General features: G+C 39.8%; 2 protein-coding genes, 2 long non-coding RNA genes and 1 other non-coding gene across 12 annotated transcripts; 3 read left to right on the forward strand and 2 right to left on the reverse strand.

Annotated features, from left to right (window-relative positions):
• Positions 1-5793: 5793 nt before the first annotated feature.
• LOC112128655 (small nucleolar RNA U13) lies at positions 5794-5897 on the forward strand. Its single transcript, XR_002911144.1, has one exon. It is a non-coding gene; the product is annotated as a small nucleolar RNA U13 (small nucleolar RNA).
• A 7492-nt stretch (positions 5898-13389) lies between these two features.
• On the reverse strand, positions 13390-43380 carry CCDC168 (coiled-coil domain containing 168). 2 transcript variants are annotated; one of them, XM_054529202.1, is made up of 5 exons: positions 42948-43324; positions 42790-42823; positions 42657-42699; positions 33549-34417; positions 13392-33419 (listed from the first exon to the last, which is right to left on the reverse strand). In XM_054529202.1, exons 1-5 carry the CDS (start codon positions 43176-43178, stop codon positions 13474-13476), a joined length of 21123 nt encoding a protein of 7040 aa, XP_054385177.1. In that variant the 5' UTR covers positions 43179-43324; the 3' UTR covers positions 13392-13473. The 2 variants fall into 2 exon arrangements, with proteins under 2 accessions (XP_009247041.2, XP_054385177.1); XM_009248766.3 differs by having other exon boundaries at positions 13390-34417; positions 42948-43380.
• Positions 43381-44629: 1249 nt separating this feature from the next.
• Positions 44630-50762, forward strand: LOC134759908 (uncharacterized). The gene is made up of 3 exons (XR_010136820.1): positions 44630-44801; positions 45462-45563; positions 50624-50762. It is a non-coding gene; the product is annotated as an uncharacterized LOC134759908 (long non-coding RNA).
• On the reverse strand, positions 50314-58316 carry TEX30 (testis expressed 30). 4 transcript variants are annotated; one of them, XM_003778237.4, is made up of 6 exons: positions 57917-58007; positions 54235-54309; positions 53534-53764; positions 52481-52532; positions 51472-51677; positions 50314-50777 (listed from the first exon to the last, which is right to left on the reverse strand). In XM_003778237.4, exons 2-6 carry the CDS (start codon positions 54247-54249, stop codon positions 50598-50600), a joined length of 684 nt encoding a protein of 227 aa, XP_003778285.1. In that variant the 5' UTR covers positions 54250-54309; positions 57917-58007; the 3' UTR covers positions 50314-50597. The 4 variants fall into 4 exon arrangements, with proteins under 4 accessions (XP_003778285.1, XP_002824456.2, XP_054385178.1 ...); XM_002824410.4 differs by lacking the exon at positions 54235-54309 and having other exon boundaries at positions 57917-58316; XM_054529203.1 differs by lacking the exons at positions 54235-54309; positions 57917-58007 and adding an exon at positions 57392-57737.
• On the forward strand, positions 53565-56605 carry LOC129049593 (uncharacterized). Of its 4 annotated transcripts, none has more exons than XR_008512812.2 (5): positions 53565-53675; positions 54141-54335; positions 54704-55067; positions 55213-55316; positions 56387-56605. It is a non-coding gene; the product is annotated as an uncharacterized LOC129049593 (long non-coding RNA). The 4 variants fall into 4 exon arrangements; XR_008512815.2 differs by having other exon boundaries at positions 54948-55067; XR_008512813.2 differs by having other exon boundaries at positions 54141-55067.
• Positions 58317-67071: the final 8755 nt, after the last annotated feature.

The raw sequence follows: 67071 nt of genomic DNA on the forward strand, positions 1-67071 counted from the left end.
AGCCACTGCACCGGACCCTGTACAGGTATTTTTGAGACAACTGGAAGAATCTAATCATGGTCTGATTATAAAATGTCTCTGAAGAATTATCGTTAATTTTATTAGATGTGATAACATTGGGATTAAGGAAGATAATGCTGTTATACTTTAGGGGCTAAAGTATGCAGGAGAGAAAGGACATGTTGTCTAGGATTTTCTTTAAAATACTTTTAACAAAGAAAAAGAAAATAGACGTGGGTAGGTAAGTATGGAAAACGCTTGAGAACTGTTGAATCTGGGAGCGGTGTGCAAGAGTTCATGTGCTATTCTCTGCAATCTTGTGCATGTTTAAAATTTGTATAATAAAATAACTTAAAGCCTTTTACATAACAGATTAAATAATAAACCAAAAGAGAAATTATAAACTATTGATTTATCAGCTGAAAAGCTGAAAATCTTCTGGACTGAAAATAAGAAACTTACTAAAGCAAAAGATTTGGAGTGATGTTGAATGCCTTGTCTGTCATCACTGGAAGCTAGGAAACAGTTGGACTGCATATATTAACTAGTGCTAGAAAAAGACTACAAGCTAAGGTTTCCATACCCAGCCAAAGTATCCTTCATCCAGGTAGCAACAGAAACATAAGCGTGGATATATACAGTCTGGGAGAGTATAGCTCTCATATGCTATGTGATGAAAGAGAAATTTTAAACCATTGATTTATAATTTCTATTTTGGTTTATTATATAATCTGTTATGTTATTTTCTTGTTCGCCTCACAAAAAATGTATTGAGTTGGACACATATAATCTGTACATTTTCATGTATGTGTGTTATCCCTCAATAAAAGTTTTACTTCCATCAATGCAAATGATTCCTTTAAAATATTCAGTAGTTAACTGAAGAGAGGCTATTTATTGTTGAGACACAAATTTGTGACCTAGGAAATCAAATGAAAGCTAATTTCAAAACAGACACAAATTGTGAGGGGAAAGATGAGGAACTTGGAAGACAGATCTAAGAAACTTCACATACAAATAATAGAAGTTCCAGGAGGAGAAAAAGAAACCAACAGAGGAGCAAACACTGGACAGGTAATAGACGAAGAGACCCCTAAGTAGGAGAGAGACACAAATTTGTAAGTGGAGAGGGTGCATGCCTCTTCAGAAAAGACTATGAAGGCCCAGACCTAGGCATATCCTGGTAAAACAGCTGAACTCTAAGCATAAAGATGAAACTGAAAAGCTTCCGGACTGAAAATAAGAAACTTACTGAAGCAAAAGATTTGGAGTGATGTTGAATGCCTCGTCTGTCATCACTGGAAACTAGGAAACAGTTGGATTGTATATATTAACTAGTACTAGAAAAAGATTACAAGCTAAGGTTTCCATACCCAGCCAAAGTATCCTTCATCCAGGTAGCAACAGAAACATACACGTGAATATACGTGGTTTCGGAGGGTATAGCTCTCATATTCTATGTGATGAATATGCTGGAGAAATCTATTTACAGTAAACCACAAATGAATTAAAAGATTGACTTAAAGATGAAGAAACACTAAGTGAAGAAATGCTTTATAGCTATGACCCTTGTGATAGACAGTTAAATCTAAATGGTTGATTATTGATTGCTTAGGTTTCTAGAACTCTGTATAAATGCTAAATAAAGATTCTTGTAACAGAAAAGGCATTCTTTAGAGGAAAACCTGTCAATAGCCTGAAAGTAAAATATTCAATTATTTATTGTTATGGACTGAATGTGCACTTCCCCCTCCAAATTTATGTGTTGAAATCTCTTGTTAGGATGGTATAATGAGGCGGGACCTTTAGGAAGTGATTAGGTCATGAGGGTGAAGTCCTCATGAATGGGATTAATGCCCTTAGAGGGGAGATCCCAGACAGCTCTCCTGCCCTGTTTCCACCATGTGAGGATACAACAAGAAGACCACAGTTTGCAACCCAGAAGAGGGCCCTCACCAGACCCCCAACCATGCTGGCACCCTGATCTTGGACTTCCAGCCCCCAGAACTGTGAGAAGTAAATGTCTATTGTTTACAAACCACCCAGTCTGTGGTATTTTGTTAAAGCAGCCTGAACCGATTAAGACACTTATCCATCCCTGATAGTTAGGGAAAGGCTGGGACTCATAGGAAGCAGAGCTTTCTCAAGATCGTATCTGACAAGAGGAAAGTAGGTGAGGTAAAGGTAAGAAAGGATGAAAGTCATGTCAGGAAGTTAGTGTTGCCTTCACACTCCAACAACAGGGTCCCCTGCTCTGCACACATGTCTTCAAGAGCCTGCCTTTTCTTCCATCCAAAGGCCACCTTCCAAGCAAGGAGTGCATGGTGTGTGCGAGAGGGGTGAGGGGAGGCAGGAAGTAAGGGGCCACCCACCTTCTTCTGGACCCTGCTCCGTGCTCCTGGGATTGCAGAATACCCAGTCCAAAAAGTCCTGAGCCAACTCTAAGCCACATCTGGGAAGAGGCACAACTCCTGAACGTGCCTCTTTTCGGATCTGTTCTCCAAGGAACCCAGTGGTAGGCAAGAGACAGCTGTGTGTGTGTGTGTGTGTGTGAAGGTTGATGGCATGTGTGTGTGTACTGGTGTGTCCACACCTGGGACCCCCCTTCTTGCTGTGGAAACAGAGCCAGGTTGGAGATAAAGTTGGGAGGGCTGCAGGCCAGAGTCCTAGACCAAGAGTGGCTCTGTGTTCACTGTCACTTTCCAGAACAGGCTTCCAGGAGCTCTGAGGATTCTAAACTGAAGCCTGGGCTTTCAGTGCATTCTGAAGATGATTTTGACAGGGTAGAAGAATAGAGCATATATGACAGCTTATTAGTTTGATTTATACGTTTTACATATTTAGATAAATGGTACATGGTTCTCCCTTTATATTCTTGTCCCAGCCCTGCTAAATGTTGGGGCAGCATTTTATATGGCAAGGATGAGTCATGAATTCAGAGCAGAAAGAGATCACAGTGGGCTGGGTGAGCTATGAAGGAAGGCTTCGTGAGAAATCACTGCAAACTGTGGCATTTTAGGGTAGATAGAGACTGTTGAGATTAAGCTAACTAAAAAGCCAGGCATCTTTTATTTGGGTTTGGATATAGCACAGCTGAAATCAAGGATCTAGTACTATCCTCTTACTTTGCAAAAGAAAGCCCAGGAAGCTCTGGCTGATAATACAGAGCTGGGCCTGACCCCACGCCTCTTGGTTGCCATCTCAGGGTCCTGCCACTTCCCCATGTGCTTCTGCTGACCTGAGAGGAGCAACAGCTCTGGAAAAGCAGGAGTGTGTTCAAGGACAGGCAAAGAGCCTGGAGCTCCTGAAACTTTTCAGATGGGAAGCGAGTGATTGGCTCTTCTCTACATCTGGAAGCGCAGCCTGAAGTAACTGCCTTTGAAATCTCACCCCGATCTTTAAAGGTGATATGAATTGTACATTCTGTTCTCTAGTGAGGCTTTGGAATTAGACCAAGGGTGGAACTGAGATGCTGTCCCTTAACTGGTAAATTTGGGAAAGTTATTTGACCTTTGAGCCTCAGTCTCCATGTCTATAAAATGGGAGTAATAATAGCAGGGCTGCTGTAAGGATTAGATGACGTCATGTATATCAAGAGTTCTTTGGTGGCAGCTCACACCTGTAATCCCAGTGCTTTGGGATTACAGGAAGGGGGATCCCTTGAGCCTAGGAGTTCGATACCAGCCTGGGCAACATAGTAAGACTCTGTCCCTACAAAAAATAAAAAATTGGCCAGATGTGGTGACATGCACCTGCAGTCCCAGCTACTTAATAGGCTGAGGTGGAAGAATTGTTTGAACCCTAGAGTTTGAGGCTACAGTGAGCTATGACTGCACCACTGTACTCCAGCCTGGGCAACAGAGTAAGACCCTGTCTGGAAAAAGGAAAAAAAAAAGAGTGCCTTGTGCTCAACACACGTGGGCTGATGAGCTTCCCAGCTGTGTGGGCGGGCAGATTTCTCTAATGAATGGTCACTCTCGGTATGGTTACTTAGCTTTGCTATGTACATCAAGATGGTATTATTTAGTGTTCAGAATGGATGTTGCAACTTATCTTCTCTGTTTGGAAAATGATATGCCAGCAACAGCTGAGTTTTGAAGAATTGATGACACGTTAACTTAGAACGGACACAGGGTAATGCTGAGGCCTGGTAAATTTCCTGTGCAGCAGCTCATAATCAGTGCAGATTCTTGGATCAAGGGGAAGCTTCTCTTTCCAGAGTTCCAGTCTATTTTTGACAGCAAGGAGAGGTGATATGGCTTATTTTGTAATAATTCTTGCAATCCTATGATGATATGCATGATCTAAATAGACTAATGAGCTAGTCGCAGTGGCTCACACCTGTAATCCCAGCACTTTGGGAGGCCAAGGCAGGTGGATTGCTTGAGCCCAGGAGTTCAAGAACAGCCTGGGCAACATGGAGAGACATTGTCTCTACAAAAATTAAAATTAGCTGGGCATGGTGGTGTGTACCTGTAGTCCCAGCTACTTGGGAGGCTGAAGTGGGAGGATCACTTGAGCCCGGAAGGTGGAGGCTGCAGTGAGCTGAGATTGCGCCACTGTACTCCAGCCTGGGTGACAGGGTGAGACCTGTCATAGTATTATGCTTTTATACATATTTAGGGGGAACATTTAAGTTGCTAGAAAAGTCATGGATATGTCCATGTGGTGCACAAAAGGAACCAGGAATACATACTTGACAGTGTTTTAGTAAAACAAGTAATAATCTTAAATATGAAATGTATATGAGTCTCAAAATGAAATTAGAAAAAATGGCTTTGGTAGTATTTTCTCCCTGCGGGGAACTGTGAATTCTAGGAAGAAACTGAATGTTAAATTGTGTAGATCTATCACTAGGTTGCTGCAAAGTAACAGAATTGCTCTTCTCCTATATTTCACCCCCTTTGGATTTTAAGATGGGACTGGGACTGGCCCACCAATAAGGTAAGGATGAACACACACACAAACACACACTCACACACACACACACACACAGACACACACACAGACAATACTTACATACAACTAGCCCATAAACCAATACTTCTGACCCTCTCTCCAGTCTAACCATCAAGTCAAACTGGGAGAGTTGGTTGGATGATGAGACCAAAGTACCTCTCACTTCGAAAATGATGTGATTCTTTGGCAAGTCAGTGACTTGCCTGTCTTCGTGTCAGAACATTAATTCTAGGATTTTACTAGGATTCTTCCAAGTATAAGATAAAGAATAGGGTCTTCAGTCCCAGGCTCCCCCAACCCCACATGTACTCGATGGCCTTGGTTTTCTGATCGTCCCTGAGACTGCTTTGGTTTCAAGATGCCACTGATAAATTGGTAACAAGAACCAAATTCTGGCTTGTCTGACTCCAAAGCTGTGTTAATTTCACTGCACTAGTATTACAAGTTTTCCAAATCTTTCCTTTGAGTATTTTATCTATGATATATTACTCATATTTTAAATGTTCTATTAAAATACTATGGTATCTGGTACAAGAGGATAAGTGCTCTTTATCATCTTGGATAAAAAGGATAAATAATTATTGGGGAAATGATTAAAGAGAGAATTTTGCACCTATCAAATTTACTTAGAGGTTATCTACCCCTGTTTATTTATTTATTTTTACAAAAGATAGGGAGATAGTAATAGCTTCCACCCCTTGAAGACTCTGAGTTGGCCTAATAGAATATTTTAAACAACCTTTTATTTCAAAGTTGACTTTTCGATACTGATATAAGGCTCAGTGTTTTCAAAATATTTTAAAAGTTGAGATTCTTATTTAAAGGCATATTGAGATCCTTTTGTGGTTCATACATGTGATGATTGGGTTTTCACACTCACATGTGAGATGTGCCTCCCTCCAACCTTGTTATGGTGTCAGCACATTACCCATCTGACATGAAGGACAAAAAAAAGGAAAAAAAATTCAACATTATGCAATCAAGTCATGTCCTGTCAATGGGCAAGCAAAATTTGTTTCCATGTGCTGGTCAGCTCTGCTAACCTCTCTGCTCAGTTGGCCAGTCGCCTTTCAGAGCTTTGCCATTGTGTTTGCTCATCCTGCTCCAAAATATCCAAGTGTTTATGTACCAGATGTCTGGGCACAGTGATGACTGTATCATCCACATTTAGACTGAGACACTGGTCTATAATACATTCTTTTCAGCACCATTAATTTGGGATGCAGTTAACATTTCAGTTCTATTTGTAAGGATCCATTATTTATGTTGGTTGTTGATGGAACAGCACATTCTTTGAGCTCCATCTATTTCTGCCACTATTTGGTGTTTTTCAAAGTGCTCTGAGGAGCTCTGTAGCTTCAGCGCAGAAAGAAGAGAGGGTAGAGAGCCAAGTCACCAGGGGCTCATGCTACTTTCCCTTTACCAAGAGCAGTTCTTCTTCCACTCATGTGCCTGGAGAATATCTTGAGAGGTTCATTTCTAGGATTTTTCTTCTTTTCCATGTAATTTCCTCTTTTCCTTCCACCACTCAAGGAAGTATCCAGCTTAATTTTACTCCTTCCATAGAAGTGTGTTTTAGGGCTAAAAAGCAAATTCACCTGTAAAACTTTCTGAATTTTGTTTCAAAAGATTATGTCCACGGGAGAGCATAAGAGGCTGGTGGTGGAGGCTGATAGCAGAGAAGGATTTTCTGATAGAGGCAGAATGTCCAGAAGATGCAGAAGGGACCATGAGGATCTCCCCTCTGATTAAAAAGAATGCTTTTTAATCAAACCTTGTGGTTTGGCTAAAAAGAGCAGTCTTTTCTTGGGGCGTTTCCTTTGTCAGCTATTTGCATGGTGTTTCCAGATTCCGAGATTCTCCAGTCCAGAATATATAAGTGAAAAAGTTAAATAGGAAACTAACCTCTCTATCCTTTTTTGAATCCTAAAGTATCTAGCTAATTTTCCATATTTTCTCCACTTTTCAGTCTTCTGATATTTATTTTATGTGTTTTGTCCAGGGTTTTTAGCTGTAGCTGAAGGAAGAGATATGGTAGACTGCGTTTACTCCTACTTGTATGGAACACACACACCCTTGGGTTTTTGACCTGAACAACTGGAAGGATGGATTTACCATCAACTGAGATGGGAAAAACTATGGGTAGAACAGGTTTCCTCATGAAGATCAGCACTCCGGTTTGATTACGTTAAGTTTGAAATATCTTCTATTCAAACGAGGAGCGCTATTGAGTAGGGCAATCACACACGTCTAGATTTTAGGAAAGAATTTTGGGGATGGGGATGTAAATTTGGTTGTAATCCAGTAGATAGAATGCCTTTAAAACCATGGTATTGAATGAGATCACCAAAGGTGGAGGAAGAAAAAGAAAAAAACCCAGCACATGCAACTGAGATGTAGGAGCCGATGACGGAGGTCTGTGTTATCCTGGAAACCAACTGAATAAAAATATTTCAAGAAAAAGGCAGCAATCACCTGTGTCAAATACTGCTAATCAAAAATAGTATTTTGGAATTAGATCTAGCATTGAATTTCACAACGTAGAGTCTACTGGAGACTTTGATAAGAAAAGTTTAAGTGGAATGGTGGGAGAAAGAAAGATTGGTGTGGATTTATGGGACAACGGGAATAGAGGAATTGGACTGTGAGTACAGATAATTCTTTTGAGGACTTTTGTTGCAAAGAGGAGAAAATAAATGGGGAAGTCATTGGCAGGGGAAGAAGTGTTAATGGATGATTTTAATTTTATTTATTTATTTTTTAGATGAAGGAAATAACAGCATGTATGCTCTTGGAAATGATCTGGTAGAGGGTGAAAAAATGCTAATGTAGCAGAGAGAGAGGAGAAATGTTGAAGTGATTCCATGAGTGTATGAGTGCTCTGGTTTGAATGTTTGTGTCCCTCCCAAATTCATGTTGAAATGTAATCCCCAATGCAAGAGTATTAAGCGGTGGGGCCTTTAGGAAGCTACTAGGTGAATGGGATTAGTACCCTGAAAAAATAAAATGGCTTGAGGGAGCCTTTTTCGTCCTTTCTACCTTTCCACCATGTGAGCACACAGCAAGAAGCTGCGAGTGAGGAACAGGCCCTCACCAGACACTGAATCTGCTGGTGCCTAGATCTTGGACTTCCCAGCCTCCAGATCTGTAAGAAATAAATTCTTATTCTTTAGTAATTATCCAGTCTAAGGCAGTTTGTTATAGCAGCCCTAGTGAACTAAGACAATAAGAAAGAATGAGATTTGGCACGCAAATGGAGGCATTGACTTGAGATAGTTTTGTTCATCTGTGGTAATAGGTGAAGAGGCAAGTTATGTAGGTGGGGATGTGATGAAGAGAGTCTGTGAAGTCTCTTCTCAGTGAAGTATGAAGCAAGATCATCTGCTTTTGAGTGTGGGTAGAAGGTGTTCCAAGTTTGAGAAGAGAAGCAAAGGTATAAAATAGCTAAGAGGGCCAAGTTCTGTGGCTCATGCCTGTAATCCCAGCACTTTGGGAGGCCGAGGCGGACAGGATCATTTGAGGTCAGGAGTTCGAAACCAGCCTGGCCAACATGGCAAAACCCTGTCTCTACTAAAAATACAAAAAGAAAAAAAAAAGTTAGCTGGGCATGGTGGCAGGCACCCGTAGTCCCAACTACTTGGGAGGCTAAAGCAGGAGAATCACTTGAGCCTGGGAGCCAGAGGTTGCAGTGAGCTGAGATCATGCCATTGCACTCCAGCCTGGGCAACAGAGCAAGACTTTGTCTCAAAATAAATAAATTAAAAAAATAGTTAAGAGGGTTGGGGAGAGAATGGACTATGGGAATGTACTAAGGCCCACCAGAGTTTTGTCACAAATGTAAAGTGATTCCAATTAGAGTGGCTGTGTGTATGTGGGGTAACCTGGTGGCAGAATGCCATAAATCCAGCTTGAGTCTCTCACTGCTTTCAATTGTCCCCTTCTCTCACTCATATCACCTCTCATCATCCCATTGTTCTTGAACAAGCTATAGAAAAAAAAGCGTGGCAACAAATTTGAGACAGTAGTTCCAAACATGCTCTCTGCAGTGACATGGAGTATTTTTGAGCTGTGAACATAGCGGCATCTGTTGGACACTGTATGAATTATTAGCTCAAGGGAGTTCACAGTTTTATTATTGCATGGTGCTACATTCCTTTCCATTACATACTTTCTTTGTCGAGCTGAGTTTTCAGCCGTTGCTGAAATAAAAGCAATCATTGCACAAGAATCAGTGTGGTGTTCCATCCAATTCCAAAGTTTGAGGAGTTGTGTCTTGCCCAACAGGCACACACACCTCACTCAGTAATTGTGGTTAAGAATGAAATAGGCCAGGCGCAGTGGCTCACGCCTGTAATCCCAACACTTTGGGAGGCCGATCATGAGGGGGGCAGATCATGAGGGCAAGCGATTGCGACCATCCTGGCCAACATGGTGAAACCCTGTCTCTACTAAAAATACAAAAATTGGCTGTGTGTGGAGGCATGTGCCTGTAGTCCCAGCTACTTGGGAGGCTGAGGCAGGGGAATCACTTGAACCTGGAAGGCGGAGGTTGCAGTGAGCAGAGATCAAGCCACTACACTCCAGCCTGGCGACAGAGTGAAACTCGGTCTCAAAAAAAAAAAAAGAAAAAAAGAAAAAAAAGAAAAGAAAAGAAAAAGAAAAAGAAAAATATTTTTATTTCAATTTATATGTACTATTCTTTAAGCAACAACTAAGTTGTTAAGATATGAGTAAGGCCGGGCACAGTGGCTCATGCCTGTAAACCTAGCACTTTGGGAAGCCGAGGTGGGTGGTTTGTCTGAGGTCAGGAGTTTGAGACCAGTCGAGCCAACATGGTGAAATCCCATCTCTACCAAAAATACAAAAAAATTAGCCAGGCATGGTGGTGTGTGCCTGTAATCCCAGCTACTTGGGAGGCTGAGGCAGGGGAATTGCTTGAACCAGGGAAGTGGAGGTTGCAGTGAGCCGAGATCACGCCACTGCACTCCAGTCTGGGCGACAGAGCGAGACTCCGTCTCAAAAAAAAAAAAAAAAAAAAAAAGATATGAGTAATAATTAAGTTGTTTAGACCTAAACTACTTTTAGTGCTATTGTTAGCAATTTATTTTGACCTAGAGGTGCAGTGGAAAAATTAGAGATGCTAAGGGCACCTAATTAACTGAGAAAATGTGGGAACCTCTGACTTAAAAATGAATTCCTGTTGCTTTCTCTATTTCTTCCACGTACTGGGTCAAGGCCTTGTGAAGTGCAGTTGTATGCAGTAGAACTAAGAAATTCTCATGCCAAAGTCTAAATCTTGCAGGGAAATCGCTTATGACAAACGCCCTCTCCACCGCACTCCACCAAGTTCCCTCATTATCTTAAAACTTGAGCCTAAATATCTCTCCCTAGTTTTAATGGCATATGGCTACACCATGACCATCTGTTATAATATGGGAATTTAAAGCCAAGAGCAAACATGTGCCTTTTAGCTCCCCTAGAGTCTTACATCTCTAAAAGAAGCCAGAACATGTGGGTCACCGGAAGACTTGGCTTGGACGTTTATCGTTTTGTCAACATCTACTCCAAATAGGTAATTCTTGATAGATGACTTAGGCCAAATAATTGTGGCCTCAGGACTGCTTTCTTTTTGCCAGCAGAGATACCAGTAATATACGCAGGTGTGCTGGGGAATGAGATGCCACCAGGTGGTGTTTGTTCCTATGTCTATGTGTCTATGTGTGTTATGGACCTTTCAAGAGACTGTCTCTTTTCCCTGACCTGACACTGTGAGTTTTGCAAGTCAAGATCGTGCTTTGCAGCAAAAGAAACTCTCAAGAGAGTAAACAAACAATCTACAGAAAGGGAAAATATTTGCAAATCATGCATCCAACAGAGGATTAATATCCAGAATGTATAAGGAACCTAAATAAACCCAGAAGAAAAAGTAACTCCATTAAAAAGGGAGCAAAGGACATGAACAGACTCTTTTCAAAAGGAGACAGACAAGCAGCCAACAAACATAAGAAAAAATACTCAACATCAGTAATTGTCAGAGAAATGCACAATGAGATACTATCTCACACCAGTCAGAATGGCTATTATCAAAAAGTCAAAAAATAATAGATGTTGGTGAGGTTGTAGAGAAAAAGGAACACTTATACGCTGTTAGTGGGAATGCAAATTAGTTCAGCCACTATGAAAAGCAGTTTGAAGATCTCTCAAAGAACCAAAAATAGAACGACCATTTGACCCAGCAACCCCATTGCTGGGTATATACCCAAAGGAAAATAAATCATTCTTCCAAAAAGACGTGTACTCGTATGTTCATCACAGCACTATTCACAGTAGCAGAAATGGAATCAACATAGGTCTCCATTAACTGTGGATTGGATAAAGAAAAATGTGGTACATATACACGATGGAATACTGTGCAGCCATAAAAAAGAACAAAATCATGTCCTTTGTTGTAACATAGATGCAGACGGAAGCAGTTATCCTAAATGAACCAACGGGGAAACAGGCAACCAAATATCACATGTTCTCCTTGGTAAGTGGGAGCTAAATCTTGGGTTCACTTGGACCTGAAGATGGGAACAATAGACACTGGGGACCCCAAAAGAAAGAAGAGAGGGAGGGAGGGATGGAGGAAGGGCTGAAAAACTTCCTATCCGGTATTATGTTCACTATCCGGGTGATGGGAGCAATAGAAGCCCAAATTTCAGCACCGTGAAATATACTCTTGTAAAAAACCTGCACGTATAACCCCTGAATCTAAAATAAAAATGGAAATTCAAAAATAGACTGTGCTGGCCATGCATGGTGGCTCAAGCCTGTAATCCCAGCGCTTTGAGAGGCTGAGGCGGGTGGATCACGATGTCAAGAGATTGAGACCATCCTGGCCAACACGGTGAAATCCCATCTCTACTAAAAATACAAAAATTAGCTGGGCATGGTGGTGTGTGCCTGTAGTCCCAGCTACTCAGGAGGCTGAGGCACAAGAATCGCTTGAACCTGGGAGGCAGAGGTTGCAGTGAGCCGAGATCACGCCACTGCACTCCAGCCTGGTGACAGATCAGGACTCTATCTCAAAAAATACATAAATAAATAAATAAATAAATAAATAAATAAATAAATAAAAGAGTATGCTTTGTTAATCCAGGTGTGGAGTCACGCACCTATAATCCCAGTTACTTGGCTTGAGCCTAGGAGTTCAAGACCAGCCTGGGCAACATAGTGAGACCTAGTCTCAAAAAAGATAGTTTAAAAAATAGTAAATGCTTGAGGTAACAGTTACCCTAATTACCCTGATTTGATCATTACACATTGTATGCTTGTATCATAATATCACATCAACCCCACAAATATGTACAGCCAATATGTACTCATAATAATTAAAATTAAAAAAAAATTTAAGATTGTGCTTTGTTAATTTTTGTTATGTTCAGTACCCAGGACAAGGCGTGGTATATGGTTGACTGAATTTGTTGCTTACAATATGGAAAATAATTGATGTTATCTGCATAAGCAGATATACTATAAAAGCTGAAAAAGCTTGAGCTTCAGGGCCCCAAAGATTTGTAAAAGTAAGACAGGTTTACTGCAATTAGTTAAAAATGTTATTTCCACTTTGACTTAACCTCCATCACATCTGACTTCAAGTCAGTGAGATTGGATAGGTTACCAATATTTTGGGGACTGGATTTAGGGGAAGTTGAGTTAGGGTGCGTTTAGACTGGGTTATATATTTTTGTGATTGACATTCACTTGGATATATACTTCTGTCAAAGTGTAGGAATAACTTTCAGGAATCCTTCTGCCCACTTTAAAGGACATATCCTAGGTGGTGAAATAAGGGTGCAAAGTCAGGGGCTACATCCCAACATGAAAGCCTCCTACAGTGTCCAGGACCAAAGGATTGTGCAAAGAGAAGAGAAACAGGGCTTGAAATGTACAGTATGAGAAACTGGTAGGCAGAAAAAGGCTTCTTTTCATCAGGTGTGTACAACTATAAGTGGGTAAATCTTTCTGTACAGCATCTAGTCAAAAAGGATGTTCCCTTCTGTCAAGAATATACTCAAAAGAGCAGAGCATGAACTATCCATTTACCAGTCTTTCTTTTTTAATGGGAATTGCATGACATAAGGTTCACCAGAGTTTTTGTGTTTGCGCAGTATAAACCCATACCAATACCACCAGCAGCAAGGACATCTGTATGTGAGGTCACACATTTTATGCATCCCAGCCTATTGGTTTGCACCTTACCATATCTGATGTATCCCTTTCTGATGAAGTCTAGTGGTTCCTGATGAAATGGTATGCAAAATTGCCAGAATCAGCAAAAGTGCCTGAACTTTCTAAATTGCTAATGATAAATAACAAATTTCAATCTATCACTGGAAGATTGGATTACTTTCTATCTTTATATAAAAACACTTCATGAGGAAGCCATTGGACGTTATATGATTTTATTTTTCACAGAATATCACAATAGGGACCAGCTGTCCACTTCAGAGTAGTTTAGCTATGGTAATGTCAGCTGTGAAAAACCGTAGTAAGGGACCCCGAGAGCGACCCCAACAACTTTTTGGAAGAACTCCATATATTCCAAGAACTTGAAATCTTTGCCACTAGGGGAATTCTGAAGTTTCTTTTCCTTAAGATGTCAGGAGGAATTGTCCAGCGAATGGTTTTGGGTACAACCTCCAGTGAGTCTGCTGGTACACAGGCAAAAAAAAAAGGCCGGTTTTGTTTTCTTTCAGAATAGAAGTTGATATTGTCATGATGAGGTTTTGATGCTGATTTATGTTTGCTTTGGAAACAATCCAATCTTTCTGACTCATAATCATACGCTCTCTTCTTTCTGTCACGTTTCTCTTTACTGTGTGTACAACTGTAATCGTGGTCCCAATGACTGTTGTTCTTCCTAAATAAATCAGATCTGGCCTTCTTTCTTTTTTGGCTTTCTGGGTGCATGTGAGACTTGCCTTGGTTTTTTGCAAGATGTGATTTAATATTTGATTCAGTTAAGGGAGCTGAAGAGTAACTTGTTCTGCTCTTGGTAGTCCATGAAATCTTCTCTTCACTGAATGATACACTAGATGACCTAGACTGAATTTCCACAGTATTTGACGAACTATGACACAACCAGTCAGGAGATTTCATTTTGGAAGATGATCTATATTTCCTGCTTTTGTGGGACTTACAGGAAGGTGGTGTAATAATTAAGGTTTCCTTTCTGCACTCTCTAATACAATGGGAACCTGAATCTTCACTGTAAAATGATTTCAAATCAGTTGTGATTTTGTACAGATTTTCCAAAGGAATGCCTGTCTGTAATTCAAATAGAATGTTTTCTGATTCCTGACTTAAATAAGAGTTGGCTTCCAGAAACATACATTCCTCACTCTCACTTACTTCAAGACATGAACATTTGTCCAAGTCAGCTGGACTCTCAATATCTGTCTGAATATCAACAAAATCTTCAGAAATCTGAGTTTCATATGAAACAGCTGAACCAGTGGTATTTCTCTGGGTCCTTAAATCAACAGATTCACATGTATTTCTTTCTTGAAACCATACATGATATTGTTTGTTTTTTTCTGGAGTCACATGGAATTCTGACTCTGAAAGAACTTGAGTATCTTTCTTCCTCGGGCTGGGCAGATCACGGTCAGAAGCATACACAAGGGTTGGCTCTGGGAATTTTCTGATGAGTGATGAGTTTTCATGGGGACTTTGCTTTTTGAAAGAAATATGTTGTTCTAACTGTTCTGTATCAATGGAAAGACTACCACTTTCTCCACTAGCATCTACGTTTTTACACATTGCAATTGTGTTTAACTTAGTATGTTTGGGAAGTACATTTGGCTTAGGGAACATACTTCCAACAGGAAGCCCCAGGAGAAAACGAAGGTATTTGTATTGTAAATCAAGATCTATTTGATGGAGAGATTTTTCCTCAAAAAGTAACAAAATTCTGTTTTGTCGTTTTGGTCCTGTGAAACCAGGATGAATACAGTTAGATAAGGGTTTCTTTCTCTCATGAGCACTGGTCATTGCATAAGATTCTCTTACAATTCTGGGAAAGGCTTTCATTTGTATCTCCAATGTTTTCACAGAAAAGTGCATGAGGAGTTTGCCTTTTTCTTTTACTGAGTGGTTTTGGAGGGTATGAGGCAATAGCATCTCACCAGCAGAAATCACTGAAGATGTTCCATTTTCTAGCTTATTAATACTCTGTAGCTTTGTGATTGTCTCCTCACCGCCACTTGAAACATCAACAATCAGTGTCTTCATATTGCTGACAAGAGGTGAATCTTCTTGGTATTTATGTTTTGAATTAGGTTCTATGGTATCAGTCCCTTCTAGAGACATAAAGCTCATTGTTTTATGTCTCGAATAGAACCTCCAACTGTTATCTTTTGAAATAGTCCCTTTTGGATAAAAGTTGAACATTTGTAAAGATTTTCTTGCCATCTCTGGTATCAGATTCAGTTGTATTTCAAGTGCTTTTGACTCTAAATGACTAGTAAGCTTATTTTTTTCTTTGGGAGTAAACTGTTCTAAAAGGGATTTGTGCTGCATTTTGGGACATATTGCTGTTGATATTGTATCTGGACCCTCTGGAAAAAGTGGTGACTTCAAGTTGTCAGGCTTATAGGCTTGTATGTTATCCAGTTTATCAGAAGAAACTTTGTCTTGGATCATATTTTTAACCTGGGATTCAGAGATAGCTTTGGTTGCTTCACAAATGGGAAGTAAATGTTCTGCATTTGTACTGTCTGCAACTATTTTGACTTCGCTACTTTTAACTTGAGGCGATATGGGCACAGTTCCTGGGAAAGCTTTTTGTTGCTGAAACTTTTGTGTGGTCATGTCCCATACTGGTTCACTCTGATCCCTTTGCTTGGGTAACTTTGGATCTTCAAGCATAGATGGACACTCTGTGGGTGTCAGAATGCATTTTAGAATCTTTTCTTCCTGCTTGATGATACGTAAGTCTGGTTTTTTAATGATCCTTGAGACATCATGCCCTGGAACAATTCGTTCTTTTGTTTGTGGCTTTAAGTATTTTTTATTCATTTCACTTCTGAGGTTTGCTTCTGATTTGACATTAGGAAGTTTCTGCATTTGTTGTTTGTCCACTGCAAAGGGCTGGGGATCTTGTGGAACTGTGTTTGTAAAATTCTTTTCCCCTTTTACAATTGTTAAAGTGTCTCTCTTAGACATTTCACTAGTGTTTGGTGATTTTTCCTGGAATTTAGGAAGACAGATTCTCTTTTCTCTTTCTAGGTTTGTCTTAGAGTCAGTGTGAGGTGAACGCATGATGGAAATAGAAAGACTTCTGATAAATATTCCTGAGACATCTTTACTCCATGAAACTATGTTCTTTAACTTAACATCATACTCTAATTTCTTTCTATTGCTTGGTGTACCACGCCCTGTGATATTAAGCATCTGTGGAATTGGATGATTCTGGATTTTCATAGTTAAACATTTGGTGCTCAATTCTCTTTTCAGATCTCTTATTGTTAATCTGCCTTTCTGGTCTTTACATTTGGGAGGAAGAGGAACATATGAATAAAATGAATCCAGAACATTTCTTTGAAATAATTTTTGTTGTTGAATGCTCTGTTTTGCATTAGATGCTTCTAGTTCTTTTTTCTGCTTTTGCATGATTAGGCGGCTGTTCTCCCTATGAGTGGTGACCTGAGTCTTCATTTGAGATTCCTCTGCCTTTAGAGATGGAAGATACAGGTGTGCACTACTGCTTGTGTCCATTCTTCCTCTCTCCTTCTCCAGATTGGCAGTCCTGGCCTTGTGCATCTCTGTTTTCTCTTCTTGCAGATGTAAAGCTCTGTTTGCGCCTATTTTTAATTTCCCTTCTTTCTGATTCACAGTACTATCATTGTCCATTTCTAATTTTTTCTGCTCTAGATTTATATTGGTGTTTGCGTCTGTTTGATCTTTTTCCTCCAGATCCCCTGATTGAAATCGAAAAGTCCAGGGAGGGAATAGGGACTTCAGAAGCAATTCCAGAACACCTTCCTCTTGTTCTGAAATGAGCAATGCCTGCTCCTTTCCTCCTTTTGCAGGGTCAATCTCTGTCATATCCATGTGTATTCCTGGTAGCATCTGTAGGCTGAGGTGCGCTGTTGTTTTCTTGTCCACATCTGTTTCCGATGGTGTCTTCTGCTTTCCACTTTGAAGGGGAAACTTAGAAAGGATAGCATTCGGCCTGGTCTTGTGCCCATGTTCACACTGTCGGATCACTTGCTTTTTCATGACAATATCTTGTTCTTCTATATTTTGGGGGGCATTCCAGTTGGTGACGATACTTATTTTTTTGAGTGATCCCTTTGTCTGTGGTGCTAACACTTTGGGAGAAAACATTTTGCTGATTCTATCATTACTTTGTACATCTTCCTTTGGCTTATCAAATTTACATGAACCTGCAAGTTCTGGAGATACTTTTGATGAAGTTTCTTGCTGGTGAGCATATCTCTCTGAAACAGAAAATCCTTTTGAACTTGCAGGAGTGCCAAGTGTGACATACAGTTCCTTAGATATTTTCCTTATCAGTGAAACTGAAGCCTTAGGACTGATTTTATGGTTTAAGTTATCCATTATTTCAGTGTCTTCTTCCAGACCTCCCATTTTAGTTGCATCCATTGTGGGATAGGAAAGAAACGCAGTAAAAGTTTCTGTTTTGTATTTTTCGGGCTGAGCCTTTTTCCCTGTAAAGAGCCATTCCAGCTTTTTCCCACTTCTTATGGTACCAAACCCTGTGAAATAAATGTCCTCATCCTGTGAATTTAAAACTAACTGATTCAAATCTCCTTCTGATCTGACTCGTGAAGGTTGGTTCCTTTGCTGGACGCCGATCATGAAGTTTGAGGTCAACTGTTGCTCTGCCTCTGGGCGGGGCACATACTGTTCTGCTTGCTTAACAACGTTTTTATCATCGCCTTCAACTGAGTCTCTATTTGTTATTTTCTGGGTATTTGAGGGTACATGGAGAGTTCGCTGTGGACAAGATGATCCTGTAATTCCTGGAGTGTCTTTGTCTGTTTTGTTCCCTGAATCCAGATAAAGAGGAGGTGCTGACGGTGTAGAAAGAAAAGTCCTTGACAGAACCACACATGCTTCATCTTTATCTTTGTGTACTTTTTTCTCCAGTTTGCTAATATTCAACACTAATTCCTTTGCATTAAGGATATGTGATATTGGTGAAATCCTTGTCTCTTGGCAGTGTATCCTGACCCTCATATCTATCGTTTTCACTTCATGCCTGTTTTCTTTCTGCGTCCTATGTGGTTTTCCTTTTCTTACATCACTACTCCTTGCCTCTGCATCTGCTGTTTTCTCTGTATCTGGTAATGCTGATGGCATTAGTGGAAGTAAAAAGGATGTCTTACCTCCAAGCCTTTCTTCATCTGCATGCGTAGCTCTCTCCAGTTTAAGGTTAGATGGCAAAGGTTTGGAAAAGAGTATGCACATTTTTCTTTGAATCATACCTGGTGGTTTATCTTGACCTTCATGTTCCTTTCGTCCTTGCCCTCCAATGTTCATGTGCAGTTCTATTCTGTGGAGTCTACAGGAACGAGGTGACTTCTTTGACTTCAAAGTTATATCTTTGTCTCTTGTATCGATTATTTTTTCTTGGTTCCTCTCTTCTTTCTGAGGGATATGTTGCTTTTCATTTTTAACATCTTTTGAGATATCATCAACAACGGACTCTCTATGTACAGTCTCCCCTATGTGTGATGTTCTCTGCAAAATAGTTCTTTTGAGCCTTAGCATTTCATTATCTAAATGTGTTTCTTTATCCAATTCTAGTTGAGATAGAGATGGCAATGAAGTAGATTTGGTCAGAACCACACCTGGTTCACATTCACATTCCTGCATCTTCTCTTCCTGATGTTTGGGGAATATTACGATGCTTACTATTTGCACGTCATCCTCTTCCTTGTTCTGTGACACATGTTTTCCTTTTTGTAGATAGATTAAAATATCACCAGCAATTAGCCTTATATATGTGCCTTCCTCAGTATCTGGTGATACCTGGAGTTTTACTGGGGGAAAAGAGGATCTTGTTAATATCGGTATGCTTTCCTCCTGGAACCCAGTATTCAAGTTAAGGTGAAGTGGGGAGGATCTAGAAGGACTCTTAGACAACATGACACCTGGCCCACTTTTAACTTTCTGGAACTTTTCCTCCTCTTGCTCTCTAGTTTTCCACTGAAGATCACTTAAACTGTGTGTAGGTGAGACAAGCAATTTCTTTGCCTTCAAATACATTTTGTTGGGATCCAGTACACTGGTCATATCCGCAACTTTTTCTCTATCCTTCTCTTGTTTCTGTAGCAGGTGTGCTTGTAATTGATTTACATCACTTGAAAGTTCTCCATGGGTTGCTTCTGGACATGCTATTCTCCCTGCATCTGATGATTCTTTGGACCGTGACTGTGGGAGAGACACTTTTGCAATTCTTATCACGTTCTCCTGTCCTTCTGTTGTATCAAACTTAAGATATGGTGGAATAAGTAAAGAAGTATTAATGCTTGTCAGACCTGTAACTTGCTTATTTTTATCTTCCTGAATCTTTCTCTTTTGTTCTTTACTTTTCCACTGCCATTTTTTGGTATTGAGTATATCTGAGAGTAGTAATTGCTTTGCCTTCAGGTCTGTACATTTGGGGAGCATTTTGTCTTCCTTATCTATTCTGAGTTCACCTTTCTCTTCTCCCTGTGCTATGGGTTGCACTGGTCCTTTTGAGTTACTTAATGTGTAACCATGCAGTGACTTAGTATATGCTTTTTTGCCTGAATCTGATGAATCCTGAATCTTCAGTGGTGGGAAACTGAATTGTGTTTTTCCTAATGTGACTTCGTTTTCATTCCTTCTAGTGTCACAATTCAGGTAAAATGGAGGAGAAGGGAATGAAGAAGGTTTCCTCGGAACCACTCCAGGTTCCTTTTTGCTTTCCTGTACTCCTTCCCCTTGCTCTTCAATGTGCAAAGAGTAGTTCTTTCCATTGCATAGAAGTGCAAGTGGGAATGCCTCTGCTCTCAAATGTATCCTTTTGGGGAGTATTCTACCTTCCCTGCCTTCTATTTTTACTCTGTCCTTTGCCTCTTTATATGGCATTTGTTGATTTGCTTTTAGTATTACTTTATGTGAGCTAATACCTTCATTTGAATTTGCACGTCTGCTTTTTCCTGCACCTGATGATATAGGAAGCTTTAGTTGTAAAGGAGAGAATCTGTGGTGAGAGAGAGAAGGCATGAACGGATGAGTTTTTGTCAGAATCACATGAGGATGTCCTGTCCTGTCCTGCTTCTGTCCTGCTCTCTCTTTCATGCCCCACTGTGGCTCCTTTCTCTTGCTCAGAGGACTGTGCTCAGTGATGCTGAACACTTGTGGAGGTGCTGATGTCTTTGCCTTGAAAACGGCACCATTGGGGTGCATTAGGCCATGCATGGATACTGTTTGTACTCTGTCTTCTTTCTGTGGGAGGAGTTGTTTCTCTTTCTTTACAAGGCTCTCTGTTGGCTTTGTAGGTGCTGTTTGCCCTGAAGGCAATGATTCCTGGATCTCAAGATGTGGCATAAAGCTTCTTGTTATTCCTGGTTCGCCTTCCTCTTCTTTTATTGAGTCTAACTCAAGGAAAGCTGAAGAAGTAACAAAAGGACAAGTTTTGCTCAGAAGCACAACTATTTCCACCTCACCTTCTTGTGCCTTTTCCCCTTGTTGACTGATGTTCACCTGCAGTTCCTTTGTTTTTAGTATATGGGAAAGGGGTGATTTCTCTGCCTTCACAGCTATGTACTTGGGATGCATTACACTTTTCTCTGAAATATTTACTTTATCCTTTTGGATCTGGGCCATGTATTTTGTTCTTTTTGAATCACCTGTGATATCATTCAAATATGACAATGTATATTTTAATTTCCCTGTATCTGATGATTCTATGTGCCAGGAGGGTGGAAGAAAAGATCTTGTTACTCCTTGTTCTTCTTTTTTGCCTGCTGTTCCTTTGTCTAATTTACAGTGAGGTAGAGAAGGTATTGTCAGAAACGCATTTAGTTCACTTTTTCTTTCCTGTACCTGTCTCAATTTTTCTTTAATGTTTGTTGGTACTTCTCTAGTTTTTGAGCCATTGCTGTGAGGAATATTGAGTGTATGTGGAAGTGATAATTGCTCTGCCTCAAAAATTGTGCCTTCAGGTTGCATTATATAATCCACACTTACTGTTTTTCCTCTATCTACTTCTTTCTGTGGCTTGTATTCTTGTACTGTTTTTATGTCATTTGAGCTATCCACCCCAAAAGACTTTGTATGTGCTATTTTCCCTGCATCAAATGATTTCTGCTGCCTTAGTTGCAAAGTAGCAGATTTTGTTATTCCTTGTAAGTCTTCCTCTCCTTCTTTTCTTGTGTTCAATTCATAACAAGTTAGAGAAGACTCAGAAGGCAAATGTAGGAAGAGAACTGTTTCCTGTTTACTCTTGTGTCCATCCCTTTTCCCTTGCTCTGTGCATACTCCATCTGCTTGCTGTTGCTCTTCAGTTTCTCCATCCCTTTTCCCTTGCTCCTCACCTTCTCCGTCCTCTTTCCCTTGCTCCTGGCCTTCTCCATCCCTTTTCCCTGGCTCTTTAGGATTCAGTGGTAGGTTCTGTGAAAGTGCCTTCTTTCCTTTCAGATCTTTGTCTTCTGGATGCATTAAGTCTTTCTCAGCTGATATTTTTACTTCATCCTCTTCTTTCTGTTGCATGTAATCTTTTGCTTTTTGTACTTCACTTGCGATATCACCCTCACTGGGCACCCCATTTGCTTTTTCCCCTGTGTCTGATGATTTCTGGTGCCTTGGTTGTAAAATACCAGGTCTGATTATTCCTCGTTGGTCTTCCTCTCCTTCTATTCTTGTGTCCAATTTATAATGGGTTAGAGAAGAATTGGAAGGCAAATATAGGAATAGAACTGTTTCCTGTTCACTCTTGTCTCCATCCATTTTCCCTTGCTCTATGCCTACCCCATCTGCTTTCTGTTGCTCTTCAACTTCGTGATCCATTTTCCCTTGCTCTTTGTCTTCTCTATCAACCATTTCTTGTCCTGCACCTCTTCTGTCCTCTTTCCCTTGCTCCTCACCTTCTCTGTCCTCTTTCCCTTGCTCCTGAGCTTCTTGATCCATTTTCCCTGGCTCTTTAGTATTCAGTGGTAGGTCCTGTGAAAGTGCCTTCTTTCCTTTCAGACCTTTGTCTTCTGGATGCATTGTGTCTTTCTTAGCTGATATTTTTACTTCATCCTCTTCTTTCTGTTGCATGTAGTATTTTGCTTTTTGTACTTCGATTGTGATATCACCCTTACTGGCCACTCCATCTGGTTTTTCCCCTGCCTCTGATGATTTTTGGTGTGATAGTTCTGGAAGATAGTATCTTGTTATTTCAGTGACATACTCTGCTTTTTCTCTCCTTGTATCCAGTTGTAAATGAGAAGGAGAAGGGATGGAAGCAGAGGCATTTGTCAGAAGCACACTTGGTTCACCTTTAATATGTTCTATCTTTTTCTCTTGCTCTTTGATGTCCAACTGAATTCCCTGTGAAATTGATGATTTCATTTTCTTCAAAGCCCTAATTTTTTCCATTTTTCGCCTCTCCTGTTCTTTTTGCAATATAGATTCTAGGGCCTTTTTTACACTGTTTGAGATATTTTCAGAAATACACTTTTCATATGCTATTTTCTCTGTATCTGATGACTCTTGGAGATTTGCTTGTGAAAAAGAGGATCTCATTTTTATTCCCATGGCTTCCTCTCCTTCTATTTTGCTCACTTTAAAGTAAGGTAGAAAAGAGATAGAAGCAAAAGGTTTGCTCCAAATCTCAACTTGTTTATCTTCCTGAATCTTTCCTCCTTTTTCTTTCATGTTCAACTCTAATTCTTGGAATATTGAAGGCTGCTTCAACTCCAAAGCTATTCTTTTGGAATGCATGATTTTTTCCAAAGCCTTTTCCACTCTGTCTTTGTCTTTCTGCGGCATATGTTTTGCTTTTTCGATACTGCTTAAACTATCATCAGTTGGCTGCTCACATTTTTCCATTATATCTGATAATTCCTGCTGTGTTGATGATGAAAGACGGAATCTTGTTATTCCTCTCATGTATACCTCTTTTATTCTAGGATTCCATTCCAAGTGAGGTGGAGAAAGAATAGAAGCACAGAGTTTGTTCTGAACTACATTTAGATTACTTTCATCTTCCTGCGTCATTTTCTCTAGTTTTTTATTGCTCTGTTGTGGTTCTTTTCCATGCAGTAAATGTCTAAAAGGTGATTTCTTTCCTTTCAAAGTGATACATATGAGGCCCATTATATCTTTCACATCTACTGTATTTTCTCTATCTTCCTTCTTTTTCTGTGGAAAACACTTTGATTCTATTACATTACTTAAACTCTCTCTATTAATTGACTCTGCAGATGATACTCTTCTGACATTTGATGATGCCTGGAGCTTTAGTGGTGGAAGGCAGCCCTTTGGAGTTCCTGACTTATCCTTACCTGCTTTTGTTCTTGAATTTGAATTACTATGTGATAGAGATGGTAAAGAAGTACACAAGTTTGTCAGTTTCATTCTTGATTTACCTTTACCGTCTTGCATCTTGTCCTCTTGTTTTATAATGTCCAACAGCAAAGGAAATTCCTTTATACTGAGTATATGTGACAGTAATGACTTCCTTGGCTTCAAAATGATGTTAGGGCTTTTTATTCTTTTCATATCCATTGCTTTTACTCTATCCTTCTTCTCTCCCTGTGATATATGTTGTTTTGTACTTTTAACATTACTTGAGATCACCCCATCAATTATCTCTTTATTCAATTTGAAGTGAGGTAAAGAAGGAATAGACTCACATATTTTTGCTGCAACCAAATCTAGTTCACTCATTCTATGTTTCACACTGACCATTTTGTCTGTCATGTTCCACTGCATTTCTAGTCTGTTACTTGAGGCACCACAGTCACTGGTATTGAGTATGTGTGAAAATACTGATTTCTTCAATTTCGAAGTTCTTCTTTTGTGGCATATCACGCCTTTCCTAATAACTTGTTCTATGCTATCCTTCTGTCCTTTACTTTCTTGCAAAATAGGCATGGATGCAGAAAGAGAATGTAATGTTACAGGCAGACATACTTCTTTTTGTACCTTTTCATTTGCCTTTTGTGTTTCTATCTTTTTCCCAAGTCTTAACTTCGGTGAGCTATTATTTGATATTAAATCAAAGACCTGTACCCCATCTGATGATTTCATTCCTTTTGGAAATAAGATACTTGCATATTTTATAGTTTTATGGTATGATCCTAAAGGCAGCATTGAATCTTGTTTTTTCATCTGCCTTGGAGTAATCAAGGGCACAATCCATTCTAGTCTATTCTTAATTATAGCGCGTAGCTGATCTTCAGAAAACAAGTCTAGTCCTGGTGTCCAGCTTGATAAATTACCTCCTTCTGATAATGCTTCATTTTCCTGAGGTATTAAATGTTGCAGGAGACAGGGATTCTTTTGAGGGCAAGATATATGCTCCCAAAAGTTCTCATAGGAAATTAGTAGGTACTGCCATTTTTGGCCTGTTTTGAGCAAGGCTTGTCTTTTTTTACTGTTTTGAGTATATCCAACTATGGCATCCATTTGTTTTACTGCTTCTCTAGTCTGTGAAGTTAAATAGTCATAATGTGGAATATCCATAGCATCTAATTTCTCTTGTTGCATAGATGCACTGAACTGAAATAGATCTGTTTTGGAGTGAGATGCAGGCTTTGGAAGAGCCTTGTATGTACATTTTTCTTCCTTTTCTGCCTGTCTTGGAAAAAGCAAGCCAATTCCTTTTGTATTTGAAGTGTGGTACCCTAAACTATTGATTGCCTTTAATGCTTTCTTTACCTTTGGTGACTTGATCTGAAGTACGTCCATTAGAGAGTGAGAAACAGATGCTGGAAAAGCCTTGTGTGTACTTTCTTGTGGATGTTCTTTTCTTCCTTTAATATTCAAATATATTCCTTCTGAACATGGAGGTTGATCCACCAGAATACCTACTTCGTGTGATGCTTTCTCTACCACGGGGCTTAAAACTTTTGAACTCATGATTTCTTCTGCTGAGCCTTCTTTCTTGGAATTTTCAATATGAAGTTGATGAAATATGCAAGGGAAAACAGATTCCAGAATATTCTCTTTATTCTGATAATAATTACTTAGATGCTTCATCCTCAATTTTTTGGAAAAGTCCATTTTCTGTCTATTTGATTTTAATGTAATATCCAACTTTGATTGCTCTTTTCCCCAAAGATTTTCATTGAAACTTTCAGAAATGGTAACATTTTCTTTTCTTGTTGTATTCACTGCCTGTTTTAAGTGAAGAGGGTCCTTACTGAGGAAAGATTCAGAATCCAGAATACTTTCAGGAACATGATCTGGATTCACCTGTTCTTTCTGCACTGCAGGCACTTTGTGCTGTACCTCTGAATTTGTACAAAGAAATTTCTGTCCTTCAGACCCTACAAATATATCAGTTTCCTTTAATCCTTCTTTTCCCAATACATGTGAACTAATTTTTCTATTAATGTACACATCTTCTTCCTCAGCTACCTTTCCTATGTTTTCCAAATGAAGAGGTTCCATAATGGGGCAGGCCATAGACCCCAGGTTTGTCATAGAAACATCTGCTTGTTTCAGCAATTCTTGCTCCTGGCAAGTCTTCTGTTGAGAAGTATCCAACTCTGTAAAAAATATATTCTGTCCTTTTGAGTTTAGTGGAGTATCTAGTCTCTTTGATCCTTCTCTGTCCCATGGAATTGAAACTGAATGTTTGGCAATGCGCACATCTTTTTCCTTTGCTCTTTGTGCAATGAGGAATTCAAGTTCTTCATCTGTTCTAATTCGTGGGGCATCGAAACTACTGTAATTGATTTGTTGTGAACTAATCCTTAATGGTCCATTATAGTATTGGGATATGTCTTCTGAAATGCTTTGGTGTTTTTGTTCCTTTTCTCTAATATCTTGTTCCTGTTTTCTAAGAATTCTGGACATATCAGTACAACCTGACAATGACCTTTGCATTGCTTTTAGTGGTTTCTCCAGCTTCGGCTGTGGAAGAATGCATATCCTGTCTTTTGGCTTGTCTTTCTCCATTTTTACTTCTGTAAGTTTTTTAATGCTAGACACGTAGTATCCAGAGTCATAAACAGCCTTTAGAACTCGATGTACTGCATTTTTACTCAGCTGGAATGACTTCTGCTGCTGGATGTTACCTCTCAGTTCTTTTTCATTGCTTGCAGTACCATACTCAAGCAGCTGGGAAACTGGTATTCTGTTTGTCTTCAATTTTATCTGTTTGGTATGCATAGTACTTCCCACATCTGCTGTCTTTGCCTTATCTTTATGTCTTATGATTTTAGGAAAAATAGATGTGTAGGGATTAGGAAAACTCCAGATAGTTCCTGAGACACACAGCTCTTGCTGTTTCTTTTGCAGGACAAGTGTCTTGGGATCTGCCCTTGTTTTCCAGTCTGCAGTTTTAAGTTCTTTCTTGTTTTCAATTTGAAGTGGATGTATCTTAGAGAAAAAAACAGATTCTGGATTAAACTCTTCTGCAACATTTATCTTTGCTTCTTGATCTATTAAATCAACTTCTGCTTCTGTCTTCTGGGCTTTAAAGTTCTGTTTCTGCTCCTTATTAATGCTTACAACAGCATAACCTGCAGTATCAGGTGATTGTGAAACTGCTGATTGCTTTGCCTGCAAAGGTCTACCTTGGGGACTTGACCTGTCAGCCATTTTAAGGCTGCCATTCTGTCTTTTCATTTCTTCTGAAGCAGGTGAATGCCTGCCAACGGAATCTGGGACAATTGCTACCAAATTACAGAAAGCATTTTCTTTTAAAACAGAATGGCCAATGTTCTGTTTATCATATTTATTTGATATGGCATCATCTGTTGCCTCACTCAGTTCTGCACAATTATCTGATTTCTCCATCCTTGGGAGCCCAACTTTGAGACTTTCTTTTCCATTTTTGTTTTTTTCTATTTTTACATTTTTTTCTGAATTCCCTTTGTAAATCTGACTTTTTGAGAAAAAAGTTTCTCCCAAAAGCACATCTTCTGATTTACCAAGATGACGATCCTTTCTAAGATATGTATTTGCCATGAAGTTTTCTGCATAGAATGGATCCATTTCTGTAAGATGTTCTTGCTTCTCTTCCCCACTTTCTCTATTATGTAGTTTTGCTCCCTTTACCAAGTTGGAAGTCCTTCTCTTGTCAATGGAATCAGAATACCTTGCTATCCCTTCAGCTAGTGACTCTATTTGTGTTGGTTGTGTGTGACTTAACCCTGATATTCTCATGTCTATCTCTGTTTGGAATCCACTTTGCCTTTTAATGTCAGAGGAATCTGGAGTGAAGGAAATTGTATTTGGAAATGCATCAGCCACATTTTCACCTTGCCACATTGCTTTCAGTTGGGTTTTTAAATTGGATTCAAGTTTCTTCCTATGTTTTGTAGTAACCTGCCTATTGATTTTATGTATCTGTGAAATTGGTGGTTTCTTTTCCTTCATAGTTAAACATTTGGGATTCAATATAATTTTCCTTTCTGATAACTGTATTGTGTTTATCTGGTTTTTAGAGTCAGATAAAATAGGCATGAAGAAATCTAAAGGACCCAAGAAAGTTGCAGCTGAGTTTTCTTGTACTTCTTCCTCTTCCTCTGTAATATGACCATGATTTTCTTGGCGCATTCTGTTGGATACAGTTTTTAAATAGGATTTAAATTTCTTCCTATGTTTTCTGGTAGACTCTCTATTGATTTTATGTATCTGTGAAATTGACGACTTCTTTTCCTTCATAGTTAAACATTTGGCATTGAATATCATTTCTTTTTCTGATAACTGTGCTGTGTTCATCTGGTTTTTAGAGTCAGATAAAACAGGCATGAAGAAATCTAAAGGACCCAGGAAAATTGCAGCTACATTTTCTTGTACCTCTTCCTTTTCCTCTGTAATATGACCATCCAGATTTTGTTGGCGTGTTCGGTTAGATAGAATGCACCTCGCTGCTGTATTGAATAAGAGTTTATCAATCATTGATTTGGATGGTGGACTCTTAGCATATTCAGTGGCACTGAGTAATGCCTCTCCTATACTTGTGTACCATTGCTTCCCTTTCATCTTGTACTTAAAACAGTGTTGCTTTTTCTTTCTGTGGTTTTCTGTAGAATATCTTATGATATTAAACAACTGTGAAATTCGTAGTTGCTTTGCCTTCAAAGTTACACATTTGGGACTCATACTTTTCTTGCCTATAAACTCGAATGTATAGCTCCGGCTTTCATATTCAGATGACATAAGGCTGGAGAAATCTAAAGGTTTTAAGACTGTTTGTAAGTTTTTTTGATTCCATGCAGTTTTCTCAGAAATAGAACTATCCCATTTCCTTCTAGGATTTTCATCCCAAGGGGTATCACGTGGTATTGAACCAATCTTTGATTTCCCTGTTTTGGGAAATGAAGTCTTTAGATCTTCCATACATTTTATTCCTTCTTGCATATGAGGACTTTGTTTCATCATGTATCCAGAAATAGGCTCTAAAACAGTTTCTCTGAAGTGTGTTTCTTGCTTTGTTTTTTGCACTATGTGAGACAAATTCCAAGATCTGCCTTTGGGACTCTTCGGTTCAGATCCTGATTTGCAAGGGTCAGGATCTTTCATTTGATGTGTACTGAAACTGAGGTGTTGACTATAGCATGGAACTGATTCTGATAACATTTTTTGAATATTTTTATCTTCCCTTTCATGTTGTACATTCATGTTCATTGCATTACTAGATCCACTTTCCATGTCAGTCATATTGGCCTTCTGTGCCTCCCCATCATGTGGTGATGTCTGTAACTCCAGGACAGTTGCTTGTAGATCTTTATTAAACTCCGCCTTTTCCCCTTTACCCGAATTGTGCTGTTCCCCCATACATTTCCTATCAGTTGGTACACCACGTTTTATTGCACCAATTAAAACTTCACCGTTTACTGAGTCCTCTGATTTTAGAGGAAGAAGTTTTGAATTTACTGTACATATTGTGCCATTTTGGGTCTGGAGGCATTTCTTTGTCTCCTCTCCTTGTACTGGCTCTGCAGGCTGAAGTTGCTGTGGGACATCTTGTTTGGTAACAAACAGAATTTTCCTACTTCCTTGGTTTTCTAATTTGTGAAAGTCAAGATCCTTCCCCTGACCTGAACGGAACGTGAAATGTTGCAGGTGCTGTGGAATTACTTTTAACAATGCTTCCTGTTTCCTTTCTTCTTGCTCTTCATCTTGAAGACGGGTTTCTTTAATGTCATGTGAAGTAATACTATCTTCATGTGGAGATGTATCTTGCTTTACTTGTGTAGAACTGAGTCTTTTTTCTCTTAGCGTGTCTTTTTCTGTTTCTACCTTGCCATTCTTGTTAATGTCAGGTGTCATAGTCAGGAAAGCATATGTTTCATCTACCCCCTTTTTGCCTTGATGCAGTTCTTTCATTTTGGTTGTCAAGTTACAGCTCAGTTCTTTTCTACATTTTGGACCAGCACCAGCCTTGATATTGAGCATGTATGAAATTGATGGCTTCTTTGCCTTTATAATTCCACATTTGGTATTCACTAAAGTTTTCATGTCTGAAAATTGTTTTAAGTTTCTCTTCGTTTTAGGTGTAGATAAAGCAGGCATGCAGGAATCAAAAATCACTGTCTCTTTCTTTTCAGTACCACCAGCCTGTTCCTTTTGATGGCTAGAATCAGATGAGATACCACCTTCTCTTGCATCAAATATGATTTCATCAACCTTTGCTTCCCCAGAGTTTAGAGGTGAAAACCCAACATGACTCTCTACCTTTTCAAATGGAAATTGATCCAATGTAGGGCATGAAGTAGACTTCAAAATAGTTTGTGTAAAATGTGTTTGTGGTTGTACCTGAATATTTGTATTTCCTGGTTGGTTCAGTTCCTCATCTGATGTGACAAGCTCATTATCCTTCTGATATGCATTGAGTATTAAGCCATCGCTGTTCTCTAGAGCCTGTAAAGCTTTGGGAGGTGGAATCTTAGGACCCCCGAGGACTTTTATGTCATTTTCTGTTTTGTTGGCTTTTTGTGGTTCTTCAGCTTCTAAAGGACCCATTTGGAGACTAGTCTCTAAAGTAGTTTGTTTAAAACCTGTTTGGTGCTGCAAACGTTGTCCATTAATAGGTAGCTCCAGTATTAAACAGTTCAGCACTGGGTCTGATTCAAGATGGATTTCCTTCATTTGACCCGCCTCAGACCCCAGCTGCTGGCTCAGCCATGGCGCTGCTTCTAATAAAACTTTATGTTCCTCTTCCTTTCCATCTTGCAATTTTTCCTCTCTGTCATGGGGTATACTATTCTTAGCAAAGACATCAATATATGTCTTATCTGCTGTTTCTCCTTGCTTTAATTGAGATGCAGGGAGACAGAACTCTCTCTGCAATCTGCTATGCATTGGAGAGCAAAGGGTATTTAGACATTCAGGTACCAATCCTTTAGTTTGGTTTATCTTTTTAAACTTAGTCCTGAAGTCTAATTCTGATTTCTTTCTGTGGCTTGTGACACTGACTGTCTCTGAGATTGATGGCTTCACAGCCTTTGTATTTACACATTTGGGCTTCGCTGTACTTGTTGTGAGTGCAAATGTTACTCTCTTTTTCATCACTTTAGAACAAGATAAAACAGGCGTGCAATAATTCAAAGTCTCTGGCGAAGTTGCTGGTAAATCTTTTGGTATTTCTGTCTTTTCTTCTGCAAAACAGTAACCCATTTCTCTTGTATCACTTCCATTACTTGGAATATCACTTTCTCTTGTTTGGTTTAAAGGGTCTCCAGTCAGTGATTTTCCTGATATTGGAGAAGGCGTCTCTGAATCTGCAGTGCATTTGCAGTCTGTTTGTGTTTTTTGAGTACTCTTCACATTCTCAACATGAGATAGTTCCATTATGGGAGAAACAACAGACTCAATAATAGTTTCTGTGAATGGGATTGGTTGATGCATTTCTTTCTCTGTTCTAATTTCCTTCTCTAGATGTGCATCAAGTCCAAGGTTCCAGCTATCACGCAGGACTGCTTTTGGTAGAGTTTCTTTGACACCTTTTACTTCATCTTGCAATTTAGCATCCAGTGTGTTTTGGGATTCATTTCCCTCATTAATGAAATATGGATACTTTTCTTCCCTTTCAATTTGGGATTCATCTTGGACTAGCTTGATATGACTGTGATTCTCTGCATTTAATCTGCTATACATTCTAGTATTCGGCAAAATAGACATGGGAGGGTAAATAACATTCAGAAGCATACCTGCCACAATTTTATCTTGCAGTATCTGTTTAATTATAATTTCAAAATTGCCTCCCATTTTTTTCCTGTGGTTTGGAGTACCACATATATTAATATAAGGCATCAGCGAGATTGCTGGCTTCTTTACTTTCATAATTACATATTTGACACTGAGTACACTTTTTGTCTCTGATAATTTTTTTTTAATTTCCTGCCTTTTAAAATATGGTAAAGTAAGCAAGTGGTTATTGAAAGACCCCAGGGCAACTGCAGGTAAATATCTTTTTACATCTTCCTTTTTTTCTACAATATGACTATCCATTGTCTTTTGGAGGTTTCCACCAAATGGGACACTATACTCTGTTGTTTCAATTAAAAGTTCACCAACTGGCAAGTTCTCTGGCATTGTAAGTGGATTCTTTGGATCTCCGGCACTCTCTCTGTCTGTAGGTCTATCTGTGCTTTGCTTCACCTTCTCAACTTGAAATGGATCCATCATGGGGCGTGGACTAGTCTCCAAAATAGTTTGTGTAGAAAGAGTTTGTAGTTGGACCTCTTGCTCTTTATTTGGGGCTTTACTACTTCCTGAACTGATCTGTTCCATTTCGAATTTGACATACTTGGGCTTTTGCTTTAGATGTACGCTGAACCTGAAGCCTTGTGTCAGCTCTGAACTTGCCTCTTTCTCCTGTTCCTTTCTATCACATTGTTGTGGCTTTTTAAATGTACAGCTCTTATCAATGTATTCTGCGTTCTGTGTTTCCTTCTCATCTGGTAATTTCTCTTGCTTTGATGCCGAATGACTGAGCCTTATTATTCTTAATGTGTCTGCCTTGGCTTTTAATCTGCTATGTGTTTCTGTATCAGGTAGTTGAGAAATGGTATTGTAAGTGGCGCTGTGAAATGCATCAGACGTTTCTTTATCTTCATGCATATTTGTTATGTTACTTCCAGTGTTGCATTCCAGTTCTTCACTTTCACGTAGGTCACTATCTTCTGTAATATGAAGTATCAATGGTTTATTTTCCTTCAGGTTTACACTTTCTGTACTCACTTGAATTTTTATGGCTTCTAATTCTTCACTGCTTTTATGCATTTTGCTTCCTAGGGAAATGAGCAAATGGACATTTGCCAACTCCAGAACAAGTTCCAAAAAATCTTTTTGTTTCTGTGTATTTTCCCTTGGAAAGCACCTTTGCATTTTTGGTGTACTCGTTGGTAACTCCTCTCCATTTGAAAGTTGAAGATGGGAATTCTCTGAACTTTGTAGGTCCTCCTGTATTTTCATTCTATTGTTCAATTCCATTTCGGGAGAGGAAACAAGTTTCTGCATAGGTTTTGATATAGCTTCTTCTAAAGATGTCTTGTGCTTTGGAATATGGAGATCAAATGGTTTTTTACTATTTGGAACATGAAATTCTGTAATACCAATTCCCTTTGCTTGTGTACTTGAGTCTTTAAGAGATTCTTTACTCTTCCCATTTGTTTCTACTAGTGAACAAGGTGCTTTTAGTTGAACAGTGTTGACCGTGAAGGATTGTTCTAGCTGAGGTAACACTTTTGGTGAAATGTTTTTTAGTCCTTTGTTTTCTTTGTCATACTCCTTTTCCTTTTTAGTAATACCTGAGATTCCTGTCTCCTCAAGAGGACCGGCATAATCGATTTTCTCTGTATCTGGTGACTTATTTTGCTTCTGCAGAAAATGTCCACATTTTATTAAACCCGGCATGACTTTCACTAGTTGTTTTCTGGAATAATGTTTAACATAAGGCAGAATAAGCTTGGAAACAGAAATAAGATGCAAAGCTATATCTGATATATCTTTCCTTTCATGTAATTCTTTCTTCTCGGTGTTATTCTTGCATCCTAACTCATTCCTATTTTTTAAAATGTGACATATTGTGATTTGAAATACTTGTGAAGTTGGTGTTTTTTTGGCTTTTAGAGATGGAACATTAAGACTGAGTTTGCTTTTACTGTCTGGTGTTTTTCTTCTATTTTTCTTCCCTTTAATGGTAGACAAAAGAGGCACTGAGCTATATACAGAATCCTGGTTCAATTCTGATGAAACAGTTTGTTGATGGCCTTGTGGTTTTATACTCCTTAGTTGTGGCGTATCTTCAGTAACCAAATTTGGACTCAGAGTTAAAACTAGAAATTCAGCATTCTTAAAAATAGTGTCTTGCCCCTTAATTGAATATTTAACCTTGTTTGAATCTATGAACCAAACAGAATGTTGGTCCTCACCTAAGTGTTCATCAGACTCCAAGCCCTTTACTGAATATTGTGCCTCAACAATTGATGGAACTTCAACAAAATGTTTGTTCCTACCCAAATCTTGGGACTGGAAGGAGTCTTGTGGGCTGCTAGAAAATGGCTTCTTCATCACATCTTCAGGCTGGGCAAAGTTGCTGGCCTTGCTATCAGGCTGGCTGTTAATTGATTCTTGGTTATGATTTATATATTGGGCTTGGCTAGTAAATTGGACTTCATGAAGACCTTGATTCTGAAAAGCATTTTGTCCTGGAAAAGAATCCTGTGCTTGGACAGAAATAACCATTCCAACAGAAGGTTGATTCTGATTCAAGGGCTCTTGAGATCTTGAGCATTGATAAGTAGTTCTACTCCCTAACTTAGTTTTGGGTTTTGAAGGAATTTTATTTCTCACATTTTCTTCCAGAAGTCTAACTTGACCTCTAGAAAGAAATAAGTGGGCAAGAGGGCAAGGTGCCACATCTAGATCTTCATTTTCTACAGTGAATCTAGATGCTGAAAAGCTAAGATCAGAAGAAAATCCTGAATTTTTGTTTTTGTTGGTTTTCATCATTGAAAATAATTTCTTGGAGGAAAATTGTATTGTTTCATATTCTTTGTCTGGATGCTCTGTATGGCTTAGACACATTTCCTCTACTTCTGAATAAAACAATGGCAAAGATGAACTGATTCCATTTGAAGATGGCACATGACTTTCACTAGAGGGACTTACTTGATCTTCACTTTCACTAGTACCTGACCGTATTATTTCATGTGAGAATAAAATTCTATCTTCAAAGTTACATTCCTTTTCTTCAGATGTAAGTGATGAAGTAATTCTTTTTTCTAAAAAGGTGCCAACTCTGAAATATAAGAAAACAGTGTACAAATGAATACTAGAATATATTTCATATAAGAATTACCTTTCAGATTTAAGAAAATGCAGCATAGTGTATGGAAACAGATCAGCATAGAGATAAATTGGAAAATCATTATCCATATTACAAAACAATTCATTACCTAGTTCTTCTCACTTAATAAACTAATCGACTGAAAAAGTGAAGTAAATCAATTATATATCTCAGAGACTATACCTCAGCATCTCTAAAAGTCTATTTTTGACAGGATTGAGTCAAAGTTGCCGGATTAAGATTGTACTATTTTACAAGGAATATCTTTTCTGTTCTCTATATGAAAGTTTTCACTAAAAGAAAACATTCTTATGGAAATGTAATAGGTACAACAGAAGAATACCAATAGTATAAACTAGCTGTCTACAGATAAATCCAGTTTATGTTAACAGTTCTTTGAGATCAACAGAAAAGCCTACATTTTAGGGAAGCACGTCTCAGTACAATTTTGGGCTGGAGTACTGATCATGGATGATGTGAACTTGCCAACATCCATGTACCTCAAATGATTAGTCTCAGTCTAAGAAGTGCTCAGACCAACAGCATCAGCATCTTCTGGTGTGATGGTTAATTTTATTTGTCAATTTGGCTGGGCAGTGATGCCCAGAGATATGGTCAAACATTATTCTGGATGTTTCTCTGAGGGTGTTTTGGATGAGATTAACATTTATGTCAGTGAACTCTGAGAAAAGCAGATTGTTCTTCCTAATGTGGGTGGGCATGATCCAATCAGTTAAAGGCCTGGATAGAGCAAAAGACTGATACCTCAACCCCCTGACATACTCCAGCAAGAGGAAATTCTGTCAGCAGACAGCCTTTTGACTTAAACTGCACATTTTAGGCTTGCAAGTCACCATAATTGCTTAAGCCAATTCTTTAAAATAAATCTCTTACTCTCTCTCTCTCTCTATATATATATATGTGTATATATATGTATATATATGTATAAATGTATATATGTATATATGTGTATATATGTATATATGTATATATATGTGTGTATATATGTATATATGTGTGTATATATGTATATATGTATATATATGTGTGTATATATGTATATATATGTGTATATATGTATATATATGTGTATATATATGTATATATATGTGTGTATATATATGTATACACACACACACACACACACACATACACATATCCTACTGGTTCTGTTTCTCTGGAGAACCCTGACAATACACCTGGAAACTTATTTGAAATGCATATTCTTTGGTCCCATCCCAGCACTATGGAATCTGACGTTTTGAAGGTGGGGTCAAAACATCTGAGCTTTAATACGCTCTCCAGGTGATTCTGACACATGATAAATTTCGATAGTCACTGTTTGATGCACGAGCAAACCTAAAATCAAAAACTGAAATGCGTATAAACTAGGTCAGATACTTCTAGTAGCTATTTGTTTGGAGGACACAGATTATCTCTTACTTTACTGTAAGTGTGACTTTACTTTTAAATAACCCTCAATCAAAGTAGTGAAGGCCGTATATGAAATCCGTCATGATCTACCTGACCACAAAAATTATTTGTGCTAAACGATTTTACTCACAGAACTGAGAAATAACAATGAAATGCCAAGTCCCACAAATGACTGAATGGACATCCTCTTGACCAAGGGGACCCCAAAGAAATCTTGAAAAATGAATTCCTGACCATGATGGGATGGGAGGTCAGACAGGCCTTATTATACCACCTCCCTCCCTCGCTACCATTAGGCTTTCTTTCCTAAGGGTAAACAGAACAGCCCTTTGGAAAGGCTTGCACCACCCTTGATATCAACCAATGACCTGATGCTGCCCCTCCCTTTCGCTTTCAACAAAGCAACCAGCCAGCATTCCTTCCTGATAAGAGACCACCAACCACAGAGTGGTTCTGCCCAGTCTAGGAAGGATGTGCAGTGGGGGTTTTCATGTCCCCTGCTTCACCTTATGATGTCAGAGGGCCAAAAACTCCACCCTCAGATTATGCTAAAGCATAAAAACATGAGTTCCATGGAGAGGAATGAAGCTCAATTGCTCATGCACACATTTCTCCTTTCGTAAATATTCATGACTCCTCCTACAGCTTATTGACTATGAGTATTATCCACCTCATTCAGTATGATTTCCTGTCTTATTCTTTCTGCCCTCCAATGGCCTGTTTCTGGCTTCTGACAGGAGGCTACACTTCCCAGTCTGTCAGAATGGCTACCCTGCAGGCTGCAACCCTTTATGAACACCATCATTCTTCAGTTGACACAATGAAATCTCATTAATCTGGATTTGGTTAATTAGAATTTGGGGTATTTTAGGCTACATTAATGATTTTGTTTTTTCATAGATAACACAAAAATATTAGGTAAATATTTAAAATATGTTAGTTTTCAAGTTCTCTCAATTTTTAGAGCACTTATTAACCTCTAATATATAGGCTATTTTATGGGCTGAATTGTGTTTCTCTAAAATTCATATGTTGAAGTCCTAACCCTAGTACCTCAGAATGTGACCATATTTGTAGACATGGCCTTTAAACAGGTTATTAAAGTTAAATGAGGTCATATGGGTAGGCCTTAATCCATATTTGGAGATAAGGCCATCAAAAGATGATTAAGTTAACTGATGTCTTTATTTAGAGTGGGGCCCTAATCCAATATGACTGCTGCCCTTGTAAGAAGAGGAAATTTGGACACAGAGACACCATGGACATGCATATACAGAGAAAAGAGCACGTGATGCACATGTGTGTTTATTGCAGCACTATTTACAATAGCAAAGACATGGAATCAACCCAAATGCCCATCAATGATAGACTGGATAAAGAAAATGTGGCACATATACACCATGGAATACTATGCAGCCATAAAAAAGAATGAGTTAATGCCCTTTGCGGGTACATGGATGAAGCTGGAAACCATCATTCTCAGCAAACTAACATAGGAACAGAAAATCAAACACTGCATGTTCTCACTCCTAAGTGGGAGTCTAACAATGAGAACACATGGACACAAGGAGGGGAACATCACACACTGGGGCCTGTCAGGGAGGTGAGGGGCACAGGGAGGGAGAGCATTAGGACAGACAAATACCTAAAGCATGCTGGGCTTAAAACCTAGATGACGGGTTGATAGGTGCAGCAAACCACCATGGCACATGTATACCTATGTAATGAACCTGCACGTGCTGCATATGTATCCCAGAACTTAAAGTAAAATTAAAAAAAAAAAAAAGAAAAGAGCTTGTGAGGACACAGCAAGAAAGTGGCCATCTGCAAGTCAAGGAGAAACACCTCAGGAGAAACCAAGCCTTTCAGCCTCCAGAACCATGAGAAAATAAATTTCTGTTCTTTAATGCCACCTAATTTGTGATACGTTGTTATGGCAACCCCAGCAATCTAATACAGACTGTATACACATCTTTGTTATCTGCCCATTACTTTTAGTATATAGTCTTTGGTAGTAAAGTCTATTCTTCAACTAAGACAAAATTTTGGGTTGGATGATCATGATGTCTACTCTCCAACACCTGTTCTACCTCAGATTATTAGGCTCAGTCTAATATAGTAATCCCATTTCTGAGTGATTAGTTTAGGAATGGGCATGATCTAATCATAATATAAGAAAATGCTGAAGCAGGCAGGGCTGGGTGGCTCACGCCTGTAATCCCAGGTCTCTGGGAGGCCGAAGCAGGTGGATCACTTGACATCGGAGTTTGAAACCAAACTAGCCAACATGGTGAAACCCCAACTCTCCTAAAAATACAAAAAGTAGCTGGGCATGGTGGCATGCACCTGTAGACCCAGCTACTCGGGAGGCTGAGGCAGGAGAGTTGCTTGAACCCAGGAGATGGAGGTTGCAGTGAGCTGAGATTGTGCCATTGCACTCCAGCCTGGGCAACAGAATGAGACTCCATCTCCAAAAAAAAAAAAAAAAAAAAAAAAACCCTGAAGCAAACCATTTCCCAAAATCCAATAATCCAATGTAAGATCAGCAGTTTGCTTTGCTCACTGAGACTATGCCTGGTCAGCACAGTTCTCTCTAATTTCTCATGTCACCTCCTGACATATAATTTACTTGTTATGTTGTCATTTATTGTCTGACCCTCTCTCACTCCCACACCCTGTTTTGTTTGCTAATGAGTCTCAAGGGCCTACAGCAATGCCTGACACAGAGTAGGCAATCAATAAGTATTTGCTGAATGACCATCTCCACCTCCAGGCTTCTGATTGCTAACAACAAACTGACCCAACTCTTTCCTCAATTTCAGTGAGAAAAAAATCTCTCATACACAAACCACCCATATGTGTTTAAAATCATATGACTGATTTTAGTGAAGACTTGGAAGCAGAAGCAGGAGAGAGTTGACTACAGCCATGCAAAGGGCTCCCATTTAAACATTAGGTACGTCTCCCCATTTGTGAGATGCCCTTTGGCCTCTCCCCACCAAGGAATCTTAATTGGCCTTTGAGATTTTAAAAACAACTCCTCATTCTCTAGGAAAAGAGTAACAGTTCTAGAGCCTTGGTAACCAGTAGCAGAACCAGTTGTAAATCAATCAATGGCAATCCTATAGTCATAGTAACAAATAAACACAGAGTCTGCTTTTAAACTGTTTTATCTATCAACGATAACTTCCTTCAGGAAATGCTCTTCTGAAACCAACCAGTCAGTGACAAGTTTAAGCTTTGAAAGTCAGGTGGTTGGTGGCAGACTCTCACTCAAGCATGCATCTATGGGTAAGGCCAACCCTAAAACAAACCATTCCCTAAAATCTGATATAAGGTCAGCCATTTGCTTTGCTTACTGAGACGATACCTGGCCAGCTCGGGTCCCCGGATTTCAGATACTGAGTGGTGGTCTCATCCTTTACGCCACTCAGTCCTAAGCCTCACACCACTACACTTGCAACTCCCTCTGTTCTGCTCCCCTCTGCCCCCCAGCTACCCCCTTTCTCCTTTGTCTCATTTCATAAGCAAGATAAAATCCACTCCATCTCTAATGCAGTAGATTTTAACGATTCTGATGCTTAGCTTCGGCCAATATACCCTTCTATTTCAAAATAATTTATTAAGATGCTGTCCCACTATTTCCAATAGCAAAGACATGGAACCAACCCAAATGCTCATCAATGATAGACTGGATAAAGAAAATGTGGTACATATACACCATGGAATACCATGCAACCATAAAAAGAATGAGCTCATGGCCTTTGCAGGGACATGGATGAAGCTGGAAGCCATCATTCTCAGCAAACTAACACAGGAATAGAAAACCAAACACCGCATGTTCTCACTCCTAAGTGGGAGCTGAACAATGAGAACACATGGACACAGGGAGGGGAACAACATATGCCAGGGCCTTTTTGGGGATGGGGGACGAGGGGAGGAAACTTAGAGGACAGGTCAATAGGTGCAGTAAACCACCATGGCACACGTAACCCTATGTAACAAACCTACACATTCTGTGTATGTATCCTGGTTTTTTTTTTTTAGAAGAAATTTTAAAAAATTAAATGAAATAAAATTATTTGAAGGTGTCAATGGTTAAAAAAAAAACTATGTTCATAGTTCTTTTCCAAAAAAAGAGTTATATATATATTTATATATAAAAATTTATATATATATTTATATATAAAAATTTATATATATATTTATATATAAAAATTTATATATATATTTATATATAAATATATAAATTAATATATAAAATTAAAATATATATATAAATAATTATATTTATATATATTTTTATATATATATATATTTTTTTCCTTTTGAGCTGGAGTCGCTTCGTCTCCCAGGCTGGAGTACAATGGTGCAATCTCATCTCACTGCAACCTCCGCCTCCCAGGTTCAAGCCATTCTCAACCTCCCAAGTCATTGGGATTACAGGCGCATGCCACCGCAGCCAGTTAATTTTTGTATTTTTAGTAGAGATGGGGTTTCACCATGTTGGCCAGGCTGGTTTCGAACTCCTGACCTCCAGTGATCCGCCCACCTCGGCTTCCCAAAGTGCTGGGATTACAGGCGTGAGCCACCGTGTTACACATATTATTTCAACTATTCTTCATAATATTCCTAAGAGGTAATTCTTCTAATCCTTAGTTCGAAAATAAAAAAAAAAAATGGAGTTATAGTGAGTTTAAGTCATTAGCCCAAGGCCATGCCATCATTAAGAGGCAGAACTACAGGGCCGGGTGCAGTGGCTCACGACTCTAATCCCAGCACTTTGAGAGGCTCAGGTGGGTGGATCACCTGAGGTCAGAGGTTCGAGACCAGCCTGGCCAACATGGTGAAACCCCATCTCTACTAGAAACACAAAAAATTAGCCAGGTGTGATGGTGGGTGCCTGTAATCCCAGCTTCTATGGAGGCTGAGGCAGGAGAATCACTTGAACCCAGGAGGCGGAGGTTGCAGTGAGCAGAGGTCGTGCCATTGCTTTCCAGCCTGGGCAAAAAGAGCAAAACTCTGTCTAAAAAAAAAAAAAGAGGAAGAACTATGATATAAAGCTAGACCTTTTTTAACTTTAAAATTTATGTTTTTTCACCATAATATGCTGCTGCCATAGGAGCCATATCTTTTCTCTAATCCTTTTTCTTAACACCACCCCCTAACCTCTTCTTCTCCATGAATTTCCCTTAACGCCCCCTAGAAAGATGCCACCCAAGGATTAACTTCTGTCTAGGCAGGAAGGGAATAATAGGACACAGGGGTGGAAAATCTTTAAAGTGTCCTGATTCTGAAGCTGAAAATCCTTTTTTTCTCCATGTCTTCTTGTGAATTCCTCTTGCCTGTTAATCCTCCGGTTTTGAATTACATGTGAACCTTGGGTCACCATGCACACCTAACCCCTCTAATATCTCAAATGCTGACGCTTGGTCTGTCCATTTGGACTTATTCTGCTTGCACTACTGACATGCTGTAGCTTGTGCTGGCATTCCTGTTCCCAGCTGGCCCTCACAAGGGTTCTACCTACTCACACCTCCAGATATTGTTACAGCTTCCCGAGACACTCACCTGAGAACTAGAGTTGCTAGTACCCAATACTACAATATAGCAACCAGATTAAATGAATAAAGCCCTTTTATACCTGACAAATGAAAGAAATCAGACGAACATTGAGTAATCCTTTGATTCACACAGCGACTAGTCACACAGTGACTAGTGATCTAGCTGAAACACAAAACTGTGCCACTCTTATGTGTAACCACCACTAGTGGTTATTATCTACAGAATTGAATCCAGGTCTTAACATGGTATAGAAAGCCGTTTATGACCTGACTCCTACCTACCTCTTCACATTCATCTTCTACTGCTTCCTGACTCAACCTCAACATTCCAGCAACTCTGAAATAATAGTAATTTCTTGCACATTGCTGCTGTTTCTGTCCGTGTCCTGGAATGTATTTCTTACCCTCCTAAACCTGTGTCCTTTTCGTGCTAACGTTCATTCATCCTTTAAAATTCAGCACCAGCATAACATTCTTCATGAAGCCATTCCCAATGCCCTAGGCGGGCTTAGGTGTCTCCTAAATGTTTTAATATTTCTGTCACTGTGTCACCATACCACCAGGCAACTTTCCTGTATGTATACATCTTCTCCACAAGAATATAAGCTTCTTGAGAACAGAGACTATCTTATGGTTTGAATCCCAGTGTTGGCGTCCACTATATAGCAGATGTCTAATAATTGTTGAACGGATTTCAATTAAAACAATTAAAATATTGATAGCATCAAGAGTTGTGATTATGTCAGTATTTAATCCCTAGCATGGAGATAACGTTACAATTCTGATAAATTCTGATTTTACAAACTCCTTTCATGTCACTCATTCAGCAACCTAGCTCAGTGTTCGCTTGGTCCACAGTAAGTGCTAAATAAATATCTTTTCAGTTGAATTATAAGACCTGGTGTATTGGAGAGAGAGTTAGAGTAGGAAAGCAAATCACTTACCCTCTTCAAGCTTTATTTTCCTTATCTGTAAAAAACTCCCTGCCTTGAAGGATAATTTCAATAATATACGAAAAGTCCTTAACACAGCTTGGAGCATAGCAACCATTTAAAGTAAATGTTAGATTGAATCATGACGTTGAACAGCTAGGAAAACCCTTCTCTGAAATTCAGAAGTAAAGGCAATTTTGAATAGAACACAACCAACCTATTTCATTTAGCTTCAAAATATATATGTGATGTATCGCATACCTTTCTCTTGAAGATGAATTAATAACTGACCAATTTTCTGGAGCTGAATAGGAATAAAAAAGTCACAGTATCAATGAGAAAAGCTCAGGATGAACAAGTTTTATATTAAAATATGAAATTGTATAATACTTACCAAATTTCCTTCTTTTCGGGCAACTGTCTTCCTTCTATTTTAATGGAAAACAATTGTTAGAGGAGTAATCCGAGTATCAAAGTTCAAAAATTTTACAAATTATTCTTACGTCTGATTTTGAAAACTAGGAAAAGGGGAAATCAACCATTTATTCTTACCTTCTGGACATCTGAACCACCCTTTTCAGGAAGTGTGGGCTTCTTCCAAAAGGATGCACAAGCTTTCATGAGTATTATCTCAAAAATAATTCCTAGTAAAATTATAAAGAAAATTGCCACCCAATCATTTTGAATAATCCAGGACTCTAGAAAGTCCCATAAAGTTATGAATGTATTATCTTCCAGTCCACTCCCTACCCCCTTTTTAAAGGAAGAATATTGCTTTGACATTTTAATGTAATATGTGAAAGAGACTGGTGTCTCATTCAGAAGTCCTTGATTTCAGAGGCCCTGAAATATAAAACTTTGGTATGCCCAACTCATAACCATGTGCAACATTTGGCCAGTGCTGCTGGTGTCTTATCAAGTGCAGCAGTGATTGCTCTGGGCCTAAGTTAAGTGAGGTACGTGTCATAGTGGGTATTTAACTGAGCTCATATTAACTTTAGCAATAATGAAAGTTCATAGGTAAGATATGTACAGTGTATAAGTAGTTTTTTTACTAAAATTCAAAAAAATACCTTCTCTTAACTTCATAGATAGCAACATAATTCTATCATGGATTGTCGCTGCCCTATTATACATATACAATAAATTTGGATTGGTAGAAAGCATTTGACATAAACATTTCTATTAACACCAGGAACAATGTATTTTATGCTTCTTTGTGGTAAGGAAAATATAGTCCTTTCTTAGAACGAATATAGATAGGGTTGACAGGTTTAGCAAATAAAAACATTAGATGCCCAATTTAATTTGAATTTTGGAGAACTGTCGAATAATTTTTTTGGTCTAAGTACGTCCCATTGCAACTATGTAGAATGTATGATGACTTGTCTTTTATGGGTCTGATTTTTTTCTTAAAATAGAACACATTTTATATTTCTTTTTGCTAGCAGGGTCTGTTGGCACCATTTCCCTTCAACAATCTATTGATATGCTGAAAACTAAAGTGTCTTTGGAATAACCTCCTGGTGAATTTCCTTTTCACCTGTCTACAGTGATTTCAAGGAGCTACTTGTGATGTCCTTTCCGACGTCAGAATTAAGGGTGGGGCAGAGGCAGATGTAAGTACAGTACTGCCCACTCCCCTTCAAAGTCTAGTGGGTAGGCCTGGAAGCTTATTGAGCAAATACAATTTTAGTCACAAGTAGACAGGATAGTCTGGACTAGTAATGAAAAATGTTAACACTACCTTGGATTTAGAGTACTCTTCCTTTGAAGGTGTAATTAATTAATACTTCCTTTGCAGATGTAATTCATTAATGCTTCATTTTTGTTTTGTTTTTAGTACTTCACTTATCCAAGGTAGGTTAAGCAAAGAAGTATTATTCATTGCACTGAAGTATTATTCATTACATTGAAGTAAACTGTTCAGGCCTCTTCTGTCACATCAGTTTAAATAAGTGCAACAAAGATTCAGCTGGGCGAAGTGGCTCATGCCCATAATCCCAGCAGTTTGGAAGGCTGAGGTGGGTGGATGGCTTGAGCCCAGGAGTTTGAGACCGGTACTGGGCAACATAGGTGGACCTCCGTCTTTACCAAAAATTTAAAAATTAGCCAGGCATGGTGGTATGCACCTGTAGTTAGTCTCAGCTACTTGGGAGTCTGAGGTGGGAGGATTGCCTGAGCCTGGGAGGTGAAGGCTACAGTGAGCCATGATCCTGCCACTGCACTCCCATCCTGGACAACAAAGCAAGACACTGTCACAAAAAAAAAAAAAAAAAAAGAGAAAAGAAAAAGAAAAAAGAATTATCAGCTCGTACTGTCCCTGAACATTGGAGATCAAGAGATCAATGACATTCTAAATGTTGGAATTTACAGTCTTCCAGTCTCCTGGACCACAACGTACAGGTATTTATAATCTTTATTTAAGTATAACTCCTATCTTGAATTTTGTCTTCGCAAAGAATCGCCCTTTAGTAATGCTTGGTAGGTCTTCATTGGCTCTGAAAGAAACTTCAGCAATTCCTCTTGATTTTTCTAGAACTATGGTAAAGTATACCTTCCCCGTACTCCCCTGCCCACAAAGACAATTGAGGTGATTTTAGTCTCCTGGGTTTCCCCATAAAATTCAAGCAGCTGGGCCAGGCGCAGTGGCTCATGCCTATAATCCCAGCACTTTGGGAGTCCGAGGCAGGTGGATCACCTGAGGTGAGGAATTCAAGACCAGTCTGGCCAATGTGGTGAAACCCCGTCTCTACCTAAAAATACAAAAATTAGCTGGGCATGGTGGCAGGTGCCCGTAATCCCAGCTACTCGGGAGGCTGAGGCCGGAGAATCGCTTGAACCCGGGGAGGCGGAGGTTGCAGTGAACCGAGATCGCGCCATTGCACTCCAGCCTGGGCGACAACAGCAAAACTCCATCTCAGGAAAAAAAAAAAAAAAAAAATTAAGCAGCTGGAAAAATACTCAGTTACTCTCACCTACTTGCAGAAGTTCTCTAAATTACTTAATGGTAACTATCTTAAAAGGGATTTATTGTTTCAACATTTTCTTCTCTCTAATTCCTAGATCTTTCCAAGCTTTAAAAGGTACTGAATCCCTAATTAGTATTCCACTGAAGAGCTCTTAAGGAACTGAAAAGGAACTGCTGCGTACCACTCCTGCTGATGGGTAGGTTTACATAGGGGTAAGTATTATCCCTCTCCAGGGCTTTGTCATGTTTGTTACTTATGTCCCTACTACTAACAAAAGTATAATTATCTATTTTTCAGCATAAATGCTTCTGTCCCTTGGACTAGAAACCTCTTAGACCAATGTCAAGTGAACAGCATCAAAAGTAAATGCTAAGCAAGATTTACTTGCTTACAGAGTAAAAAGAAAAAGAGTATCAGAGAAAGCCTATTACAGTAATAAAACATAGACACTACAAGAAAACACGAGGAAAATTCTATTAAAGTTTTTTTTAAACTTCCTATTATATTTACCAATGTTACCATCTTTGAATTATTTTGACATTATGAACTTGGTTTTTGTTCTTTACTTAACAGGAAAAAGTCCCAATATTAGATATATAAAACAGCAACATAAAGCCAGAGATTGTTCAAAATTGTTAGAAATTCTTTCTGTAAATATCTTAGTTTAATACATGTGTTGAATAATAAATGTGTAAAGCACTGAACAAGGAACCAAAACGTGCTTTAACACGTCTTTTTAACGTTTTGTTAACATCTTTGTTAACATTTAACAATGGTGGGGAAAAAAATTCCCAAACTTGAAGGAATTTGTAATGAAAGTGAGATGGAGATATTAATAACTTAATGAGAAGGTAGAGTTCGGTTAACACAGAAAGGAGGAAGATATTACAGGGGTTTGAGGAGAGATACTTGGTTTGGGGTAATTTCAAGGGAATCTGCAAAGAGGGGAAAAAAATTTTTCCCCCTACTCATTTGGATTTGGTAGCAGGCAAAGATGAACAAAGAAAGTAGGAAAAAGAGTAAGAAATACTTCTTCCATTTTATAAACATTTATATAGTCCATGTTAGCTATAGCACAGTTACAGGTGTGAAGTCTGGGAAAAGAAGGCTAAAATGTTGACAGAGCCCTACTCTGGAGCCACCTTCGGAGATCTAACAGTTTTTGAGTTGGAAGTATCAACTGGTGTATCAAAGCAAGGAGACAATAAAATTGGAAAATCAATTAGGCTACTGCACTGATAGATGAGAATTGATAAGAGTCTGAATTAGAGTGATGGTAGTGTAAAAAGAAGAGTAAGAGACTGAAACCCAGGATTTAGCAACTAAAAGGAAGCAAATGGCTGGGTGCGGTGGCTCATGCCTGAAATCCCAGCACTTTGGGAGTTAGATTGCTTGAGCCCTGGAGTTCGAGACCAGCCTCGGCAACAAAGCAGGACCCTGTTCTCTACAAAAATATTTGAGACCCTGTCTCTCTAAAAAAAGATAATTTAAAAAAGTAGCCAGGTGGAGTGGCAGGCGCCTGTAGTCCCAGCTACTTGGGAGGCTGAGGCAGGAGGATCCCTTGAGCCCAGGAGTTCAAGGTTGCAGTGAAGTATGATAATGCCATTGCATTCCAGTCTGGGTGCCAGAGTGAAATTCTGTCTCAAAAAAATAAAATTAGGCCAGGCGCGGTGACTCGCGCCTGTAATCCCAGCATTTTGGGAGGCCAAGGCGGTCGGATCACTTGAGATCAGGAATTCGAGACCAGCCTGACCAACATGACGAAACCTGTCTCTACTAAAAATACAAAAATTAGCTGGGCGTGGTGGCACACACCTGTAATCCCGGCTACTCAGGAGGCTGAGGCACGAGAATTGCTTGAACCCGGGAGGCGGAGATCGCGCCACTGCACTCCAGTCTCAAAAAAAACCCCCAAAAAACAAAGAACAAAAAACAAACTAACATAATTTAGAAAAGCAAATGGATCAAGGAGGGGGATGGAAGAGTTAATGGTGAGGGAGAAAGGATTTACAGATAATCCCAAATCTGGTTTGTCTAAGATGAGGTTTCCCAACGTGGGCACTATTGACATTTTGGACAGGATATTTCTTTGTTGGGGCTGCAGTACTGTGTATTGTAGGATGCTTAGCAACATCCCTATCTTCTACCTACAGAATGCCGGTAGCACGCCAACCCTAGTTGTGACAATCAAAAATATTTCCAGACATTGCCAAATATCCCCTAAGACAGGGGTCCCCAATCCCCGGGCTGCAGACCAGTACTGGTCTGTGCCCCACTATGAACCAACAGCAGGCAAGCCAGCATTACTGCCTGAGCTCTGCCTCCTGTCACATCAGCTGTGACATTAGATTCTTATAGGAGCAGGGAACCTTATTATGAACTGTGCACATGGGTGATCTATAGGTTGTGCGCTTCTTATGAGAATCTAATGACTGATGATCTGGGATGGCACAGTTTCATCCAGAAAACATCCCTACCCCCCACCACTTCCACCCCAGTCAGGTGGAAAAATTGTCTTCCATGAAATGGGTCCCTGGTGCCAAAAAGGTTGGGGACCACTGCCCTAAGGGGTAAAGGTCTCCTCTGGGTGGGGAGCATTAGTTTAGGTGAGGGTTTATGAGGCAGGAGAATAGGGTCTGGAGGCAGGGAACCTAAGACCGATTCACCCTGACTTCCTACAACTAAGTTGATAGGAAAACCCCAACCTTCCACGCCTAAGTAACAAAAAGACCAGAGGCTACTCCCTTTGCAACCCCCCACCTTTTCTGTGCAGCAGATGGAAAATTGCAAGTTGGTTGCAAAATTGGTTGCTTTCTGCAAACAGACGTTTGCATGGGAGTGTAACTTTGTAACTTCACTTCAGCCTCTGACTGGTTGCTTTCTGCAACCAATCAGACTGATTGTGGGCCACCACTTCATTTACATGGGGTGAACACCAAGTAGACAATGGGAAACCTCTAGAGGGTGTTTGGGCCCCAGAAGATTCCTTCTCCAGGGCCCTTGAGCCGCTGCTTGGGCCCACTCCCACACTGTGGAGTGTACTATCATTTTCAATAAATCTATGTTTTCTTTGCTTCACTCTTTCCTTGCTTTGCTGTGCATTTTGTCCAATTCTTTATTCAAAACGTCAAGAAACTGGACAACTTGCAGTCAGGACCCTCTTAGTAAGAGCTATGCCATTAATTAGGGCCTACCAGAAGAGGTGCCAGAATGGCTCTTTGATTATAATCTCGAACTTGAAGGGGCTGAACATTTTCCTGCAAGGCGTGGTAAATCTATGGAGGAGAGCAGATGTGACCTTTTCCTAAATGTTCGTTTCAGCTGTAGATATATCATTCACGTCTTTCTCTAGGAGTTCTGTTCCCCAAATATGGCTAGCTATACAGTCCTCAAATGTCAAGCCATTACATCAATAAGGAACAGTAGTTTCTTATAGAAAACTCAGGGGAAAATCAACTTTAAATGATCATCTACCTACATTACCCCTATATTTGATGTAGTCTTTGGTCATCATATTATGCCTATAGTTTAATTTTGCAAACGCAAATATTGTAAATTGTATAGCCTGGTCAGTAGCCTTTTAAATGTTTTGTTGTACTCTAACATTATGTAATAAGTTGTCTTTTGTGTTTTCCTTGTCCCATTAGTTTTACTTCTGGTTCACAATACTTATGTTCCTCAATGACTTATAGTGGTTAATAGACCAGTGATTCTATCTTCTTGATAGTTTTGGATATTTTTTATGTTTATAATCTTTTGATATTAGTAGTGTTTTAAAATTTCAAATGTTATTGTTTACTTATACAACATTCTTAAAAATTTAGGTTCAGGAAATGACTTAGTCAAAAATATCTATTATAAATACTAACAGGAATTTTAAACTTATAGTTATACATTACTTTATTCTATAATGTGAAAGATTTGGACATTATTACCTAGGTTTTCCTTCTTTTTGTCATATTTGGAAAAATAATATTTTAAATCTACTGATTCCATCAGGGCAGGAGGAATAAGGGGCCTCAAAAATCTGCAAGCTGCCCAGGCCACTTGAGGCTATTTTAATGGCCTAACATTAAGAGTAGTAGGGAGGATATACAAAAGATTTACTATAAAGAAACACTTCTTACTACAAACTGCTATTTAAATTTAACATCAGCCTCATCACCTTTTGTGAATTTTACAGGAAATACAGAAACTATGTTCTTTATATATAACTCAATACCATTCAAGCTTGAGATCAGGTGACAGCTGAACTTTCCAAGGCAAAATTAAGTGCCCCAACTGCATAGATATAGCAAAGATGTTAGTACTACAATTTAGCAATTATTTCTCTCTTTATTCAGAGTGGTCTATTGATTTTACACACTATGTTGTATTTTTGAGACACAGTCTCACTCTGTCGCCCAGGCTGGAGTCACTACAGCCCCCACTTCCTGGGTTCAAGCAATTCTTCTACCTCATCCTTCCAGTAGATGGGACTATAGATGTGTGCCACCATACTTGGCTAATTTTCGTATTTTTAGTAGAGACAGGGTTTTGCCATGTTGGCCAGGATGGTCTCAAACTCCTGGCCTCAAGTGATCCGCCCGCCTCAGCCTCCCAAAATGCTTGGATTACTGGCGTAAGCCACCGTGCCCAGCCTCACACACTATGTTGTAAGCTCCAAGTTTTTATTCATCTTTGCAAACCCAATGAAGTTTGCCTGTAATAAGCCTTCAGTGAACACTTCTTGAATTAAAGATCTTCATTTCATTCTAAAAAGTCTTCAGGGTCCCCATATTTGAAACATATGTCCACTCCTATCCTTTCATTGAGATTTATTAAAAGATAAGGTGAAGAGATGTGTGCATTCTATAAATCTGACTAGATTAACCATGTTTTCCTTTTCTGAAGATAACCCTGCTCTGCAAAATTTCTCAGCTGCGTATCAATAAGACAAAAGCACCTTTGTAACAAAATTCAGATGTTTAATTTTTTTCAAAACTTTACTAATGAAAATAAATTATATGTAGACCACCTTCAATATTTTTACATCATCTTTATACAACTGTAACAGTGCTTTCAAAAGACATTTTGTGAAGGACATTAATTTCACATTTAAAACGTGTTTCAAAAATAAGGGAACATTAAAGAACATCAAATTAGTCTGAAATATATCTCACAATGCTGAGAGGCATACTCTTCTTTATCAAATTAACTGTATGTGTACTCAGGATAACATGGCTTTTAACTAATGACATTTCTTGTCCATTTCAGTAATTTCTTGGATCCAAAACAAAATCTGTGTATTTATTTCTTTGAAAACATCATTTGTCGACCGTCCTTTCACTGCCATGGAATGATTTGCCTTCTCAATCCAGTGGATTTTATGGGGAGCTTGCATTTTCTGCGCCACTTTCTCCAACAAATTCTAAAGAGAAAAAGAAGAGGATACTAGACTAATGTTCTGTTGATATTTAATAAAAGGTCCTCTCTCCCCCGCCTATACTGGCATTCATTCCCAAGTATTCATTAAATGCTTTCTCACAGACAACTTTCTAGGCAATAGAATGTGTGAGGAAATGTCCGTAAAAGTGGCAGTCCACTTCTCTCAGCTGTAGCAGTATCAGATCAAGCATTCATTACTAATAAAATGTTAAATAAATTGGAATAAAAAAATTTCTTCCCCCAAAAATCTTTTTCCCGAGCAAATTATATGCTCTGGGGAATACAAAGTTGTTTCATAATATTAGACTAATATTTAGTAATGTGTAGACATTGCCAACCCTTTCTCAAGAATCAATTTTATAACAAATAATCTGCCTGAATGTTGAAATGATTAAAAAAATCTACAGTGTAGTAATCCCCAAATCAGATGATTCAGATATTAATCCTTCATTTTCCAAGTAAGAATCATATTTACCAACTCTATTTCCAGGGAGACAAATTTTGTCACTATACTTATATTTTTAGATTCTCAAAAGCAACAGAGTAACCAAGACACAAAACTAGCATTAGTCAAATTAGCAATTTTTAAAAGAGACTGCTGCCAGAAGTATCTTGCTCCCAAGATATTTCTGCCTCTCATTCTCTTTCATTCACACAAACATTGAGTTATAATTCACCTTTTCACACATTTCATCTGCTGAGCCTGACACAAACAGTACAGGCTCTTTTAAACGAAAGAGGTCTTCATCTCTGAGTTTATGCTGCTGCTTTGGATGGTGCAGTGGGTAAGAAATACAAATGAGACCCCGAACAAAATCATCACCATCATCTGGCTCAATGTGACACATTACAGAAGCAGCTGCTCTTGAGCCCATTGAACGACCTAAAATCAATTAAAATTAAGTTCAGTTTGAAATATAAACTTTCACATAAAGTAGCAGTGATGGTGTGGCAAATTGGATCTTTTACTATTCATCATATCTGTTTACCAACAAATTAACTCCAAAAGGCAGCAATTACCAAGTTGCAATACCAGGCCAGGCGCGGTGGCTCACACCTGTAATCCCAGCACTTTGGGAGGCCTAGGTGGGCAGACTGCCTGAGGTCAAGAGTTTGAGACCAGCCTGACCAACATGGCAAAACCCTATCTCTACTAAAAACACAAAAATTAGCCGGGCATGGTGGTGCACACCTATAGTCCCAGCTACTTGGGAGGCTGAGGCAGGAGAATCGCTTGAACCCCAGAGGTAGAGGCTGCAGTGAGCCGAGATGGCACCACTGCACTCCAGCCTGGGTGACAGAGCAAGACTCCGTCTCAAAAAAAAAAAAAAAAAAAAAAGCTAAAAAGCTAAAAATTGATCTTAAGTCAAATGCTAAAAAAAAAGGCAATTATTTTTCTGAAGAACACTTAAAAGGACAAGGACAATCATTCTAAAGGAATCATCATATGCAAGAGGATGATTCAGGGATATGAATAAAAGGAGTGAAGCTCAGATTATAATACATACACATGAGGTTCAAGTTTGCTCTAAGTATATAAAGTGCTTTAACATTAAAAAGATGACTTACCAAAACAACAAAAAAATCCTTAAATTAGCTTCCTATGATCAACTAATTTTAATTCTCCATTACCTATTCCTATATTAAAACAGGTAATTAACAAGTATTCACAAGTATTGCACTTACCTCCAAGAAAAACACCTGCAAGTTTGTAGTCTCCTGATGTCTTCAGGTAATTCTAGAAAAATAAAAAAAATCATCAGTTCTTCACCTACAAAATATTCCACTGGAAAGGCAAGATATATTGTTTCTCATCATTACTGAAATGTATGAAAATCTATGCAAAGATAACCAGAAAATCTTAAGGGATTTTTCTTAAAAGAGGTAAGCAGTCCTTCCTCTTCTGGTCATGCCTTCACTATTAAATCACATGTTAGGTAATACAGGCAAATATGTGAGAAAAAAGTCAACCTACCTTTACTAAAATATTTAAGCACTAAACTATTTTTTAGAGAATAAATTATTTTTTAAAAAGGCCAGCAAAGGCTTCCAACTAATACCAAATTTGATAATGTTAACATCTAAAGTTCTAAAAAACTTAAATAAGCTTGAAATTATTTAGATCAGGGGCGTTCAATCTTTTGGTTTCTCTGGGCCACAGTGGAAGAACTGTCTTGTGCCACACATAAAATACACTAACACTCATGACACTTGATGAGCTTGAAAAAAAAATTGCAAAAAAAACCTCATAATGTTTTAAGTTTACAAACTTGTGTTGGGCCACGTTCAAAGCTGTCCTGGGCCATATGTGGCCCATGGGTTGGACAAGCTTGATTTAGAGAAACTTTAGTGTTATCCAGGATTTTAAGCAAGGTTTCTAAATAACATATCCAGAAAACAGTATCATATTTATACATGCATAGTATGGTAGATGAAATATTCTAGAATGCCAAAATGATGTGATGAAGTTACATAATTCCAGTGAGAAAAATCATAAGTAGCTTCCTTGGCAATATCACGGAGGAACATTTATGATGTAAGCATTCATCTCCATGGAAACTGATGACAAGGGAAATCTGATGACTAAAAAGCTTTCATGTACTGCTGAGTTTTCTAAGAATACATTCATTCAAAGATTTTTTAAATTAAACCAGATGACTACTAATAAAATTTATCTTACATTTATTAAGGATTTCAAACAGAATTCTGTTATAGGTAAATATAAAGAAATTTTCTTACCAAAACTGATTTATACGCCTTAATTCTATGTACAATATTAAGGCCTTTACAGGTAAATCTCAGGCAGAAAAACCCATGAGATGCAAGATGGGATGCCAGTGACATCAAATGAGGAAGATTCATATCTCCTGATGCTCCATGTGTAAGAACTATTCCATATGTTAAGCTCTTGTTAGGTACCAAACAAACGGCATCTAGTAATTTATTTCCAAAAGGTATTTTTAATTTAACCTGGAATTCAAGAGAATAAAGGGATCAAAAATTACTTTCTTGCCTATTAAGACAACTGAACAGCTATATATATGTTTGCTCTGTGAGGCTCATAATTCAAGTCATAGCCTCCAAATAAAAAGTAGTGATATTAATAATAGTATTTAAGTGCTTACTGTGTCAGGTATTATTATAAGTGCTTTATATGTATTAACTTATTTCACCTTTCTAACAATTCTATGAGGCAAGCACTAACATTATCCCCATTTTATAGATAAGGCACAGCAGATTAAGTAACTTGCCCAAGGTTATATAGCCGCTAGCTAGGATTTAAACTCAGGGTAGTCTGCTCTAGATTCCTTGCTCTTAACCACTTATGCTATACTGCCTCCCACAGTGAAAGTTGAAAATAAGATTACTCTGAAGCCACATAATTACAAACAAACAAAAAACCAGGAACCCTGAAGATGCAGAACATACAAAAATATTACCTCTGTATGACTCATTTTCACTGTTGAATAACAAACTTAAAGTGCATTTACATCTGAGAAGCAAAGGACATCTCCCTGAAAAGAAGATTCTGTTGTGAAAGGTGAGTTGGCAGACATGGATATGACACAAAAACTATGAATGAACACATTCAGTAGCTAAAATAAACATTTAGAATTACTTCCCTAAAATCTGGTGTCTTTACATGTACATTTTTCTATGGGCACTCAGAATTGGTTAGAGGGCCAGGTGCAGGGTTGGTAGATGTTATAGAAGATAAAACAAAGGTGATACTTTGACATGGAAACTGTAAGGTAATTCATATCAAAGTAGGATGTTGTATCTTGGCAAAAAATGATAATGTAAAAATGTATAAATACACATTTTTGTAAGAATCTTCATTCTAAACCAACTATCCTAAACTTAATTTTTCAGCATCTTTCCATTAACCCATTTTCTTCATCATTATAGTTCCCATGCCTACCCATCCACATCTTGTCATGGAACTTCACGGTGCTGCCAGAAGGCAGAGTATATACGTCTTCATCCTGTTTACTTTGGACTTGGCTAAGTAACTTGTTTTAACTAATGGAATGTAGGTAGACATTTCAATGTGTGACTTCTGAGCTGAGGCATGGCAAACTTCCAGAAGCCCTTTTGAACTTTCACCCTCAGCCATGAGAAAAACATGTTCTAGGTGGTTTTGCATTTTCAGCCTGGGTCTCAAAATGAAGACACATGGAACAGATCTGAACCCAAAACTGAAGTATGGAGTCCAGACTAGTCTAACCAAGATCTGAACAACAGCTGATCTGAAGATCCATGAGCATGAAATGTAAGCCACTGAAATTTTGGGGTTGTTATGTAGCATTCCTTCCTATGTTAAGAGCTCTTGTATTGTTTAGGATATTACCAACATCAGGATCTCCATTACTCACCCATTTTTCCCATTAACATTTATTTATTCATTCATTCAACAGGTTAACAATAACATGGTTTAAAGTTCAAAAGGTACCAAGAATATGTAGTGAAAAAGTCTCACTCATTCCACTCTTGACTTGCCATTAGATGCCACTCTCCAAAGGTAGCCAATATTATCTGCTTCTTACTTATCCTTCCACATAGCACTGTACTTATTTTCACACGAGTGTAAGTGTATTTATAAGATAAATTCCTGGGGAAGGAATCGCTGTGTCAAAGGGTTTGTTCATAATTTACAGAATTTTTTCATAGAACTTCCTGAGTTGAATACATTTCATTTTTCAATAGGTATCATGTGCACACGGCACATAAAAAAATGTAAACAGAAGTCAAAGTATTTGTTCATAATTTACAGAACATTTTTTTCATAGATCTTCCTGAGGTGAAGAATACATTTCATTTTTGAATAGGTATCGTGTGTACATGGTACATTTTAAAAGACAATGTAAACAGAAGTTTCCTCACACTCTTCCCCCAGCCACTAAGTTCCTTTCACTTCCTAGAAACCACCATAACCAACTTATTATGTACCTTTCCCCATCTGTGTGTGTGAGCATGTAGAATTCTCTTATTTCAGCCTGGAGAGCATTAGTCTGATCTGACTGCAAAAGTTTTGGAAGTTGAGTAAGATAAAGGAGATGAAAGCCTTCAAGCTTCAGTGTCCCTATCTTCATACATGCAGCCCCATAATTATGCCTGGGTTTTTCAGTTCAAAGATCCTTTGTTTTACTTTCTCAAGAGAATAAGCCTCCATCCAGTCTTCTAACAAGGGGAAAGGCAGTCACCCAACAGCGTGAAATGGGGAAGGGGATCTGGATATCCAATTGCTTCTCAGATTTCACCTAAATCATCTTTCTTTAAGCTCCTTACACCCACCTTCCGCACCACACCACCTTCATTCCCAGTACCACAGCTGTCCAGTGCTGCCAGTTTCTGTACAGTTTGAAGATTCTGCGGTTAATACAGGGTTTGCTAAGACATAAATATTTCAGGGCCCGCTATTTGATTGCCAGCGTTTCCTTTCCTATTCTCCCATTGCTGGAGGTTTATGTTTGTTTTTAAATACCCTTAATGTAAGTTTAGTGAACTTCATGAAGGAGTAAATTTAGATGCATGTAAACAACCTCTATCTTAATTTAGAATGCTTCACTATTTTTTTTTTTTTTGAGACAGGTTCTCCCTCCGGCGGACAGGCCGGAAAACTGAGTGGCGCAATCATAAGCTCACTGAATCCTCTAACTCCAGAGCTCAAGCTATCCTCTCGCCTCAGCCTCTTGAGTAGGTGGGACTACAGACGCTCACCACCACGCCCGCTAATCATTTTTAAATGTTTTTGTAGAGACGAGGGTCTCCCTATGTTTCGCAGGCTGGTCCTGAACTCCTGGGCTCAAGCGATAACCCCTGCCTTGGCCTCCCAAACCGTTGGGATCCCAAGGCGTTTGCCACCTCTCCCGGTCTGCTTTACTACTTTTCAGGACTTCACGATGCACAGTGTGTTCTTCACGGCTGCTGCACACATGCTGGTTTTCTTCAGAAACACGGAAAATGCCCCATAATACAATCCCCAAGCAACCTGCTCTAGGTCATCTGGGTTTGTTTTTTTTTGAGACAGAGTCTTGCTCTGTCCCCCAGGCAGGAGTGCAGTGGCGCGATCTCGGCTCACTGCAACCTCCGCTTCCCGGGTTCAAGAGATTCTCCAGCCTCAGCTTCCCAAATAGCTGAGATTACAGGCGTCCGCCACCGCGCCCGGCTAATTTTTGTATTTTTAGTAGAGACGGGGTTTCACCATGTTGGCCAGGCTGGTTTTGAACTCCTGACCTCAGGTGATCCACCCGCCTCGGCCTCCCATCGTGCTGGGGTTACAGGCGTGAGCCACCGTGCCAGGCCACTGTCGTCTGGGTTTTCACCTCTGGCTTTAGGTTCAGAGAGGGCAGGGTTTGAAGCCTGGCCCTGCCTCAGTGCCCTCAACAGCGATGGTGAAGATGACCGGCTAGAGGTGCTGCGCTCACGAAACGCCAGCGCTAGTGGCGTCCGCAGCGCCGGCTCCACCGACTGGGCGGTCGGCGGAGTTCTAGGACAACTCCTACTCACAAGGGCTGGGCGATCACCTCCCACGCCACGGGACGGAGACGCCACAGCCCCTTCAACTTTCAGTTACAAACGTTCGTGCCCTGTTACCTTCACAGCATTACGCTGGCTGTCGTGGGGCAAACAAAAACGTTGAGTCCGAGTCTTACAAGGGGTCGGGTCAACAACCCCAGCAAACATGGAGAAAAAATTCAAAGCGGGTCTCACGGGCGTGCGGGGCTCGGCGGCGCTCGGGAACGGGATCCGTTCTCTCCGCAAATGCGCGCTACCGGGGCTGCGCCGCGGGCCGCCCCGGACGACCCCTCTCAACTACGAGGCTGCTTCGAGCCAGTCACCCGGGACTGGCTGACGTGGTCCAGGTTGGCTCCGTCCGGCTCTCCCCGCCCGTACCAACCCCACATTCCGCCCTCCTACCCGGCAAAGCGGACGAAGCCCCCACCGGCTGGTGCCCGCGGGCACCGAACTTAGCGGAACGCCTCCCGGCTCGGACCAGACGCCCCTGAGAAGTGACGCCCGCGAGCCTCAAACGCCTCAGGCGGGCCTGCCGGGTGCTCTCCCCGTCTCCCAGGAAGCCGCCCGTCGGCCGGCGGCGCCAACCGCCACCGCCGCACTTACCCGGGAAGGCAAAAGTGGCCGCGGGCACCCAACCGCCGTCACTCCCTTCAGGGAGCCGACTAGCACGCTCGAAGCGACCGCCTCGCCTGCCCCGCCACAGCGTTCGGCTACGACGCACGCGCGCGCAGGCCACGCCCCCGGGTGCGCGGGCCGGGCCGCAGAGCACGCCGGGAGCGTGAGTCTCCCAGCCCGCCACATCCCAGGGCTGTACGCGCGGACGAGCGGAGCTAGGGGAAGGTGCCAGGGTGGCCGCCGCCTCAGTAGCACGCGGATGGCTTGGAAAGTCAGCCCCCGTTTCCGCCTCACCCAGGATTGCTCCACTCGGGGCCTTTCCGCATCCCAGCCACCACTCCATTCCGAGGCGCGATCAGCTCTGACCAGTCTCTTCCTCACACCCATAGTCGATTCGTTAGTCCCGTTAAGGTCAAACGCTGACAGAATCCAACCGCTTCGCACACTTCTACATGGGGTCAAGCCCCCTGTTATCTTTGCGGGGATGATTGTAACAATCACTTAAATGGTCGCTTCGTACCATCTTGCCCCCGCCTGGGCCTTGTCGGCGACGCCGCAGCCACGTGGATGCTGTGGAAGCCTATCCCCCCGGATCTTCCAAAGGCTCCGCGCTCATTGCCAAAGCCAGCGGCCAGCAGTGGCCTAGGCTGTTGCACGCGATCGGTCCCCCACATCTCCCCTCTCCATCTGGCTCCTTTCCCAGGAGGCCCAGGGCAACCCACACTTCGCTGTCCTCACCACCACCCACCAGGCGGGACCCCACGACGACCGGCTTTTGTCCTGGCTGCTCCCTCCCAGCGTGGGCCGCATCTCCTCGGGGTGGGCAGGGCACGTGGTTTTCACAGCGAGGCCTCCCCTGATCGCCTCCCCTCTTTCCTGTCCTTCCCCGGTCACCTCACGAGCTATGGATGTATCTGTGTCTCCTCACTGCGCTATAAGCTCCCAGGTAAAGACAGGGTTGCTTTTTGTAAATTTTTGTTTTAACTGTGAACCTCTTGTGTATGAATAATGCTCAGAAAAAAAAAAATTTCTTAAATGAATGAATCTTCCCCAAGCCCAGTGCAGTTGGCACCTGTCCTCTTTTCTGTCACGGTACCTACAAGGAAATACGTTCCACAAAACCGCATAGTCACTGTCATTTATCACAAGTGTTTCCCCAAATTACAAAGTCTTAATACTTCTTTGGCTCCTAATTTTTTAGCTGTGTTTTTTAAAAAAATTTCTTTACATGCCATAGAATTCACTCATTTGAAGTGTACCATTCAATGATTTTCAGTAATTTTAAAACCATTTGCAACCATCACTATAATTTAAGAACATTTCCATTATCCCCCTGAAAAGTATGTGCACAGTTACAGTTGAGGTAGGAGATCAGCAGGACTTTCCAAGCACTGATCACCACCTGCTGAGCAAAACAAGATCCGGTCAGAACAGGATGCCCTAAAAAAACGGCCAAAACTGCCCTAAAGAAACAGGCCCAAGCCAGCTAAAACCAAGATGGCGACCAAAGTGACCTCTAGTGCCCTCACTGCTCATTATACACTAATTATAATACATGAACATGCTACCACACTTCCGCCAGCACCCTGACAGTTTACGAATGCCATGGCAATGCCCAGACCTTACCTTATATGGTTTAAAAATGGAAGAATCCTCAGTTCCAGGGGAACTCCCCACCCCTTTTCTAGAAAATTCGTGAATAACCCACCCCTTATTTAGCGTACGATGAAGGAGTAGGTGTAAATATAGCTAGCCAATGGCCGGGCGCCCTGGCTCATGCCTGTAATCCCAGCATTTTGGGAGACCAAGGCGGGGTGGATCACCTGAGGTCAGGAGTTGGAGACCATCCTGGCCAACATGGTGAAACCCGGCATCTACCAAAAATACAAAAATTAGCCAGTCGTAGTGGCAGGCACCTGTAGTCCCAGCTACTCGGGAGCTGAGGCAGGAGAATTGCTTGAACCCTGGAGGCAGAGGTTGCAAAGCTGAGAAGAGCGCACCACTGCACTCCAGGCTGGGCAACAGAGCGATACTCTCTCTCTCTCTCTCTCTCTCTCTCTCTCTCTCTCTATATATATATATATACACACACACACACACATATATACGTATATACGTATATATGTGTGTGTGTGTATATATGTACATATTATATGTATATATTATATGTATATATGTATGTATATATTATATGTATATATGTATACATATACGTATACGTATGTGTATTACATACATATATGTATATATGTATACATATACGTATACGTATGTGTATTACATACATATATGTATATATGTATACATATACGTATACATATATGTATATATACATACATGTATATATATGTATACATATACGTATACGTATATGTATTATATATACATGCATGTATATATGATACATATACATATACGTATATGTATTATATACATATATATGTATATGTATATACATATATATATATAGCTAGCCAGCAATCCATGAGTGTTACTCTGCCTGTGGGGTAGCCCTGCTCAGTTTACCAGAAGCAATTTTCCTGTGCTTTGTTCCTCTAATGTACTTGCTTTGCTTTCATTTTACTGTCAGTTTGCTCTTGCATTCTTTCCTGTGCAAAGTCAAGAACCCTCTCAGGCTGAGCTCCAATTTTGGGATTCACTGGCATTACAGCCATTCTCTGTTCCTACCCCTATGCCCGGGCAACCACTAACATACTTTCTGTCTCTCTGGATTTGCCTTTTCTGGACAGTTCATATAAATGGAGTCCTACACTGTATGGTCGTGTGCCTCTAGCCTCTTGCACTTAGGATAATGTTTTCAAGGTTTATCCATGCTGTGACATGCATCAGTACTTTGTACCTTGTTACAACTCATATATTTTTATTGCCAAATAGTATTCAGCATTTTTGAGTATCCATTCACTAGTTGGTGGACATTTGAATTGTTTATACTTTTTGGTTATTATGAATAATTCTGCTGTGCCATTCAGAGAAACAGAAGGCGATGTGACGACAGAAGCGGAGAGATTTTAAGATGCCAAGATGCTGGCTGAGAAGATGGAAGAGGGGCCTCAAGACAAGAAATATAAGGACTGCAGCTCTAGAAGCTGGAGTCCCCTCTCAGAGACTCCAGAAGGAATCAGCCCTGCCAATACCTTGACATGAGCTCTGTGAAACTAGTTTCGGACTCTGACCTCCAAAACTGTGAAAGAGTAATTTATGTTGTTTTCAACCACATAAGTTTGTGGTAATTTATCATAGCAACAATAGGAAACTAATACAAAAGCTTTATTTATGAACCAAAAATTGAATTTCATATATGCTTCACATGTAATGAGATACTATTCTTTTTATTTTTTTCAGCCACTTAGCAATGTTGAAATCATTCTTAGTTTGCAGGCTGTACAAACACTGGCAGTGGCTCAGATTTGGCCTGTGGGCTATAGTTTGAAATATCCTAAATTAAATATTAGTGCAATTAATTCAGCCACATATTAAAATAATAATATGTAATAACCCTGGGTTTTTTTTTTAAAACCCTGGGGTTTTATAATGTTTCAAAAATTAGAATGCTATTAATATAATCCATTACAGATTAATGCAGCAAAAACAAAGCCAAATAAAACATGAGCATTTCAATAGATGCCTTAAAAACATTTAATAAAATTTAATGCCTTTCATATTGAAAAAGGAAATAAGTCAGTATTAGATTGGAAATGTATTGTTTTAATAGTGGTTGTTTATCATAAACTATACCAAACATTTTACTCAACATTGAAAAATCTGTAGCATCTTTGATGATCCAATCTAAAGTAGCCACCACTATCTACCCCACTTTTTCTCTATAATACCCTGCTTTTATTTATGACAATCCATAATTATCTTGTTTAGTTTTTACTTGTTAATTTTCATTCTTTTTCAGAATAGACAGCAGTTGTTCACTTCTGTATCCTTGGAGCACAGTACAATGTCTGGCACATATTAGGTGCTCAAGATTTGTTGAATGAATTCCCATTTGTAATGCTAACTTTATGTGTCAAGTTGGCTGATCCAGGATGCCTAGATAAATGGTCACATATTATTCTGCATGTTTTGATGAGGGTGTTTTGGGATAAGATTACCATTTAAATCAGTGAACTGTGAGTAAAGCAGACTGCCCTCTGTAACGTGGGGGGGCCTCATCCAGTTAACTGAAGGAGTAAGTAGAACAAAAGACTAGCCTCCCTTGAGCAAGAGGGAATTCTGTCAGCAGACAGCCTTCAGGCTTGAACTGCAATACTAATCTCTCCTGGGTCTTCAGCCTAATGGTCTTTGGACTTTAACTGCAGATTTTGGACTTGCTAGCCTCTATAATTGTGTGAACCAATTTCTTAAAATAAATCTTTATGAACACACACACACACACACACTCTTCTATTGGTCATATTTATCTGGAGAATCCTGACTAATGATATACCATTGAAGTCTGAAAGACAATAAGAATGCTTGTTGTCACCACAATCATTCAACATTATGCTATAGGTTCCAGCCAATGCAATAAGGATAGAAAATAAATAAGATTATAAATATGGTAAAGAAGATACACTGTCAGTTTCAAATATGATTGTGTTTGAGAAAAAACAAGTGAAATGTATTAGAGCTAATAAAATCGTTCATTAAGGGGTTGGGTACAGAACATATATAAAAATCTATAGTTTTCTTAGCTACATTAAATAACCAGCTAGTGAGACCCTGTCTCTACAAAAAAAACCCCCAAAAAACAAAAAGCATAATCTTTTGAGCATTAAAAGACACTGAAATGAGAGTCTAAGACAGACCATAAAGTAGGATGTATGCAGCAAATACCACAATGTACTAACTCCAAAATATATGTCTATGAATCCAGCAGGAAGTTGAACAACTTAGTAGGAAAATAAGTAAAAATTTAAAAAGATTAAACATTTCACAGGAAAGGCAACACAAATGGCTCAAAACCACAAAATGGTCAGCCTCATTAATAATCAGAGAAATGAAAATTAAAATATTTTGTGTTACCATTGTGTACCAATCAGATTGGCAAAAAATTTGTAAGTCTGATAATATCAACTGTTAGCAAGAAAGTAAAACAACTGTAAATTCTGTACAGCCCTGGAAAGAGCATAAACTGGGACAACCAATTTGGAGTCATTTAACGTTATCTAGTGAAATAACAGATGTACATTCCTTATAACCCAGTAATTCCACTTCTAATCAAATGTGGCCAAGAAACATGAATAAGAATGTTCGCTGTAGCACTGACTGACATTTCCCCCAAATGAGAGGAATCCAAATGTCCATCTGCAATGGAATGGTAAAATAAAGTGATCATATTTATATGGTGAAGTACTGTCCACATATAAAAAATGAATAAGGCTGGGTGTGGTGGCTCATGCCTGTAATCCTAGCACTTTGGGAGGCCGAGGCTGGCATAGCACTTGAGTTCAGGCTGAAACCCTGTCTCTACTAAAAATACAAAACATTAGCCGGGCAAGGCAGGCACCTATAATCCCAGCTACTCAGGAGACTGAGGCAGGAGAATCGCTTGAACCTGGGAGGTGGAGGTTGCAGTGAGCCAAGATTGTGCCACTGCACTCCAGCCTGAGTGACAGAGTGTGACTGTGTCTAAAAAAAAAAATAGGCAAGTAACAACAACAAAAATTTGATATGATTCCATTTATATCAATTTCAAAATAGGCAACAGTAAACTCTACTGCTTAGGTAAGTATATGTAGGTGGTAAAACTAAAAAGCAAGGAAAAGATTATCACAGCCATCATGTTTGTGGTTACCTGGGAGCAGAGAGGAAATGTGATAAGGGGAGGCACTGTGGTCACCTCTAAGCAATGTTCTATTTCTGAACCCGAGTGGAAATGTCAAAGAAAAACCAGAGCTGGATGATAGTTAAAGTGGTAAAAAAACAGATGTTATTCAGGACTATTGCAACAGGGGAAAAGACACTTCAGTATAGGATTGGACTCAATTTTGCATACTGCATGGTTAAATGGGCATTTATAGCCAAGGAGCAGGGTAGGGAGTCAGTGGATGGAAAATTACTAAGAGGAAATGCATCAGGGTGACAGAGATTCTGGTTAAATAGACCAAATGGGATTCTAGCTGAAAACAGGCCAGCGTGATCAGACCTGACCTGGGGGATGGTAGATGATGAGGAAGCAGATTAGATACAAAGTGTGGTCACATATGGAGGGTGGAGGATTTTTGTGAAACTGACTTAGCAGGGTTCTTGCTAAAATTGAATTTTATAAGGCAGTGCACAGATAGGCCTATGACAAGGTTCAGGAGACTGATGAAAGGATGGCGATATGGTTTGGCTGTGTCCCTACCCAAATCTCATCTTGTGGCAGGCCAGGTCTCACTAACGCAGGCCTCCTTACAACAGTTTCAGTACTGACTGAGTGGTTAAATTAGATGTTAAAAGCCAGTGTCCTTATACAAAGGCTGGAATGTAACAACAGCCCACCAAGAGTTTTGCCTAGGCCTTTCCTGAACCTTAAAGTATGATTGAACAAATTTTATTGGGGGCCTGAAGAAACTCCCAAGGCCTCCACAAACTAGTTTATTGGGAGTCTGAAGGAAATCCCTAAACCTTCGTGATTTAGTAGGAGACAAGATAAGGGTAATCACCCCAGCACCTGGACTCATTTAGATTAAGTACATTTACTGAGGCTCCAGAGGAAGGTCTTCAAGACTCAGACCTTAGTTATAGATTAAAAGAAGTTAATCACTTATGTGTTTAGATGAATGCATACTTACATATAGACATATAGCTTGGAAGGTATATAGGCTCTGGAAAACTTTGTAATTTTCAGTTGGTCTGGTGATAATTTCCAGGCCTTCTCCCTGTAGCTGGCTACAGAAATAAAAACTCTCTTCCTCCCCAGTTCATCTGCATCTTGTTATCGGGCCACGAGAAATAGTAGCCTGACTCTCAGTTTGGTCTGGGAACAATCTTGAATTGTAGTTCCCGTAATCCCCATGTGTCATGGGATGGATCCAGTGGGAGGTAATTGAATCACGGGGGCAGTTACCCCCCCATGCTGCTGTTCTCAAGATACTGAGTGAGTTCTCACAAGATCTGATGGTTTTATAAGGGGCTTTTCTCCCTTTGTTCAGCATTTCTCCTTCCAGCTGGCATGTGAAGAAGGATGTATTCACTTCCCCTTCCACCATGATTGTAAATTTCCTGAGGCCTCCCAGCCCTGTGGAACTGTGAGTCAATTAAACCTGTTTCCCTTATAAATTACCCAGTTGTGGGTATGTCTTTTATTAGCAGCGTGAGAATGGACTAATACAGTAAATTGGTACTGCAGAGAGTGAGGTGCTCCTGTAAAGATACCCAAAGAATGTGGAAGTGACTTTGGAATTGGGTAATGGACAGAGGCTAGAACAGTTTGGAGGGCTCAGAAGAAGACAGGAAAATGTGGAAAAGTTTGGAACTTCCTAGAGACTTGGAAGGCTTAGAAGACAGAAAGATGTGGGAAAGTCTGGAACTTCCTAGAGACTTGTGGAATGGCTTTGACCAAAATGCTGATTGTGATATGGACAATGAAGTCCAGGCTGAGGTGGTGTCAGATGGAGATGAGAAACTTGTTGGGAACTGGAATAAAGATGATGCTTGATATACTTTAGCAAAGAGGCTGGCAGCATTTGGCTCCTGCCTTAGAGAGCTGTGGAACTTTGAACTTGAGAGAGATGATTTAAGGTATCTGGCAGAAGAAATTTCTACATGGCAAAGCGTTCAAGAGGAAGCAGAGCATAAAAGTTTGGAAAATTTTCAGTTTGACAATGTAACAGAAAAGAAAAACCCATTTTCTGGGGAGAAATCCAAGCTTGCTACAGAAATTTGCATAAACAAAAAGCCCAATGTTAATCATTAAGACAATGGGGAAATGTCTGCAGGTCATGTCAGAGACCTTCAAGGCAACCTCTCCCATCACAGGCCCAGAGGCCTAGGAGGGAAAAAAGGTTTTGGGGCCAGGCCCAGGGCCCCCTGCTGTGTGCAGCCTAGGGACTTGGTGGCTTGTGTCCTAGCCACTGTAGCTGTGGCTAAAAGGGACCAAGGTACAGGTTGAGCCATGGCTTCAGAGGGTGCAAGCCCCAAGCCTTGGCAGCTTCCATATGGTGTTGAGCCTGTGGGTAAGCAGAAGTCAATAATTGAAGTTTGGGAACCTCTGCTTAGATTTTAGAGGATGTATGGAAACACCTGGATGTCCAGGCTGGTTTGCGGCAGGGGCACAGCCCTCACTGCTAGGGCAGTGTGGAAGGGAAATGTGGGGTTGGGCCCCACACAAGAGTCCCCACTGGGGTAGTGCCAAGCGGAGCTGAAGAGGGGCACTGTCCTCCAGACCCAGAATGAGAGATCCACCAACAGCTTGCAGCTTGCACCTGGAAAAGCTGCAGACACTCAATGCCAGCTGTGGAAGCAGCTGGGGTGAGGAGCTGTGGCCTGCAAAGCCACAGGGGTAGAGCTGCCCAAGGCTGTCGGAGCCCACCTCTTGCATCAGTGTGACCTGGATGTGAGACATGGAGTCAAAGATTATTTTGGAGCTTTAAGATTTAATTACTGCCTTGTTGGATTTGGGGCTTGCATGAGGCTTATAGCCCCTTTGTTTTGGCCAATTTCTCCCATTTGGAACAGGTATATTTACCCAATGCCTGCACCTCCATTGTATCTAGGAAGTAACTAACTTGTGTTTGATTTTACAGGCTCATAGGTGGAAGAGACTTGCCTTGTCTCAGATGAAACTGTGGACTTGGACTTTTGGGTTAATGATGAAATAAGACTTTGGAGAACTGTTGGGAAGGCATGATTGTGTTTTGAAATGTGAGATGTGAGATTTGGGAGGGGCCAGGGGTGGAATGATATGGTTTGGCTGTGTCCCCACCCAAATCTCATCTTGAATTGTAGTTCCCATAATCCCCACGTGTTGTGGGAGAGACCTGGTGGGAGGTAATTGATTTATGGGGACAGTTACCTTCATGCTGTTCTTGTGATAGTGAGTGAGTTCTCACGAGATCTGATGGTTTTATAAGAGGCTTTTTCCCCTTTGCTTGGTGCTTCTCCTTGCCGCCATGTGAGGAAAGACTTGTTTGCTTCCCCTTCTGCCA

Source organism: Pongo abelii, chromosome 14 (genome assembly GCF_028885655.2).
Source record: "Pongo abelii isolate AG06213 chromosome 14, NHGRI_mPonAbe1-v2.0_pri, whole genome shotgun sequence".
NCBI classification, from domain to species: Eukaryota; Metazoa; Chordata; class Mammalia; order Primates; family Hominidae; genus Pongo; species Pongo abelii.

What these genes read in the sequence shown, in the direction of transcription:
- CCDC168 (XM_009248766.3), bottom strand. Translation starts at nt 43,178, where the DNA reads ATGTCAAAGCAATATTCTTCCTTTAAAAAGGGGGTAGGGAGTGGACTG. An exon ending in CCCGAAAAGAAGGAAATTTG is followed by an intron (nt 42,700 to 42,789) that starts GTAAGTATTATA and finishes ATTCCTATTCAG; the next exon opens with CTCCAGAAAATTGGTCAGTT. An exon ending in AATTCATCTTCAAGAGAAAG is followed by an intron (nt 34,418 to 42,656) that starts GTATGCGATACA and finishes CTTATATTTCAG; the next exon opens with AGTTGGCACCTTTTTAGAAA.
- TEX30 (XM_002824410.4), bottom strand. Translation starts at nt 58,315, where the DNA reads ATGGGTGTGAGGAAGAGACTGGTCAGAGCTGATCGCGCCTCGGAATGG. An exon ending in GGCCACTTTTGCCTTCCCGG is followed by an intron (nt 53,765 to 57,916) that starts GTAAGTGCGGCG and finishes CTTGAATTCCAG; the next exon opens with GTTAAATTAAAAATACCTTT. An exon ending in AGGCGTATAAATCAGTTTTG is followed by an intron (nt 52,533 to 53,533) that starts GTAAGAAAATTT and finishes TTATTTTTCTAG; the next exon opens with AATTACCTGAAGACATCAGG.